At 46.1% G+C, this 72,089-nt stretch overlaps 2 protein-coding genes and 2 long non-coding RNA genes across 4 annotated transcripts; all 4 read right to left on the bottom strand.

Moving 5' to 3' along the window:
• Positions 1-26,326: 26,326 nt before the first annotated feature.
• On the bottom strand, positions 26,327-30,852 carry LOC115547572 (uncharacterized). The gene is made up of 4 exons (XR_003977388.1): positions 30,781-30,852; positions 29,606-29,755; positions 29,427-29,498; positions 26,327-26,377 (listed from the first exon to the last, which is right to left on the bottom strand). It is a non-coding gene; the product is annotated as an uncharacterized LOC115547572 (long non-coding RNA).
• Positions 30,853-35,130: 4,278 nt separating this feature from the next.
• On the bottom strand, positions 35,131-44,361 carry LOC115547162 (olfactory receptor 6N1-like). Its single transcript, XM_030361131.1, has 3 exons — positions 43,403-44,361; positions 35,688-35,718; positions 35,131-35,154 (listed from the first exon to the last, which is right to left on the bottom strand). The coding sequence occupies exons 1-3, from the start codon at positions 44,359-44,361 to the stop codon at positions 35,131-35,133; spliced, it is 1,014 nt and encodes a 337-aa protein (XP_030216991.1).
• LOC115548004 (uncharacterized) lies at positions 39,596-41,119 on the bottom strand. Its single transcript, XR_003977458.1, has 2 exons — positions 40,734-41,119; positions 39,596-40,000 (listed from the first exon to the last, which is right to left on the bottom strand). It is a non-coding gene; the product is annotated as an uncharacterized LOC115548004 (long non-coding RNA).
• An 8,389-nt stretch (positions 44,362-52,750) lies between the features above and the next one.
• On the bottom strand, positions 52,751-54,213 carry tpbgl (trophoblast glycoprotein like). Its single transcript, XM_030361978.1, has one exon. It carries the CDS (start codon positions 54,166-54,168, stop codon positions 53,128-53,130), a length of 1,041 nt encoding a protein of 346 aa, XP_030217838.1. The 5' UTR covers positions 54,169-54,213; the 3' UTR covers positions 52,751-53,127.
• Between the last annotated feature and the right edge of the window lie 17,876 nt (positions 54,214-72,089).

Below are 72,089 nucleotides of genomic sequence, written 5' to 3'. Positions count from 1 at the left end.
CTTCCAGATTGGGTACTGGTCTCGTTTTGGAAGGCCTTCCTTGACCTATTGACCTTTGGGAAGCGTTCAACGGTGTCGCTCTGCCATCTTAAGAGGCTGAAGCTCCAAACTTATAGCCCAAAGAGAAGGTTGTTGGTGCTACGACATATCTCGAACTCGGACCGAAAAACCTTTTCCTTGGCTTTTTACAGAGGGTGAAAGGTGCTTCCATAAGGCAATATAAGTGAATGGGGAAAACACTAACCTACTAATTCTGTGACCTTTCCAGATAGCGGATGGTTTCAAAACGCATTCACGCGTCCCCATTGTTCACATGAACAACATATCTGAGAGTCTGCCTGTTTGGCCCAACAGAAAAAAAAAATCCTTGTTAATGTCACTTTTCTATCGGAACTAATGTAACCCACATGTTCTTTCCCTAAGCATTTTTCAAACCTTGGTAGCTGCATCAAGGACAAGACCTTCATGGTATTCGCTCTACCCGGTGAACCACCGGGGCTAACCTGCTTGACACAACATGTTTGAGCAATTTTACTTCATTAATAATCTTTTCTTTTTTTAAAGATTCAAAGGACGCAGCCTGGATTCGAACCCTGGTCGCTGTGGTGAGGCCTAGGCTTTATTGGTACACACTCTACCCAGTGTACCACCGGGACAACGGAGTATCACTTGTTTTACTTAATTTAAAATGCATGAGGAATCGTCTTGAAATGTGGTAGTGAGTAGTGATTGTATGCAGGTGTGCAAACAAACATTTTGACCCAGTGAATGCTGAGAGAGCAGAGTTTTTTACTGCTCAATACACACTTTGATACTCTTGAGCATTGAATTCTTATTTTTGACATTTCTATCAATTTTCATCTATTTTTGCATGGATGTTAGAGCTTGGAGCCAACACAGACTACCCGATGGACTATCAGACAACTTCACCAAACCAAGTAAGTGCAATAACCGCCTCTACATTTATTGTCAATGTGGAAATCCATCTTCCTAAGCTACATATGTTCAATGGGCTTTATTCTGTTTTGGGCATTTCCTCCCAGTGCATATATGTTTAAATGAGTTACTGAAAGCATTGTTCTGAAATTGGATCAATAATGCTACGTAGCCTAAACCTATATTGTGAGCAATGGAGAAGAAAATGTATAAATATATTTATGTGACACAGTCAGGATTCGAACCCCTGTTGCTATGGCGAGGCCTGGCCTTCAGTGATACGCTCTATCCAGTGCACCACCGGGACAACCGAAGATTGACTTATTTTACGTCAGGTGTATTAAATGCATGAGGAATCGTCTTGAAATGTGGTAGTGATGAAAAGCCTTATAATCAGTCAGTAATTGTATGCAGGTGTGCAAACAAACAATTTGACCCAGTGAATGCTGAGAGAGCAGTCTTTACTTTTTATTTATTTAACCTTAATAAACATTAAGAACAGTTTCTTATTTACAATATTGATCTGGTCCAAGAGGCCCCACCAGGAATAAAAGGAACAAATAACAAAAACACGAACATGCATGACTAATTTAGACAAATATAAAACGGATACACAAATACTGTGTACAGAAAGAAAATAGAAAAGACCAATGCACTATAAATAATAATAATAATTAAGATGGGTCAATACTACCAGGGATGGTCAGGAGTGCAATGGGTGCCACAATTGACACACAGGTAAATAGCTGCACATTATAATAAAACTGTGAATGGGATCTGGCCGGATATCCATGAGGAGAGTCCAGGCATCCAGTCCAGCACCCCCGCAACACGCTGGAACAGACAGAATAGTGAATTAGAACAGAAAAGTACATAGTGGGAATGTATACTGTAATAACAAAGCTATTCATCTATTTTTTCATTCATGTTAGAGCTTGGAGCCAACACAGACTACCCGATAGACTAACAGACAACTTCACCAAACAAAGTAAGTGCAACAACCGCCTCTACATTTATTGTCAATGGGGAAGATTCCAAATCTACACATGTTCAATGGTGACACTGACAAATTCCAACTTCCAAATCCACACTTGTTCAATGGTCACACTTCCAAATTCCAACTTCCAAATCTACATATGTTCAAAGGTGACACTGACAAATTCCAACTTCCAAATCCACACATGTTCAATGGTCACACTTCCAAATTCCAACTTCCAAATCTACACATGTTCAATGGTGACACTGACAAATTCCAACTTCCAACTTCCAAATCTACATATGTTCAATGGTGACACTCTGACAAAAATTCTGACAAAACTTGCAACTTCAGGACATTTACCTACTTCCAGCTTCCAAATTGACATATATTCAATGGTGACACTCTGACAAAAATTCAGACAAAACTTAGACTATACATTGATTTTTAACCAACTTCCAACTTCAGGACATTTACCTACTTCCAACTTCCAAATTGTAGACATCAGCCAATTGCTGTTGGTGGACTTAGATTATACATTGATTTTTAACCTACTTCCAACTTCCAACTTCAGGACATTTACCTACTTCCAGCTTCCAAATCTACATATGTTCAATGTGACACTCTGACAAAATTCTGACAAAACTTCAACTTCAGGACATTTACCTACTTCCAGCTTCCAAAATTGACATATTTCAATAGTGACACCTCTGACTAAAATTCTTGACAAAACTTAGACTATACATTGGATTTTTTAACAACTTCCAACTTCAGGACATTTACCTACTTCCAACTTCCAAATTGTAGACATCAGCCAATTGCTGTTGGTGGACTTAGATTATACATTGATTTTTAACCTACTTCCAAACTTCCAACTTCAGGAAATGTACCTACTTCCAACTTCCAAATCGTAGACATGAACCGATTGCTGTCGGTGGACTAGTGTTTGAATACATTTTCAACTTCCAAATTACTGATGTTTTAGTTTTACCATTGGAGCAACTACTGCCCCTAGAGGTTTTTCGAATTACACTTCCAAATCCAGACGTACATTTTTTGGACTCAGTGCTGCCGCCCTTTAGTACGGGAGTACAAATTTCCAACATCCAAATTCAGCATCCAAATTCGAGCATCCAACTTCAACATCCAAATCCAGGGTCCAACTTCAGACTTCGAAGGTCCGACTTTAAACTACTTCAATGGTGACACTCTGTCAAAAAGTCCAAATTGGAGGGGGGGTCAGTCGAGCTGAATCTTGACTTTCCAAATCGGGTATTAAACTCCATGTTAAATTGGCCTCAAACCTTAACCCTAACCCTAACCCTAACCCTAACCCTAACCCTAACCCTAACCCTAATAAATAAAAATAAAACTTCACCAAACCAATTAAGTGCAATAACCGCCTCTCCATGCATTGTCAATGGGGGAAATCTATTTTGGGCAAAATGACGTCGGACTCAGTGCACACTGACTCAGGGGGCTCTAAAACACTCTCCAAAAATGTTTTGAAGCCTCTACCTGTCTCCCTTCTATTTTTAATAACCTAAACATACGTCAATTAATTTGGATCGGTTTTAAGTTATTTTCTCGGCCTAGGAAGGGCCTAGAAACATAATTCTTGCAGATTCAGGGTCGGACCGAGCCCAGAAAAAAGAAGGTATGAAAAAAAAGAAAAAAAAAAAATGAAAATTTCAAATTTCTTATCAAAAAAAAAAAAAAAAAAAAAAAGACTCGAAATGGCCTAAAACGTGCTCCTAGACACTTTCTGTGGGAACTTATTTTTTCACTAACAAATTTTGTTGACTCCACACTTGGAAAAAAAAAAAAAAAAAATGAAAATGGGATTTTCTATACCAAAACAAGCGACCAGGTGGCCAAAATTTTGCACAAAGGTCGGGCTCATAAAATCCTACCGACCAACCCCAACCATGATCCCATGCACCTCCCCCTTCTCCCGTGAGGTCGATTTTAAAAGTCGTCCAATGTTAAAACTTGTGGCTCCAAATTGCTCCAAATTTCTAGGGGATGAAGAGGGGACCAAGGGCTACCACTGACACTATTCCGAATTCCCATGCACCGCTCAAAAAAAAAAACGCTTCACTTTGAACTTTTAAAATCGAAATTGCAGTACCCAAAAAAACCGCCAGGGGCGCCACATTTTTTGAGCAAGTCCGCTGGGCCTAGACCTATCCGAGGGTGGTCGCCGAATTCCCATGCACCGCTCAGTTCTCGAACTAGCTCAAGAAAAACCGTTTTTCAAAAGTGGTAGATGGCTCTTAACCTACCCTAACCCTGACCCTAACCCTAATTGGTTTTAAGCTATTTTCTCGGCCTAGGAAGGGGCTAGAAACATAATTCTTGCAGATTCAGGGTCGGAACAAGCCCAGCAAAAAAAAGGTATGAAAAAAAAAAGAAAAAAAAGAAAAAAAAAAAGAACAATTTTGATCGGTTTTAAGTTATTTTCTCAGCCTAGGAAGGGCCTAGAGACATAATTCTTGCAGATCCAGGGTCGGACCGAGCCCAGAAAAAAGAAGGTATGAAAAAAAATAAAAAAATAAATGAAAATTTCAAATTTCTTATCAAAAAAAAAAGAAAAAAAAAAAAGACTCGAAATGGCCTAAAACGTGCTCCTAGACACTTTCTGTGGGAACTTATTTTTTCACTAACAAATTTTGTTGACTCCACACTTAGAAAAAAAAAAAAAAAAAATGAAAATGGGATTTTCTATACCAAAACAAGCCACCAGGTGGCCAAAATTTTGCACAAAGGTCGGCCTCATAAAATCCTACCACCCAACCCCAACCACGATCCCATGATCCACCCCCTTCCCCCGTGAGGTCGATTTTAAAAGTCGTCCAATGTTAAAACTTGGGGCTCCAAATTGCACCAAATTTCTAGGGGATGTAGAGGGGACCAAGGGCTACAACTGGCACTATTCAGAATTCCCATGATCCAATAAAAAAAAAAAACGCTTCACTTTTAAACTTAAAAATTGAAATTGCAGTACCCAAAAAAAACACCAGGGGCGCCACATTTTTTGAGCAAGTCCGCTGGGCCTAGACCTATCCGTGGGTGGTAAAAGAATTCCCATGATCCACTCGGTTCTCGAACTAGCCCAAAAAAACCGTTTTTCAAAAGTGGTAGATGGCTCTTAACCTACCCTAACCCTAGCCCTAATTGGTTTTAAGCTATTTTCTCGGCCTAGGAAGGGGCTAGAAACATAATTCTTGCAGATTCAGGGTCGGACCAAGCCCAGCAAAAAAAAGGTATGAAAAAAAAAAGAAAAAAAAAAAAGAAAATTTTTGATCGGTTTTAAGTTATTTTCTCGGCCTAGGAAGGGGCTAGAAACATAATTCTTGCAGATTCAGGGTCGGACCGAGCCCAGAAAAAAGAAGGTATGAAAAAAAAGCTAAAAAAAAACGTTTTTCAAAAGTGGTAAAATGCTCTTAACCTAACCCTACCCTTAATCTTAATCTTAATCCTAACCCTTAACCTAATCTTAATCCTAACCTTAACCTTTAGCCTTATTCCCTAACCTTAACCCGAGTAGCTATCCCTACCACTTATCTAAATCCTTACCTTAACCTTTAGCCTTATTCCCTAACCTTAACCCGAGTGGCTATCCCATCTTAACACTAACCCTTATTTAAGAGAAAACCTTCCACACCAATTTTATAATAAAAACGATTTTATTATTATTTAAACGAAACCACACAACTATATACAAAAACAAACATAAAAAAATAATTCAATCATCCCCCTCATCATCTCCCAAATATCCCTCCTCGTCCCCCTCCTCAGCCGGGGGTAGTTGAGGGGGAGCAGGCTGAGGAGGGGGCTGCGGAGCCAGCTGGGGACGCAGCTGGGGAGCGGGGGCCTCCTCCTTTAAAAAAAAACATTGTATGTGTACATATGTATATAATGTATTTAGAACTAAGTTTACATTGAGACTTGTAACATAAAATGTGGCAATAGGGTGTAACTTACAGTTCTGGACAGGATGAGGGTGGAGTCCTGCGACATCCCCCCCGTCGTGTAGCCACTTGTTTCGGCCATCTGAAAAAAAAATAGTGGTTAACTTTTGTATAATTAGTCATGAATGACCAAGTTAATAAAAAGGAAAAGGCCACACACACACACACACACACTGGAGAGCTCCCGGTCAGTCCGATTTTGATGAATCCAGAATGTATGACATTTTCATGTTTTTAGTTGCATTACAGAAAATAAAGGACTTTATCACAATATTCTAATTTCCTGAGACAGTCCTGTAAGCACAGGTAAGTAAGGTAGATAGATAGATAGATAGACAGAATAGATAGAATAGATAGGATAGATAGCCACTTTTGTAACGCGTTACTCCCAACACGATAGATACAGGACTTTATTTTCTGTAATGCAACTAAAAACATGAAAATGTCATACATTCTGGATTCATTACACATCAACTGAAATATTGCAAGCCTTTTGTCGTTTTAATATTGCTGATTAAGTCTGGAGGAAGCTAAATCCGAGTTGCTTGAAATCCAGTGTGAAGTTCCCAGTGACCGTGGTATAAACGGGGTAATGCCCTTTGAGGTGTCGATTATCAGGAATTAATGGACTTCGCGGAGGCAACCGTCCTTCGGACGGTTCACGCCTCCACTTCGTCCATTAATTCCTGCTAAATGACACCTCAAAGGGCATTATCCCGCTTAACTCCCGCTTATACCACGGTCACTTACCAACGGTGACCAAATTAAGACCAAATTAAAAATCTCTATTTGGATTGGTTTTAAGTTATTTTCTCGGCCTAGGAAGGGGCTAGAAACAGAATTCCTGCAGATTCAGGGTCGGACCGAGCCCAGCAAAAAATATAAAAATAAAACTTCACCAAACCAATTAAGTGCAATAACCGCCTCTCCATGCATTGTCAATGGGGGAAATCTATTTTGGGCAAAATGACGTCGGACTCAGTGCAGACTGACTCAGGGGGCTCTAAAACACTCTCCAAAAATGTTTTGAAGCCTCTACCTGTCTCCCTTCTATTTTTAATAACCTAAACATACGTCAATTAATTTGGATCGGTTTTAAGTTATTTTCTCGGCCTAGGAAGGGGCTAGAAACATAATTTCTGCAGATTCAGGGTCGGATCAAGCCCAGCAAAAAGAAACATACAATAAAAAAAATAAAAAAATCAATTATCAATTTTTTTTTTAAAAAGGGTTAGGGTTAGAATGTACCAAAAAAGTGCACCACAGACCACCACCAAACGACTCAAAATGGCCAAAAACGTGCTCCTAGACACTTTCTGTCAAATTTTCACAACATTTTCACAAAATTTTCTAAGTATTTTTACATTGGAGTCAACGGTAGCTATGTGAAGGAAGTGAGCTAGAACTCCAAAACTTTCCACACATGTCGAAGGAGCCTACAAACCCTTCCACACAAATTTTTGTCAAAATTAAATATTGGTAACACCCCTTTTTCCCGCGTTTAGTGAAAAACTTCAAATGCGATTTTCTATACCAAAACAAGCCACCAGGTGGCCAAAATTTTGCACAAAGGTCCGCCTCATAAATACCTACCAACCATAGGAACCTTGTTCCCATGACCCTCCCTCAGCTCCCGTGAGGTCGATTATAGCTGTTTTCCCATGTTAAAAAAAGTTGCCACTAGGGGCGCCAAATTTCTAGGGGATGAAGAGGGGCCCAAGGGGAACATCTGGGACTATTCCGAATTCCCATGCACCGCTCAAAAAAAAAAACGCTTCACTTTGAACTTTTAAAATCGAAATTGCAGTACCCAAAAAAACCGCCAGGGGCGCCACATTTTTTGAGCAAGTCCGCTGGGCCTAGACCTATCCGAGGGTGGTCGCCGAATTCCCATGCACCGCTCAGTTCTCGAACTAGCTCAAAAAAACCGTTTTTCAAAAGTGGTAGATGGCTCTTAACCTACCCTAACCCTAACCCTAATTGGTTTTAAGCTATTTTCTCGGCCTAGGAAGGGGCTAGAAACATAATTCTTGCAGATTCAGGGTCGGACCAAGCCCAGCAAAAAAAAGGTATGAAAAAAAAAACAAAAAAAAGAAAAAAAAAAAAGAACAATTTTGATCGGTTTTAAGTTATTTTCTCGGCCTAGGAAGGGGCTAGAAACATAATTATTGCAGATTCAGGGTCGGACCGAGCCCGGCAAAAAAAAGGTATGAAAAAAAAAAAAAAAAAAAAAAAAAAAAAACCCTAACCCAAACAATTTGACCCAGTGAATGGGTCATGACATGACTTGAGCCAACACAGACTACCCGATCGACTGCCAGACAACTTCACCAAACCAAGTAAGTGCAAACCAAGTAAGTGCAATAACCGCCTCTCCATGCATTGTCAATGGGGGAAATCTATTTGGGGGAAATTACGTTTTCACAGCAGCCATGGGTGGCGCCATCTTGAAAAAAAAAAAAAATTGAATGAATTTTAAAATTTCTAATTATGAAAAAAAAACAAAAAAAATTTGAAATTTTCAAATTTCTTATCAAAAAGAAAAAAGACTCGAAATGGCCTAAAACGTGCTCCTAGACACTTTTTGTGGGAACTTATTTTTTCACTAACAATTTTTGTTTGACTCCACACTTAGAAAAAAAAAAAAAAAAAATGAAAATGAGAATTTCTATACCAAAACAAGCCACCAGGTGGCCAAAATTCTGCACAAAGGTCGGCCTCATAAAATCCTACCACCCAACCCCAACCATGATCCCATGCCCCTCCCCCTGCCCCCGTGAGGTCGATTTTAAAAGTCGTCCAATGTTAAAACTTGTGGCTCCAAATTGCTCCAAATTTCTAGGGGATGAAGAGGGGACCAAGGGCTACCACTGGCACTATCCCAAATTCCCACGCCCCTCTGTAAAAAAAAAACGCTTCACTTTTAAGTTTTAAAATCGAAATTGCAGTACCCAAAAAAACCACCAGGGGCACCAAATTTTTTGAGCAAGTCCGCTGGGCCTAGACCTATCCGAGGGTGGTCGCCGAATTCCCACGCCCCTCTGTATGCCTGAACTAGCTCAAAAAAACCGTTTTTCAAAAGTGGTAGATGGCTCTTAACCTACCCTAACCCTGACCCTAACCCTAATTGGTTTTAAGCTATTTTCTCGGCCTAGGAAGGGGCTAGAAACATAATTCTTGCAGATTCAGGGTCGGACCAAGCCCAGCAAAAAAAAGGTATGAAAAAAAAAGGAAAAAAAAGAAAAAAAAAAAGAAAAATTTTGATCGGTTTTAAGTTATTTTCTCGGCCTAGGATGGGGCTAGAAACATAATTCTTGCAGATTCAGGGTCGGACCGAGCCCAGAAAAAAGGAGGTATGAAAAAAAAGAAAAAACAAAATGAAAATTTCAAATTTCTTATCAAAAAAAAAAGAAAAAAAAAAAAGACTCGAAATGGCCTAAAACGTGCTCCTAGACACTTTCTGTGGGAACTTATTTTTTCACTAACAAATTTTGTTGACTCCACACTTAGAAAAAAAAAAAAAAAAAATGAAAATGGGATTTTCTATACCAAAACAAGCCACCAGGTGGCCAAAATTTTGCACAAAGGTCGGCCTCATAAAATCCTACCACCCAACCCCAACCACGATCCCATGATCCACCCCCTTCCCCCGTGAGGTCGATTTTAAAAGTCGTCCAATGTTAAAACTTGGGGCTCCAAATTGCACCAAATTTCTAGGGGATGTAGAGGGGACCAAGGGCTACAACTGGCACTATTCAGAATTCCCATGATCCAATAAGAAAGAAAAACGCTTCACTTTTAAACTTAAAAATTGAAATTGCAGTACCCAAAAAAAACACCAGGGGCGCCACATTTTTTGAGCAAGTCCGCTGGTCCTAGACCTATCCGTGGGTGGTAAAAGAATTCCCATGATCCACTCGGTTCTCGAACTAGCCCAAAAAAACCGTTTTTCAAAAGTGGTAGATGGCTCTTAACCTACCCTAACCCTAGCCCTAATTGGTTTTAAGCTATTTTCTCGGCCTAGGAAGGGGCTAGAAACATAATTCTTGCAGATTCAGGGTCGGACCAAGCCCAGCAAAAAAAAGGTATGAAAAAAAAAAGAAAAAAAAAAAAGAAAATTTTTGATCGGTTTTAAGTTATTTTCTCGGCCTAGGAAGGGGCTAGAAACATAATTCTTGCAGATTCAGGGTCGGACCGAGCCCAGAAAAAAGAAGGTATGAAAAAAAAGCTCAAAAAAAACGTTTTTCAAAAGTGGTAAAATGCTCTTAACCTAACCCTACCCTTAATCTTAATCTTAATCCTAACCCTTAACCTAATCTTAATCCTAACCTTAACCTTTAGCCTTATTCCCTAACCTTAACCCGAGTGGCTATCCCCACCACTGATCTAAATCCTAACCTTAACCTTTAGCCTTATTCCCTAACCTTAACCCGAGTAGCTATCCCTACCACTTATCTAAATCCTTACCTTAACCTTTAGCCTTATTCCCTAACCTTAACCCGAGTGGCTATCCCATCTTAACACTAACCCTTATTTAAGAGAAAACCTTCCACACCAATTTTATAATAAAAACGATTTTATTATTATTTAAACGAAACCACACAACTATATACAAAAACAAACATAAAAAAATAATTCAATCATCCCCCTCATCATCTCCCAAATATCCCTCCTCGTCCCCCTCCTCAGCCGGGGGTAGTTGAGGGGGAGCAGGCTGAGGAGGGGGCTGCGGAGCCAGCTGGGGACGCAGCTGGGGAGCGGGGGCCTCCTCCTTTAAAAAAAAACATTGTATGTGTACATATGTATATAATGTATTTAGAACTAAGTTTACATTGAGACTTGTAACATAAAATGTGGCAATAGGGTGTAACTTACAGTTCTGGACAGGATGAGGGTGGAGTCCTGCGACATCCCCCCCGTCGTGTAGCCACTTGTTTCGGCCATCTGAAAAAAAAATAGTGGTTAACTTTTGTATAATTAGTCATGAATGACCAAGTTAATAAAAAGGAAAAGGCCACACACACACACACACACACTGGAGAGCTCCCGGTCAGTCCGATTTTGATGAATCCAGAATGTATGACATTTTCATGTTTTTAGTTGCATTACAGAAAATAAAGGACTTTATCACAATATTCTAATTTCCTGAGACAGTCCTGTAAGCACAGGTAAGTAAGGTAGATAGATAGATAGATAGACAGAATAGATAGAATAGATAGGATAGATAGCCACTTTTGTAACGCGTTACTCCCAACACGATAGATACAGGACTTTATTTTCTGTAATGCAACTAAAAACATGAAAATGTCATACATTCTGGATTCATTACACATCAACTGAAATATTGCAAGCCTTTTGTCGTTTTAATATTGCTGATTAAGTCTGGAGGAAGCTAAATCCGAGTTGCTTGAAATCCAGTGTGAAGTTCCCAGTGACCGTGGTATAAACGGGGTAATGCCCTTTGAGGTGTCGATTATCAGGAATTAATGGACTTCGCGGAGGCAACCGTCCTTCGGACGGTTCACGCCTCCACTTCGTCCATTAATTCCTGCTAAATGACACCTCAAAGGGCATTATCCCGCTTAACTCCCGCTTATACCACGGTCACTTACCAACGGTGACCAAATTAAGACCAAATTAAAAATCTCTATTTGGATTGGTTTTAAGTTATTTTCTCGGCCTAGGAAGGGGCTAGAAACAGAATTCCTGCAGATTCAGGGTCGGACCGAGCCCAGCAAAAAATATAAAAATAAAACTTCACCAAACCAATTAAGTGCAATAACCGCCTCTCCATGCATTGTCAATGGGGGAAATCTATTTTGGGCAAAATGACGTCGGACTCAGTGCAGACTGACTCAGGGGGCTCTAAAACACTCTCCAAAAATGTTTTGAAGCCTCTACCTGTCTCCCTTCTATTTTTAATAACCTAAACATACGTCAATTAATTTGGATCGGTTTTAAGTTATTTTCTCGGCCTAGGAAGGGGCTAGAAACATAATTTCTGCAGATTCAGGGTCGGATCAAGCCCAGCAAAAAGAAACATACAATAAAAAAAATAAAAAAATCAATTATCAATTTTTTTTTTAAAAAGGGTTAGGGTTAGAATGTACCAAAAAAGTGCACCACAGACCACCACCAAACGACTCAAAATGGCCAAAAACGTGCTCCTAGACACTTTCTGTCAAATTTTCACAACATTTTCACAAAATTTTCTAAGTATTTTTACATTGGAGTCAACGGTAGCTATGTGAAGGAAGTGAGCTAGAACTCCAAAACTTTCCACACATGTCGAAGGAGCCTACAAACCCTTCCACACAAATTTTTGTCAAAATTAAATATTGGTAACACCCCTTTTTCCCGCGTTTAGTGAAAAACTTCAAATGCGATTTTCTATACCAAAACAAGCCACCAGGTGGCCAAAATTTTGCACAAAGGTCCGCCTCATAAATACCTACCAACCATAGGAACCTTGTTCCCATGACCCTCCCTCAGCTCCCGTGAGGTCGATTATAGCTGTTTTCCCATGTTAAAAAAAGTTGCCACTAGGGGCGCCAAATTTCTAGGGGATGAAGAGGGGCCCAAGGGGAACATCTGGGACTATTCCGAATTCCCATGCACCGCTCAAAAAAAAAAACGCTTCACTTTGAACTTTTAAAATCGAAATTGCAGTACCCAAAAAAACCGCCAGGGGCGCCACATTTTTTGAGCAAGTCCGCTGGGCCTAGACCTATCCGAGGGTGGTCGCCGAATTCCCATGCACCGCTCAGTTCTCGAACTAGCTCAAAAAAACCGTTTTTCAAAAGTGGTAGATGGCTCTTAACCTACCCTAACCCTAACCCTAATTGGTTTTAAGCTATTTTCTCGGCCTAGGAAGGGGCTAGAAACATAATTCTTGCAGATTCAGGGTCGGACCAAGCCCAGCAAAAAAAAGGTATGAAAAAAAAAACAAAAAAAAGAAAAAAAAAAAAGAACAATTTTGATCGGTTTTAAGTTAGAACTTATTTTTTCACTAACAAATTTTGTTGACTCCACACTTAGAAAAAAAAAAAAAAAAAATGAAAATGGGATTTTCTATACCAAAACAAGCCACCAGGTGGCCAAAATTTTGCACAAAGGTCGGCCTCATAAAATCCTACCACCCAACCCCAACCACGATCCCATGATCCACCCCCTTCCCCCGTGAGGTCGATTTTAAAAGTCGTCCAATGTTAAAACTTGGGGCTCCAAATTGCACCAAATTTCTAGGGGATGTAGAGGGGACCAAGGGCTACAACTGGCACTATTCAGAATTCCCATGATCCAATAAGAAAGAAAAACGCTTCACTTTTAAACTTAAAAATTGAAATTGCAGTACCCAAAAAAAACACCAGGGGCGCCACATTTTTTGAGCAAGTCCGCTGGTCCTAGACCTATCCGTGGGTGGTAAAAGAATTCCCATGATCCACTCGGTTCTCGAACTAGCCCAAAAAAACCGTTTTTCAAAAGTGGTAGATGGCTCTTAACCTAACCCTAACCCTAACCCTAACCCTAACCCTAACCCTAACCCTAACCCTAACCCTAACCCTAACCCTAACCCTAACCCTAACCCTAACCCGTTTCTCTAGCACCTTGCTGTCAAAAGATATGCACCAAAAACGGCCTAACCATAACCATAACCCTGACCCTAACCATAACCATAACCCTAACCCTCCCTAACCATAACCCTGACCCTAACCCCAAACTTACACTGCATATCTACAGACCTACACACCCTAACCGCCTGTAACTACACATATACAGTTGAATGATATAAAATAAATAATAATAAACAAACACGTGATGACGGTTAAGGGCCGTTTCTGCCATCTGGTGGCTGCTGAGGGGACCTCAACGGACCCCACTTTGTATTTCGCTGCTACAGCCAGCAGCATGTGTGGTGCCGCGGTAATGTCAATATATGAATATGGATAACAGTGGTGGCTGGTGATCAGAAAAATGTTGGATAAACAAAGACAAACAATGGATTCAAGCAAAACAGACGCCTCTGCGATAGAAACGGTTTCGCCAGTGCCTGCAAATATACCAATATATTGGTATATTTGCTTACCGTGATGTAATTTCCTGACGAATGACACGTTATTTTATTATCTACACGTTGAGCTGAGTCCAATGACACCAAGCGTGACACTCTAGCAAATTGTAACATGTATTTGACATGGTACACCTATGGTCTACGACATGATCTCGGTGTGGCAAGAGGGCTAGCTTGATCTCATTGGAGTCAGCTCAACGTGTAGATGCTAAATAACATGTAATTTGTCAAAAATCTCCATCAGGAAGCAAATCTATAGCTGGTCATTATTGATAAAGGCCTCCAAAATCGACAGCTAATTACTACCCCGAAACATATTCAAATATGATCATGTGTGGCACTGTTGCAATCGCCTCGAAACGTAGATGTCAAAGGACACCTCGTTTGCACCGTTTCGCCACCGCCAAGATATTTTCATACGTTCTAGAAGTCTGGGGTCAAAAGGAGCCGGCACCACGCCGCTTATGAGATAACAAACAGTTAATGTGTATTTCTCTCTGAACTTTTTGTCTTCTCTCGTAACTACCGTGACCACCCCCGGAAAAACAAAAGTGTATCGGGGACAAACGGGGTCTCAGTCACAAACGGGGTCTCAACTGACATTACACATATCCTGACTCTTACAGTCCCCACCGTGAATCTGCTGTTACCCCACCTCTGCTGTTTTCTCTAAAATAAGACATTGGTAATACTAAGAACGTGATTCTGTTTGTTTATTTTTCTATTTATATTCACCATTTTTCTCATTTAAATTGAGTCATTTAATCTCTACAGAGTATGTCATCTTTCCACCCAGTCTCAGTAATAACTGACAGATCCTGACTTTTACGGTCCCCACCGTGACCGTGCCCCTCCCCACCCCTGTTGTTTCTCTATTAGGAAATGCTGGCTTGGGGCGGTAAAGATTGTTTGAATGTGTCGGTCAAATGACTATTAACAATTGATTTAAGGAAAACAGACGCCTCTGCGATAGAAACGGTTTCGCCAGTGCCTGCAAATATACCAATATATTGGTATATTTGCTTATTGTGATGTCATTTCCTACATTATCTGAAAATGCTTAATTTTCCCTCAAATCTGTTATTATGTAGACCAATCATCAGTAAATTAATATATTATGACGCATGACGTTGAGCTACTGCAGGAAAAGGTGGTGCATAAAACGTGCACTGCATGTCAAACATTCCGTAATGATATATGGGACGATTGCAATCACCAGACATGAGGATGAACAAATGTATAGCCACATAAGCAGCTACAAGAAAAAACAAACAAACAAATTAATAAATGAAGGAGTGAATGAATAAACAAGTAAATGTTTAAGATGGAGACAAAAGGGGGCCACTCTGCCCTTTTGTGGAATAGTTTGGACATGCCTACGGAATAAAAAACAAACGGCGCGCGCGTGTGTGTGTGTGTGTGTGTGTCCAACTGGAAAAACAAAGTGAAGGAACAGGAATCATTATTGTGTGTGAATATAATAGATTTGATATGTTGTATTGAGATGCATTTTACCTACTTTTCTTTCACATTCATAGACTACATCCTGACTTGCATAAATAAATAATATAATAACAAACGAAATAATAATAAACGGATGACGGTTAGGGGCCGCTTCTGCCATCTGGTGGCTGCTGAGGGGACCTCAACGGACGACACTTAGGTTTTGGCTGTGCAAAGCTGCTACAGACAGCAGCATATGTGATGCCCGACTGGATATCTCGGCGCGTGAAGGTCGCACGGACTCGGGCTTGGCACCGTTGGAAAGCTGCTCCCCCCTTTGGGGGGGGTGCGTCTGCCTCCCGTTTCTCTAGCACCTTGCTGTCAAAAGATATCCACCGAAAACGGTCTGCACCCCGGTGCACTTCGGTTAAAACCCCCTATCCTAACCCTAACCCTAACCCTAACCCTAACCCTAACCCTAACCCTAACCCTGTGTCCGGCCGTCTGTCTGTGTCCGTCTGTCTGTCTGTCTGTCTGTCTGTCTGTCTGTCTGTCTGTCTGTCTGTGTCCGGCCGTCTTTCTGTCTGTGTCCGGCCGTCTGTCTGTGGTTTCTTTCTACAACCGACTGAGGCACCCCCCCCCCCTCCCAACCAAAACCCAGGGAGGGGGTCCCAGAATAATATCTGAATAAAATTTGTTGTTCTATTTAAAATTTCTGATTAATTAATGATTATTCTTAAGGCACTTATGGAAGCATTATTCACTAATAAAACAAGAAATCATCGGCTGAACACACGAGAACATTCAGTTGGATCCACTGAGTTGTTTATTACAATTATGCTTCATTAACAAATAAGACAGAAAAATAGTCCCTTACATGTAGACAATAAACACGAGGACTAAAACAACAGAAGCAGAAGACTTTACAAATCAACAGGTGTGCACATATCTTTAATAACTGAACATGTTCTGCGGCCGTTTGGTTCCCAACAGAACACAAAAAATCAAGATTCAGTTTAAAGTCATTTACAACATGCAACATTATCCCATAGACCTATTGGTTATTATGAATAAAATATAACATCTGCTTTAAATCAGGTCGCAAATCAGGATTATGACAAAAATGATGATATAAGAGCCCTTAAGACCAAAACTGGTGAAGTCTGAAAAGTATTTTATGTACATTTCAAATAATAAATGTGCTTATCTAACTATGGGAGATCTTAAAAGCCTTTTCATGGTTTATCATGCTATACTTTCCAGGAGAGAGAGAGAGAGAGAGAGAGAGAGAGAGAGACTATAACTGCCACAGAGACACCGAGTCATCAGTCCTCTCAGTCCTCTCAGTCCTCTCAGTGTGTGTGTGTGTGTTTTTTGTCTGTGTGTATGTGTGTGTGTGTGTGTGTTTGTATATGTGTGTGTGTGTGTGTGTCTGTGTGTGTTTTCTTTGTGTGTGCATGTGTGTGGGTGTATGTGTCTGTGTGTTTTTTGTGTGTGTGTATGTGTGTGTGTTTCTGTGTCGGTGTGTGTTTGTGCGTCTGTGTGTACGTTTGTATATGTGTGTGTGTGTGTGTGTTTCTCTGTGTGTTTGTATATGTGTGTGTGTGTGTGTGTGTCTGTCTGTGTGTGTGTGTGTGTGTTTTTTGTGTGTGCATGTGTGTGTGTGTTTCTGTGTCTGTGTGTGTTTGTGTGCGTGCAAAGTGCCACTCCCTCCACCCCTTCCACCCCTCCACCCCCTCACCCCCTCCACCCCTCCACTTTTTTTTTTACGACACTGAGTCAGAGGCACCCCGCAGACCCCCCCCCATTTTTCTACAACTGAGGGATCACGGGAGACGCCCCCCCAGAGCCCCGGGAGGCTCCTGCTCCCCGCTCCCGCTCTCTTTCTACAACCGACACAGAGTTGCTGTGGCCCCAACTATGGACCCGTCGGAGGTCCGCCCTGAGGCCTGCCACCAGATCCCCACCCCAGGGAGCAGGTCCTCCTGGGTGAAGGAGGACCAGAATGTGTGGATGAGTGTCAGTGTGTCTGAGGACCCTCCTCCACCTGGGGACACTCTGTAGAAGGACAGAGAGCCAGCAGGCCGGTCCAGATACACTCCTACTCTGGTGGAGCCAGCGGCGGGGTAAGGGAAGTATATCTGTGTAGCGTTGTACATGACAGAGTAACCACCATCATCACAATTAAGACTCCAGGACTTGTTGTTCCCTCCAATAGTGCTGTCCCCAACCCATCCTCTCCTTGTGATTCCTCTGTATGTCACTCCTATAGCAACTGGTCTTTCCCGCTCTACCTCCCAGTAACAGTGGTCAGTCAGAGCCTCTTTACCCAACACCTGGGGCTGGTATTGAAATCTGTCTGGGTGATCCGGATACAAATGGTAATCTCCAACCGCTGTCACCTTCCTGTTGTCCTCAGACAGAGAGAGGAGTCTGCCGGCCGTGTTGGGGTCCAGTGTGAGTTCACAGGCATCTGAGGGAGAACCAGACATGATGAGCTGCTGAACCGTTCTTCATCCTCATCATCATCATCACTAGTACTGTTCTCCTGCGCTCTGTGTACATATACATAGATATGAACACATACATAGATATACCCTCTCCTGGAACCATCACCTTATCGTGGTGGAGAGGTTTGCGTGTCCCTGTGAACCTGAGGGCTGTGTTGTCTGGAGCCTTGTGCTCCTGGTAGGTTATCTCATGGCAGAGTGGTCTCAGATGAGGGGCCAGACTAAGAATGGTTCAAAAACCCCAATGAATAACGGAAGAAGAGGAGATGTGACCCGGCCCGGAGGAAGCCCGGGCCCCCGTCTGGAGCCAGGCCCAGACGGAGGGCTTGATGGCGAGCGCCTGGTGGCCGGGACAGCCTGAACAAACTACGTGGCACCCCCCCTCTCTTCATCCCATGGGCCCACCACCTGTGGGAAGACCCGTTGGGGTCTTCCCACAGGGGGGGGTCTTCCCACAGGTCTTCCCACAGGGAAGACCCGAGGCGCGAGGACCCGAGGCGGCAGACCCGGGCGGCAGCAGCTGGCTCTGGGGACGTGGAACGTCACCTCGCTGTGGGGAAAGGAACCGGAGCTTGTGAGGGAGGTGGAGCGCTATCAGTTAGATCTGGTGGGGCTTACCTCCACGCACAGTCTCAGCTCTGGTACCGTACTCCTGGATAAGGGTTGGACTCTATTCTTCTCCGGAGTTGCCGAGGGCGTGAGGCGCCGGGCGGGTGTGGGGATACTCATAAATCCCCGGCTGAGCACCGCGGTGTTGGAGTTTACCCCGGTAGACGAGAGGGTCGCCTCCCTACACCTAAGGGTTGTAGGGGGGAAAACTCTGACTGGTGTTTGTGCGTATGCACCAAACAGCAGTTCAGAGTACTCGGCCTACTTGGAGACCCTGAATGGAGTCCTGTATGGGGCTCCAGTAGGGGACTCCGTAGTTCTGCTGGGAGACTTCAACGCCAATGTGGGCAACGATGGAGACACCTGGAGAGGCGTGGTGGGGAGGAACGGTCTCCCTGATCTAAACCCGAGCGGTCATTTGTTATTGGACTTCTGTGCTAGTCATGGATTATCCATAACGAACACCATGTTCGAACATAAGGGTGCTCATAAGTGTACCTGGTACCAGAGTACCCTAGGCCGAAGATCGATGATCGATTTCGTGATCGTGTCATCTGATCTGAGGCCGCATGTTTTGGACACTCGGGTTAAGAAAGGGGCGGAACTGTCAACCGACCACCATCTGGTGGTGAGTTGGATCAGGGAATGGGGGAAATTTCCAGATAGACCTGGTAAGCCCAAACGAGTAGTGCGGGTGAATTGGGAACGTCTGGATGAGGCCCCCGTCCTAGGTATCTTCAACTCACACCTCCGGCTGAGTTTTTCTGGCATTCCTGTGGAGGTTGGGGGCATTGAGCCAGAGTGGGCGGTGTTCAAAGCCTCCATTGCTGAAGCTGCGGCGGCTAGCTGTGGCCTCAGGGTCTTAGGCTCCTCAAGGGGCGGTAACCCTCGGACACCGTGGTGGACACCGGTGGTCAGGGAAGCCGTCCGATTGAAGAAGGAGGCCTTCCGGGATATGATATCCTGGAGGACTCCTGACTCGGTTGCAGGGTACCGACAGGCAAAGGGCTGCAGATGCTGCCGTGTCGGAGGCTAAGCAGCGGGTGTGGGAGAAGTTCGGAGAGGCCATGGAGAAGGACTTTCGGTCGGCACCAAAGTGTTTCTGGAAGACTATCCGGCACCTCAGGAGGGGGAAACAGGGAACCATCCAAGCTGTGTACAGTAAGGATGGGACTCAACTGAGGAGGTCGTCGGACGTTGGAAGGAACACTTTGAGGAACTCCTGAATCCGAATAACATGCCCTCTATGTTGGTGGCAGAGCTCGAGGTTGATGGTGTTTCGTCGTCAATTTCCCTGGTGGAGGTCACTGAGGTAGTCAAACATCTCCGCAGTGGCAAAGCCCCAGGGATTGATGAGATCCAGCCAGAAATGCTAAAGGCTCTGGGTGTTGAGGGGCTGCATGGTTGACACGCCTATTCAACATTGCGTGGGAGTCGGGTACAGTGCCAAAGGAGTGGCAAACCGGGGTGGTGGTTCCCCTGTTCAAAAAGGGGGACCAGAGAGTGTGTGCCAATTACCGGGGTATCACACTTCTCAGCCTCCCTGGTAAAGTCTACTCCAAGGTGCTGAAAAGGAGGGTTCGGCCGATGGTCGAACCTCAGATTGAAGAGGAACAATGCGGTTTTCGCCCCGGACGTGGAACTACAGACCAGCTCTTCACTCTCGCAACGATCATGGAGGGGGCCTGGGAGTATACCCATCCGGTCTACATGTGTTTTGTGGATCTGGAGAAGGCGGATGACCGGGTCCCCCGGGAGAAACTGTGGGAGGTGCTGCGGGAGTATGGGGTAAGGGGGTCTCTCCTCAGGGCCATCCAATCTCTGTACTCCCAAAGCGAGAGCTGTGTTCGCGTCCTCGGCAGCCAGTCAGTTTCGTTCTCAGTGGGTGCTGGTCTCCGCCAGGGCTGCTCCTTGTCACCAATCCTGTTTGTGATATACATGGACAGGATATCGAGGCGTAGTCGTGGTGGGGAGGGGTTGCAGTTCGGTGGTCTGAGGATCTCGTCACTGCTTTTTGCAGATGATGTGGTCCTCATTGGATCATCGGCCTGTGACCTTCAGCACTCACTGGATCGGCTGGCGGCCGAGTGTGAAGCGGCTGGGATGAGGATCAGCACCGCTAAATCTGAGGCCATGACTCTTAGCAGGAAACTGGTGGATTGCTTACTCCGGGTAGGAAATGAGTCCTTAGCCCAAGTGAAGGAGTAAGTACCTCGGGGTCTTGTTCGTGAGTGAGGGTACGATGGAGCGTGAGATTGGCCGGAGAATCAGAGCAGCGGGGGCGGCACCGTTGTTACGAAAAGAGAGCTGAGCCGCAAAGCTCTCGATCTACCGGTCGATCTTCGTTCCTATCCTCACCTATGGTCATGAGGGTTGGGTGATGACCAAAAGGACGAGATCACGGGTAAAAACGGCCGAGATGAGTTTTCTCAGAAGGGTGGCTGGCGTCTTCCTTAGGGATAGGGTGAGAAGCTCAGCCATCCGTGAGGAACTCGGATTAGAGCCGCTGCTCCTTTACTTAGAAAGGAGGCAGCTGAGGTGGTTCGGGCATCTGGTAAAGATGCCCACTGGGCGCCTCCCTTGGGAGGTGTTTCAGGCACGTCCAGTGGGGAGGAGACCTCGGGGAAGACCCAGGACTAGGTGGAGAGATTATGTCTCAACACTGGCCTGGGAACGCCTTGGGATCCCCCCGTCAGAGCTGGTCAATGTGGCCCGGGAAAGGGAAGTCTGTGGCCCCCTGCTTGAGCTGCTCCCCCCGCGACCCGACCCCGGATAAGCGGATGAAGTTGACACACCTCAACAATAACGTTATGAAAACATCAACAACAATGTTATGAATACATCAACAACAAACATCTCTCCTTGGATCCAGGACTTACCAAAGACAAGCAGCTCAGCGCTGTGATTGGCCGTGGCAGCGCTGTTGCTCGCCATGCAGCAGACCGTGTTCACGCCATACCTCACACCTCTGACGAAGAGGAAGCCCCTCTCCACCCAGGCCTCTGATTGGTCATCTGTGCCGCCCCTCTCCAGGGGCCTGCTGTTGTGGAGCCACTCTACTGTGGGCTCCGGTGTGCCGCCGGCGTGGCAGGTATAGCGGGCCGTTTGGCCCACGGGCAACACGTGAGTAGAGGAGTGGAACTCTGTGATGCTGGGGGCCTCCTCCTCTGTGGGCATCACTGAACCTGAAGAAACCAGGAGGAGAGGAGTGAACGTTTACAACACGGATCTAGAGATGCAGCACCAGACACTCCCTTCACTCTCTCCTGTCCACTAGAGGGAGACCCAGGGGATTCACACCCAGTATTTTCGCCTGCCTTTTCATACATGATTGAATATCACAGCAGTGTCTACAAAGATTTCCCAGGGAGGGGAAGTCACTCCAGCGCAGAGATTAACGAGTCGGGGGCGGAGCTAGCAGAGAAGAACGCAAAACCGTTCAGCAGCTCAAATAGAAACTAGTGCAAGTGAACCCAGAAAGGGTTGACCCTTGTGACCTGACCTTAGGAGACCACAATAGAAACCCAGACCTTAGTAGACCACAATAGAAACCTGACCTTGGTAGACCACAATATAACCCTGACCTCAGTAGACCACAATAGAAACCTGACCTTGGTAGACCACAATATAAACCTGACCTTGGTAGACCACAATATAAACTTGACCTCAGTACATTTACATTTACATAAGTACATTTGTCACAAGAAGTGCATCAATATATCGCTGTCGGTACAGAAAGGATGTTCATAGAGCCAAGTGCAAGTACCACAATCGCTAGGCTAATCAATTCCCCGTATTACAGACATGATAGCAGCTGCTGCAGTTGCTACACAGTTGAGTCTTGAGTCCTTTTCGGAAGATAGTGACCGACTCTGCGGTCCTGAGAGCAGCAGGGAGCTCGTTCCACCACTGAGGCCCCAAAACCGAGAAAAGTTGTGACTTTGCTGATCGACCTTTGCTAGCTCTTAGCGATGGTGGTTCCAGTCGTCCAGCTGAGGTAGTCGAGCGGAGGGATCGAGCAGGGGTGTGTGGCTTTAGCAATGCTTGGAGGTAGGCAGGGGCAGTTCCATCGACTGCCTTGTATGCCAGTACCATCGTCTTAAATTTGATGCGAGCTACTACAGGGAGCCAGTGGAGGTCCCGGATGAGGGGGGTCACATGGGAGAACTTCGGTAGGTTGAACACGAGGCGCGCTGCCGCATTCTGGATGCGCTGCAAAGGTTTAATCGCAGAGGCAGGAAGTCCAGCCAGGAGTGAGTTGCAGTAGTCGAGGCGGGAGATGACCAGTGATTGGACTAGAAGCTGAGCTGCTTCCCTTGTGAGGAAGGGCCGGATTCTGCGGATGTTGTAAAGTGCAAATCTGCAGGATCGGGCGACCGCAGTGATGTTTGCAGTGCAGCATAACTGGTTGTCCAATACCACACCGAGGTTTCTGGCAGTTGGAGAGGGAGATACAGTAATGTTCTCGACGGTGACCAGTAAGTCCATGTGTGGGCAGTCTTTCCCTGGGATTAGGAGAAGCTCGGTTTTGTTGAGGTTAAAGCTCAGGTGATGGGCAGTTGTCCAGGTGCTGACATCCGCCAGACATTCCGATATGCGTGTTGCAATCAGGGTTTTCTCAGATGAGGGGAAAGAGAGAAATAACTGAGTGTCGTCAGCATAGCAGTGATAGGAAAAGCCGTGTGATGCAATTACCAAGCCCAGAGACCTGGTATAGAGGGAGAACAGAAGAGGCCCCAGTACAGAGCCTTGAGGGACACCAGTTTCGAGCGTGCAAGGTTTGGACAAGGAGCCATTCCATGTCACTTGATAGGTGCGGTTCGTCAGGTAGGATGTGAACCAGGAAAGAGCATATTCAGCGATTCCGAGTTCGGCAAGAGTGGCAAGAAGGATCTGGTGGTTCACCGTGTCAAATGCTGCTGACAGGTCGAGCAGAATGAGGACCGATGAGAGGGACGAGGCTCTGGCAGCACGGAGGGACTCAGTCACCGCGAGGAGAGCCGTCTCGGTGGAGTGTGCTTTCTTGAAGCCTGACTGGTGAGGGTCAAGGAGGTTGTTAGATGAGAGATAGGAGGACAGTTGGTTAGCAACGGCACGTTCCAGTGTTTTAGACAGGAACGAAAGAAGAGATACCGGTCTGTAGTTCTGGATGTCGGTGGTATTAAGAGTTGGTTTTTTGAGGAGAGGCTTTATTCTGGCAGTCTTGAAAGACGCTGGAACAATGCCTGAAGTGAGGGAGGAATTGATAGTTGATGTGAGAAATGGCAGAATGTCGCTTGAGACATCCTGGAGGAGAGAGGAGGGGATGACGTCAAGGGGGCAGGTGGTGGCATGGTTAGATGTTATATTCTGTTGACCTCGTCAGAGGTGAGAGGGATAAATTGGGTAAAGACAGAGGAGGGGATGGGAGGAGGGAGAATGAAGGCAGGGATAAAAGAGGAACTAATGTCCTTCACTTTCTGGGTAAGGTAGTTAACAAAGTCATCAGCAGTGAGGCAGGAAGGAGGTGGGGGTGAGGGAGGGTTGAGGAGGGAGAAGAACAGGGAGAACAGTTTCCTGGGGTTTGAGGCAGAGGAGTTGATTTTGTTCCGGTAGAAGGCAGATTTGGTTGTTGACACACAAGAGGTGAAATCTGAAATAAGGAAAAGATAGTGAGATAGATTATTAGGACAGTCTGATCTCTTCCATTTCCTCTCCGCTGCTCGCAGCTTTGTTCTACAAGTCCGTAGAGGATGGGACAGCCAAGGCGGGGGCGGTGAGGATCACGCTGGTCTGGAGTGGAAGGGACAGAGGGAATCCAAGGAGGAGGAGAGGGAGGATAGCAGAGTGTCTGAAGATTCATCTGGGGATAGTTGAGAGAATCGTTCGATAGAAGGAAGTGAAAACAGAACAGTAGAGGCAAAGGTAGAGGGAGAGAGGGATTTGAGGTTACGGAGAGTGGTGACAATGTGTGAACTAGAGCGGGGGGAGGGAGAGGATTTCAAGGGGAGAGAAAAAACAACAAAGTGATGGTCAGACGCAGGGAGAGGGGTAACGGAGAGAGCAGAGGTGCCGCAGGACCTGGTGAATATTAGGTCAAGTTGGTTCCCGGCCCTGTGTGTGGGAGGAGAAGGGGTTAGTGTTAAGTCAAAGGTGGCGAAAAAGTTGGTTAGTTCAGGTGAGTGCAACTTCTCTGGCAGGATGTTGAAGTCGCCTAGGATAACGAGTGGGGTGCCATCCTCAGGAAAGCAGCTGAGGAGGGCATCCATCTCGTCGTAGAAGTCACGGAAGGGTCCTGGAGGACGGTAGATCACCACAATGGAGAGTTTGATAGGAATGGTGACCGTGACAGCGTGGAGTTCAAACGCAGATCTGGCCAAGTGTTCTAGTGGAAGGACCTGGTAGGACCACATGGGCGAGATGAGGAGTCCAGTCCCCCCTCCTCGCCCGGATGGTCTAGGGGTGTGCGAGAATGAGTAGACGGTGGAGAGGGCAGCAGGAATAGGAGTTCTCTGGAGTGATCCTGGTCTCTGTCAGGGCCAGGAAGTGAAGGGTCATGAGGGACGCGTAGGCTGAAATCGAGTCTGCCTTCTTGACCGCTGACTGGCAGTTCCAGAGTCCTCCCATGACCTCTAGGTCAGTGTAAGCACAGTAGACCACAATAGAAACCTGACCCCAGTAGACACAATATAAACCTGACCTCAGTAGACCACAATAGAAACCTGACCTCAGTAGACCACAATAGAAACCTTACCTTAGTAGATCTAAACACATCCAACAACCTTTTAACTCTTAAGGAGGAACCGTTCTCCACTCATGAACACAAACAAAGTCTACGGACCCTCTTTGTTCCGCTCAGCCTCCAGATGATCCAGGTCTACGACCTTCTCACAGATCCAGTGGTGCAGTCTGTCACACGGTTCTTCAGACCAGCCGTCCTCCCCTGCTACGACACAGTCTCTGACTCCGCCGTCATCGCGTGGTTTAACGTGTCTCCAACTGAGAACCACGAGGAGGAGACAGTGGAGGTCAGTCTGTCACTCTCAGAGAAGAGATGCTGCTGAACAGAGTCTTCAGCCTTACCTTGAGGTCATGGGGGTACCATCCACCCACTTGAGGGTCCCCTCTGTCTCTCTATCACTCAGTCCAATCCAGGAAGTATCCATCAATCTGCTGACAAACGCCTGTTCCCAAAGGTAATAGCATCTGTTGTTATGCAACACAGATGAACACACACACACACACACACACACACACACACACAAAAACACTCTCTCCCTCTCTCTTTCTCACACTCACACAATGTCTCTCTCTCTAACTCACACAATGTGTCTCTCTCACACACACACACACACACTCTCTCTCTCCTTCTTGCTCTTTCTCACACTCACACAATGTGTCTCTCTCTCACTCACACAATGTGTCTCACTCACACACACACACACACACACACACACACACACACACACACACACACACACACACACACACACACACACACACACACACACACACACACACACACACACACACACACACCTCTTCTTCTCTGCTGTTGATGACCACCAGGTCTGCCTTTCTCTTCTGACAGTCTTCTCTACTGGCCCTCCAGCCCTTCTTAGTAGTAGAAACAAGGTAGAGACTCTTGTCGTAAAGCATCCAGCCCTGAAGTGTCAATTCATCTGTTGAATGTAAAAGAAAATCCTGAACAAACAGAGAACTGCTTATCTTATGGTCTTCGTTACGGACACACAACCCTGAGACCTGACCTTAACAGACCACATAGAAGCATGACCTTAATAGACGACAATAGAACCCTGACCCTCACCGAGTTCATCCAGTAAGTGCTCTCTCCCCTCCCTCCAGGGTGACGGTGAGTCTAGGACAGGACAGAGGAATACAGATGATATGAGCTCTAAAACAGAACAACATCGTCTCTCATCACAGGACCCACAGCCAACCAAACACAAAGTCCATAATATTAATACTAATTAAAATAGCAATAACTATAATTATCAAGATCATTATCGTTGCTATTGTTACAATTATTCATATTAGTAGCACAAACTCTAACAAAAACAATTATGATCATTATCATTGCTATTATTACAACTAGAGGTTGAGCGCGTGCATTGCACGCTCAACCTCTAGTTGTAATTAAACCCATAGCTATAATGTGGAAACCCCAGTCGATTATGTATTATGAGCTTGATTATGAGCTCATAATATAATAACATTTTGCCTATAATGTTACAACGTATAACATTTAGGTTCAGCTATTACATAATGAAGCAAGCATGCGAGTGTCGCTGCCTTTGTTTTGACGTGCGGTGTGTGCGCGTGCGTGTGTGCGCGTGCGTGTGTGTACAATCGTGTGTGTGTGCGTGTTTGTGTGTGTGTGTGTGTTTGTCTGTGCTTCCGTGTATGTTTGTGTGCGGTGTGTGTGTGAGAGCTGCAGGCTGCTTGGCACGTGCGCACTGACCAACTTGAGTCACTGGTGGGACAGGCCTGCTATTATATAGAAGTAAGGACTAGAGTGTCCGCGTGCGGGTTGCGTGCGCTCAACCTCTAGTTGTACTTAAACCCATAGCTATAATATGGAAACCCTGGTCGATAATGTATGAAATTTCTGAGTGCATAATATAATAACATTTTGCCTATAATCTTACAACAAATAACATATTGGTTCACCTATTACGTAATGAAGCAAGCATAATAATTTTCTCCTTACTTTATGAAGCAAGCATAATCATTTTAAGTTCGCAGCATTTGTATATCAGAAGATTAGACCCTGAGGGTGATTCACACTTGATGCCTTAAAGCAGATATCGATGTCGTTCAGACATCAGTAGAATCAAGGGGGGTGGGCTTGCAAGGGGCGGGATATGACGTACGGTCTAAGTTCGCAAGAGGCGGGATAAGTGCGGCCGCTGACACTGTATTTTAAGCAACGTATTTTAAGCGTTAAGCAACGCACGCACATACACACTGCATGCACACACCGCACACACACACCGCACACACACGCACACAAACATACACGGAAGCACAGACACACAAACACACTGCAACAATGCATCATATATTCCGTATTCACAACATCCGAAGCATCGATCTATGAAAGATTGGAGCATTAGAGACAAATTGAAGAAAAGACGAAGAAGAAAGGCGTCGCGAACGACTGTGTTACCGGAGAAGGAGAGCGTATTTTATTGCTTAAAGGTCCCATGGCATGAAAAAAAACGCGGTCATCAATCGCGGGCATCAATCCCTTTCTCCTCCATGTCGTGATTCAGTCCACTGCAGATTGATGTAGACGTGGTAGAACCAGAGACGTCGGCGAACCCGACGTGGTCGTTTGAGATTCATAATATCGTCTGGAGGCTCACACAGCTTTTGGCCCTGATAATATATATTATATGATTTAGATATCTACGTATAATGTGATATTATTGAGATATAGAGCTCCAGTTCTCCTGCCGGAGGACCCGGAGTGTTCTAGAATATTTACAGAACACGGCCAAAGGCTGTGTGTGCCTCGCCATTGCAATACATCCACTGTAAACAGAGCGCATGGTACCGTGGCCGCAAGCTGCTCAGGGCCACACCCCCACCCTCCTCCTTGACCCACCTCTCTCCTCCTCATTTGCATTAAAGCTACAGACACAGAAACGGCGCATTTGGGGAAAGCTCAATGTGCGACTGGCTCATAGTGGCTGTAATTCTGCACCACGGCGGAATTTCGGAACGTCTTCAAATACTGTGGGTGGGGCCCACTAATATCTATATTAAAGCATCCATAAAGTAGCATGCCATGGGACCTTTAATTTCCCATGGCACAAACACTGGGACAAATGCAGCTGATTTCTTGTTTAAACAGGGTGAGAAAACAGGGAGTAGAAGGACGGGACCATATAATGTTCAGCTAACTGTTGGGTTACAGGGGTAATTGTTTAATGGAAAGTGTAGTATACTCTGCATGTGAATCAATCATTCAATAGCTTTTACTGTTATTCCGGGCTCAAAGTGCATTGATTCTTAAAAAATGCATGGCAACTACTATTGGTTATTTGGAAATAATAATAACAAACAGCTGAAAATTGTGTTCATGTAACAACAGCTAAGGCAGCAACCTACCTAACTATAGTGAACTAAAGCACGGGCTTGTGTGGGGGAGGGGGGGGGGGGTTGGGAGGGCTAGATTACAGATTGTACATTGGCTACCTGACGTGAGAGATGGTTTTTTTTTTGTTAACAGAAGAATGCGTCATTGAGATTAAATATCTCTTCAAGTGAACTGGCCAAGACAGGCAGCAGTAGCCTACAGTCACACATAGCCTACACATAAAACATGCGAAAAGTAAAACAACTAAAACAGTCGGCAGGGGGGAGGGGGGATTTCAATATCGCAAGACATTTCGAGTGGCTCAAGGAGGTGGAGAATGTTTAAAGAAAAATAACGTTTTGCAAAAAAGTGTCTAAGATGGACATAAGGCTCAGGTGGGAGAGTGTGTCGACGGTGGGGCTGTTATCTCAATCTTGCCGTTGTCTTGAAACATCTGCATCCGTGTGTGTGCAGTGTGTGTTTGCACGTGCTTGTGTGTGCGTGCGTGTGTGCATGTGTGTGTGGTGTGTGTGTATGCGGTGTCCTGCGCTGCCTTTGTCTTGAAACGTCAGCTTCAGCGCGCCCTTGTGTGCAGTGTGTGTGCGTGTGTGTTTTTTGCACGTGTGTGTGGATTGTGTGTGTGTGTGTGTGGATGCAGTGTTTATGTGTGTGCGTGTGGTGTATGTGTGCTAACCCTATAATTATCACTAGATCTAACAAAAACAATATTTAACATTATCATTGCTAATATTACAATCATTAACATGATTAGACTGTTTGTAATTCTATTCAGGATGATATGATTAAGGAGACTTAGACTCACTGAAGCGCAGGGAGATGAGAAGAATACTCAGCAGTCCAATGCTCACAATGACAGTGATGTGAAACCATAGAGCTGTTCAGGAGTAGGATACACACACACACACACACACACACACACACACGGTCACTTTGAGTAAAAAGTTATTATTTATTTTAAATTCTCTATAAAGAGGCACCTACCAAATCTTCTCTTCCTGGTCTCCTCCCGGTCCAAAGACGTGTCCTCAGGTTCCTCAGAGAGTCCAAGGTCCGGTTCAGAGATGGTGACCATTGTTACTCTCTGACGGCTTCCACGGCATCTGAACTTAGCCTTCTTCTTTGCTCTATCAGCTGGAAAATCAACGTCACTTGTTTTCATTCTGACCTAATCATCAGCTTGCACACTGATACCATCAGCGTAAGGATCTTTTTCTTCTACTACACACAGACTCACAGACTCACTCAAGCACACACACACGGACCCTCAGGGTAATGTACACACAGATGTATTCATGCTGCGTGGCTGCCATTCACAGTCCAGACTCCCTACGGTCTGCAGAATCCCTCCCCGTCTTGAAGAAACACCTGAAGACCTCTACTGAGAACACCTCAGTAAGTGATGACTGGTACTGTGGCTCTCGTGTTTAGAACGCTCTTAAGCAGAGCAAGTACTGGTCTCTAGCATACATGTTATTATTCCCTCATTATTGACAGATACGCACACATAGTTATACAGTTATACACACAGAAAAACACACGTATACACGCAGTAATGGAGGGGGGACAACATGTGGCCTGAGTGTCACCGGGGTCTATCACATCGGCCCACGCAGAAAATATGAGGACATGTATTGTGGGATAATTTAAGATATGTTCATATTAATGACAAACCTTATAGAATTATGTTAAATTCATAAGTACACCTGATATCACTTCAGTTAAATGAGCAGCCATTAATTAAACACAAAATTCTTGATTAAATAAACTATTGTCAATCTAATGTCACGTTGCACTACCATTTATAATAAGTCATGAAAAAACTAAACTTGTGTTCTGCTCCCTAAAGTTACTCTGCACTCTGTTCCACGTATATAACGAACATATATCACGAAACACACAACTACTTGAGATGCCTATCAATAGTCCGTAACTCAAGGGCGTAATCACAAGTGAAGTAAGGTTAATGTGAGCTTTTTGTCTCGAACACAGACATGTCGTTATTTAGGAGAATAAATCTGTCTATACGGTCGCTGGTTCATCAGGTTCGTCCCTTTAGCTAAAAACGTTTTCTAAAAGTACAGTTTAAATGACTGCAGATGAGAACACATTTCTTTTACTGGATTATTTATTTAAAATCCTCTCAAAAGGGCACCTACCAAATCTTCTCTTCCTGGTCTCCGCCCGGTCCAAAGACGTGTCCTCAGGTTCCTCAGAGAGTCCAGGGTCCGGTTCAGAGATGGTAACCATGGTTCCTCCCTGACAGCTGCCAATACGTCTGCTCTCAGGAGTCAGCTCTGCTATATCAGCTGGAAAAACCACGTCACATGTTTTAATTCTGACCAGTCTTCAGCCTGCAATCTGATATCATCAGTGTCAGGAAGTGACACTGATGACACTCATATGAGAGTGAAGACACTCTTCACACAGACTCACGGACGCATGCAAACACAAACAGACAGAAGATTATTTTTCATTGATTATAAATATACAACATAAATAGGTATAATATAGCAGACAGCGTAGTGGACATGTCCAGGAGTCCACTACAGATTTGTATTCATATTTGAATACAATTTAAGTCACCACATTATGGGAACGGCAGAATGAGATGGTTTTGTTGACGTTGTCTGTGTGTATGTGTGTGTGTGTGTGTGTATGGGGGGGGGGGGGGGGGGGGGGGGGGGGGTGGGGGGATGGACATATTGTGAGAGAGAGAGAGAGAGAGAGAGAGAGAGAGAGAGAGAGAGAGAGAGAGAGAGAGACATTGGGCCCTTTCTTGCATCCGACGCAATTTACTTAATTGCAGAGCGTTCTTTTCCCTCCTGCACCACGTGTCGGTAAATTAGGGAATGATCTTGCGCCCTAAGGGGCGGGTCGGCGAAAGGAGGAGGCCTGTTCTGGCGCAAAGGTTCCCTGGTGCTATTTTGACGTTTCATAAACCACTTGCACAACAAACCAGAAAATACCTGGTTTAAAGTCAGTGGCGCGTTGTTCAGATGCTATTTTAAGGGCGCATTCATAATGTTGCTTGTGCACCTCGCGCATAGACTTTGCTTCTCTCATCTACCTAGCCTCACATGCTTGGTAAATTATTTGGGAAAGAACAGCTGATACAGCGGTAATAAGTTGTACTTTTAAATCAATGCATCTGCAAACACCGTACAGCAAACACATATTTTCTTGACACAGACATCGTGTACATGCCCATAACTTTTAGGATTGATGAGTATTTGATCGTGAGAAAACATTGTTTTACCGCAAGTGAGTGTTAAAAAGAATGAATTAATCCATCTGTTTAAACACACGGAAACTAAACACCTAACGCATAATACAGTCAATGGCATACAATAATGCATACAATACTGATCAGAAACGATAATGTATTGCGTATATCATTAAATATAACCACAGTTACCGCATGTCATATGTTATATCATATACGTTTTCTTTGCCGAAATTTATTTGAGGACTCAGTATTTCTGAAGTTTTGGAAGAAAACCTTATTCTGTGTGAGAATTAGGCCATATTATTTGGCCATAAACTGAGCCATTTGCAGTTTGAAATTCATGTGCATCTGTCTCATCGGAGACTGCAGACGCGCTGTCAAAATATAAACTTGACAGATTAAAATGCGCTCATGGCTCTCAAAGGGGATGGGATCTGGCACTCGCATTGGTTTGTTGCACGTTACGCCCAAACCACACCTACGGGTGATTAGGCTACTTCAGAGCAACGAGGCCATATTATTTGGCCATAAACTGAGCCATTTGCAGTTTGAAATTCATGTGCATCTGTCTCATCGGAGACTGCAGACGCGCTGTCAAAATATAAACTTGACAGATTAAAATGCGCTCATGGCTCTCAAAGGGGATGGGATCTGGCACTCGCATTGGTTTGTTGCACGTTACGCCCAAACCACACCTACGGGTGATTAGGCTACTTCAGAGCAACCCTTTTTAGAAATGCGCCGGGCGCAAGAGCCATTTTTCGTGCCGGTAAACTAGCGACAACGCAGTAGAACCGCCCACAAAACTATTTGCGCTTGGCGCTTCTCACTTGCGTTTCAGACTGTTAAAATAGGGCCCATTGTGTGTGTGGTCTAAAAGCAGTGTGGGTTTTTCCACCTACTTGATGTTAACACTGATGCGTATCATTTCTGTGAAGCCTATCTCTTCAGCTCACGGGGAATTAACATCTACCCACTATTTTTATGATCCTCAATCATTCACTTGTGTGTGTGTGTGTGCGTGCGTGCGTGCGTGTGGTGGGTAACACTTTACAATAAGGTACCTAAAAACATGGGTAAGGCCCTGGACGTTACTCATTCGTTGAGTAAGGCACACCTGTTGCTCGTTGACCAATCAGTGGTCAGCAGGTTAGCGTATGCTCAGTCTGATCCACAGTGTCGTCCAATCACAGGGAGAGGGTTGGGCTCACAGAGGGAATATTGCATTGGGGATCAGGAAATGGGAAGAGTGTGTGTGCAAGGTGTGTGTGCGAAAGAGTGCGTGTGAGCTTGTTTGTGTGTGTGCGATAAGCATGTGATTGAGTGAGTGAGTGAGTGGGTGAGTGGGTGGGTGACTGGATTTAAAAAGTTATTGCTCAGAGGTGGTGTGATTGAGAGGAGGGATATGGCTGTTTTAGTGATGTGGTTGACATGGTGTGAATGATTGCGACTGTTCGTCTGAATTCTGCATTCTCTGTTCGCAAACAACATGAACAATTATTATGATTGTAAAATGACAATTTTTTACTCGGAAAGTGACTTTTGTGCCTGGACAAGTGAAAAGTACACACACACGCACACACACCTTTGCTGTTGTGCAAGCTGTGATGGACACTTGTAGACCAACACTATTCTCAATTCAGTCCATGCTAATTTTATTTAAAGTAAAATATTTACAAGCCAGGGCAACATGTTTGTGTTCGGCTGTATGGCTCTGTTGGGAGAAACTAGAATAGATCTCACCGAACCAAATAATCTTAACCAGATCTATTCAACAAGCTATTTTGTTTTGCAAGAGAATATCGTAAAACTATCATCATTACCCTTATTACAAGGCTAATATAGTTATTAGAATGAAGGATAATAAAAAATCAAGCTGTTGAGAATTATTTTATTAAACCTTAATTACCCTTCATTATAAGGCTTACATACTATTAGTAATGAAGAAACTTATTTATCTACAGATCTTTATATCCTCCTTTGCACCGCTGCATCTCCAGATACGTAGAGCTAAAGGATGCTACACCCTGAGTCTTGTTATCTGTGGTCTGTGTGTGTGTGTGTGTGTGTGTGTGTGTGTGTGTGTGTGTGTGTGTGTGTGTGTGTGTGTGTGTGTGTGTGTGTGTGTGTGTGTTTGTAGTCTTGTGTTTTTTTCCATGTCATCATAATAATTATTGAGTGTATTTCACAATATATTCTCAGCCATGGCAACATGTCTGTATTTGGCGGGATGGCTCTGTGGGGGAAACTCCCCGGCCGTCCGAGCAGCCTTGAAACAACACATCCCCATCAGGTCAAACCGTTTAGAACGCCCTGGACCAGAGATCTGAAGGGCTTCGCAGGCCGCTTCTTAAAGGGGACCAATTATGCTTTTTCGACTTTTATGACCTATAAACGTTGTTATAATGATTGATAGTCATGTTTAACCATACTAAAGTGTCAAATAATGACGTACATGCATTTCGACGTGTTCCCTGCTGACAGTCTGGGGTGGCTGTGCAGAGCGCTAAACACTCGGTCAGGACAACGTTTGCGTTTCACTTGTTCACATTTCCGGGAAATCATCTACGTGGAGGCACTCCTGCCGTGCCCCCATATGCCTGGTCAAATCTGCCCGCGCGCGCGCTTCAAGGAAGGTAACCAATCACAACGGAGTTGGGTTGGCAGAAGGGGGGCGAGGGGGCGGAGAAGGACGAAACCGAGCATGACAGAGAATGCTGAAAGCGCCCAGATGAGAGGAAGAGTTTCCCGAAAATCGACATCGTTTTTTGTGCATGTTTAAACATGACTATCAATCATTATAACAACGTTTATAGGCCATGAAAGTCGAAAAGCATAATAGGTCCCCTTTAAAGGCGCCCCCTGACCCTAGCCCCCCAAAGGGAGGGAAACCCCCCCTAATATCAGGGAACCTGGAGAAGGACCCCAGAAGAGGGATCCCTCTCCAGGGATGGTAGGAGTGCAATAGGAGCCCGAATAATGTGCAGACGTAATGGTAGCATAACAACTGCTATCTGACAGATATCCTCTATCCATCGCTATCTCTTGTCTTTATAGTGCAACACTTAAAAGGCATTGCTTTATTTATTTCATGATTTTGTTTATATGTACTTAAAGGATTCTTTAAGTACACAGAGAGAGAGAGAGAGAGAGAGAGAGAGAGAGAGAGAGAGAGAGAGAGAGAGAGAGAGAGAGAGAGAGAGAGAGAGAGAGAGAGAGAGAGACTTGAAAACTAACCTGGGGCTGGGGGAGGCTGCACACCCTGCTGACCAATCAGTGGTCAGCAGGTTAACATACGCTCACACTGATCCAATCCCAGGGAGATGGTTGGGCTCACAGGGGGAATATTGCATTGGGAATCAGGAATTGGAAAGAGTGTGTGTAAGTTGTGATTGAGAAAGAGTTCATGTGAGCTTGTTTGTGTGTGTGCGTTGAGCGTGTGAGTGAGTGAGTGAGTGAGTGAGTGAGCGAGTGAGTGAGTGAGTGAGTGAGAGGATTTAAACAGTTATTGCTCAGAGGCAATTTGGTTGAGAGGAGGGATATGGCTGTTTTAGTGATGTGGTTGACATGGTGTGAATGATTGCAACTGTTTGTACGTCTGAATGCTGCATTCTCCGTTCGCAAATAACATAGACAATTATTACTGTTGTAAAATGGCACATTTTTACTCGGAAAGTGACTTTTGTGCCTGGACGAGTGAAATTTAAATGTACTCATCCCAGGAACAAGGCCTCATAAAAAAATACCTCATTAACACACACACACACACACACACACACACACACACACACACACACACACACACACACACACACACACACACACACACACACACACACACACACACACCCCTTCGCTGTTGTGCAAGCTGTGATGGACACTTGCAGACTAACACTATTCTAAATTCAGTCCATACTAATTTTATTTAAAGTGAAATATTTACAAGCCAGGGCAACATGTTTGTGTTCGGCTGTATGGCTCTGTTGGGGATACTGGGAATAGATCTTACCGATCTTCATTTCCTCTTTTGCACCGCTGCGTCCCCAGATAAGTCTACAGGACGCTACACCCTGAGGGCGTGTTCACACAGGCAGTTTTTTTATATTGAAAAACACCTGACCCGGGTGGTTTTTTACCAACTAAAAAACTGACAGGGTGGTTTTGTCAAGTTCATTCTCGAGCAGAATGTTCTAGAGCCAACGTTGCAAATCAGTTACCGCATCAAAGTGGTTTGACTACGCTACAGTGTCAGTTACAATGTCGAGGATGAGAAAATTAGCCCTTGTTTTGGCGTTAGATGACAACGACGAGGATAACGATGAACCTTCCCGTTTGTGGGTGCATGACATAAACCGGGGAGCGAATTTTTTTTTTGCAGGCTGGGACTTGTTGGCTGGGACTTGGCTCGCTGGGACTTTGTCAAAGGGCTTGTGTGAAAATCACGAACGCAAATGAATTAAACGTTGTTATAAATCAACACGAATAATGTGACACATGACACACATACACACCAACTACACGGCAACACTATAGCTACCTTTCAGTAAGTACAAACCTTAGCTCACTCGTCTAAAAGCCCCTTTGAAACTGTTATGTGTCACGGGGGCTACTGTAGTAAATCCTTTTTGTATTTATTATATTTTATAACGTTATGTATAGCGCATCGGCAAATGAATTAAACGTTGTTATAAATTAACACGAATCATTTTAGCAATAATGGGACACATGATACCCACCTACTATACGGCAACTCTATAGCTACCTTTCTGTAAGTACAAACGTTAGCTCACTCGTCTAAAAGCCCCTGTGAAACTGTTATGTGCCACAGCCTGGGCTACTGTAGTAAATCATTTTTTTATTTATTATATTTTATAACGTTATGTATAGCGCATCGCAGTGCTTTCGGCAGCTGGTGATTGTTTCCAAGTTATTTTTTTCTAATTGTTGTCCATCCATGTCTTGATATTTCCATTAAGATTCCATTCTGTTCTGTTTATAGAAGTAGTGAGCATAATGGCAGGATTTATTAAAGCTTGCAGCATTTGCCAGACCCATTTCAACTTTGAGGAGATGGAGCTGCTGGAGGTTAGGTGTAGATGGATAAGAATAAATCGTATGATTTCTGATATTTGTTCATAGTGGTTCTTCTGCCACACCCCACAACCAATTACATTATAGAAAGAAGGGCCATAAAATCTGTAGGCCTATCCATAGAATATTTTCGCGTAGGGCTAAATTAATTTTAATATTGATTTTCACCTATCAATCCACCTACTGCAATATAGCTACCTTTCTGTAAGTGCCAAAACAAACGTTAGCTCTTAATGCTAACTCGTCTAAAAACAACTACTGTATAACATGTGTCACACTATTGATACAATGATTTGTGTTGATTTATAACAACGTTTCATTTATTTGCGTTCGTGATTTTCACAAGCCCTCTGTTCTCACAAGCCCTCTGACAAAGTCCCTGCGAGCCAAGTCCCAGCCAATGAGGGATGAGTTCCCTCATGAATATTCACGAGCTTCCCGCTACCACCCTGCAAAAAATAAACTCGCATCCGGCGACGGCAGCAGTACGGGGCGTTTCATAGTTTGATTCGGGAGCTACGGTTTGATAATGCACGGTTCAGTGCGTATTTCAGACTCGACAAGAGTCAATTTGAAACCTTGTTGCGCATCGTTGCGCCTTCAATAATAAGGCAAGACACCCACATGAGGCAAGCCATCAGTCCAGAGGAACGACTCAGCATTTGTTTAAGGTAAATCCGCAAATATATTTATAAAAAGGACTATGAAATCAGACGCATGTCTCGTAGCTTATTTTACTACTACTACTTAAAGCGCTTTGAGTGTGTGAAAAGCGCTATATAAATTGAATCTATCATTATTATGCCTGCAAATGAAATAGAAACGGCTATCTATCTGCTAACGGCTACAATCAAGATCAACAGGTGTATGTGTGCTTGCTCAATTGTTTCAGACTAAACTAAATATCACTCTTTGGGCAGGTATCTGGCAACTGGCGATTCATTCCGGTCCATCGCTTTCGCCTTCAGGATGGGTGCCAGCACGGTGGCAGGCATAGTTAATCAGGTCTGCACAGCTATTTGGGATTGCCTCCTGCCAGATTACATGCCTATTCCGGACAAAGCAGCGTGGAGAAAGATAGCCACTGGATTCCAACAGCTGGATTTCCCTAACTGCCTATTCCGGACAAAGCAGCGTGGAGAAAGATAGCCACTGGATTCCAACAGCTGGATTTCCCCAACTGCCTAGGGGCAATGGATGGGAAACACGTCGTCCTTGAGGCTCCTCCCTCCAGTGGCACACTCTATTACCATCACAAAGGCACTTCTTCCATCGTCCTTCTGGCTGTAGTCGACGCCAGGTACTGTTTCAGGCTTGTTGACATCGGGGCCTATGGAAGAAACAGTGATGGGGGAACCCTCTCCTCCTCCGCTTTTGGTACTGCCCTACGGCAGAACACATTGGGTATCCCGGATGACTCCATCCTCCCAGGGGCAGAACATCTTGGCCCGATGCCTCATGTGTTTCTGGCAGACGAAGCCTTCCCCTTGCACCGTAACATCATGCGCCCATACCCTGGCTACAACACTGGAGAAAAAAAAGTGTTTAACACCCGTCTCTCTCACGTGCGCAGAATGGTCGAGTGTGCGTTTGGCATGCTGGCATCCCAATGGAGAGTGTACCGTCGGGTGCTGTGTGTCTCTCCAGAAGTGGCAGAGAACGTGGTAAAGGCCACCTGCATGCTCCATAACTTTCTGAGGTGGGATGCCAGCACTACAATACCGGCTAGGTCATCTACTGGAACATCCACAGCTGAGCCATCACAAGGTCTCCAGAACGCACCTCGCCTTGGCACCAACAATGCTGGCAGAGATGTTGTGGCAGTGAGGGAGAAGTTTGCTCAGTACTTCATGTCTGAAGCTGGACGAGTTCCCTGGCAGGATAACATCTAGGCACAAACACAAAATGGTTGCACTTTTGCACCAATATATTAACATCAGTGCAGTACAATTTCCAGCTATTCCATTTCATGCATTCATTGCATGTGTATGTATATATATATATATATGTTTATTTATGTTTACATTTATTTATTTATATATATTTATTTATTTATATTAATCCTCTATACAGTTCTCTACATTTATCTTTTTATTTTACTTGAATCCTGTTTTACTTATATTATTATTTCTACTTTCTATATTAGCTAAGAGTTTATTGTTTACTGTTTTTGTTTACTTTTTATAGTTAGTTAGTTAAGAGTTTATTGTTTATCTTATATTATTACATTATATTATTATTATTGTTTGCTGTTTACTTTTTGTTTTACTTTTTATAGTTATCTAAGAGTGTATTGTTTATCTTATATTGTATATAATTTAATATTGTGTTGTGTTTCTTCTGTAAACTACTGGACAATCAATTTCCTTGAGGGAGTCATCACAAAAGGATCAATAAAGCCTAATCTAATCTAATCTAATTTCATCACCAGCAAACACCAGATGATGTGGTGAAGTTGAAGTTTTCTCTGAATCTTGGAAGCAGTACCACACCCATGAACGATAAAGACATAAGTTTAAATATATTTTTTTATACCCAATAGAAATTGTGTGGCTCCTATGTATATCAAAGTGGGTATTGTAGTGATAAAACAAGATAAAATGTTAAATCTCCTTCAGAATATCTAATGTAAAGAAAGACGTACAAAGCAGATGGTTGTGTTTAAATGTAATAATTTAATTTAATAATTTCATTCATTCTCCAAATTCGATTTCATAAAAAAGAGACTGCATTCTACACTTTAGCAATGCCTGTTTGCGAGGCTCCAACCTTGCCAGTGTGGGTGCAAAGCTCAGCAGGAAACGCTCATGCTCATTCTCCTCTTTAGCAATGGCACTGAGGACCTGTTGCTGATAGGGGGTTATGGTTGCAGTGGCCTGCCTCTTCCTCCCTCTTTGAGCTCTCATGGGCCCGAATTCCTGCTGCTGTTCTTGTTGAGGTGGCTGTGGGGGTGGAGATGGAGAGGGTGGGGGCCTAGATGAATGAGGTGGGGGCCTAGATGAACTGCCATTTGAAGAACCAGGCCCAGGTTGACTACTCATTGTGTCATCCAATGTAATCTGTCAGGTAAAGGAAACACGGGACAAAACACAACATTGCACAAAGCATAATTTTTTTTTCCTTCGCAATCCACATGATTAAACACAGGACATAGTCATACAGCTGATAAGCTTCACTCGTTTGATTTAGCCTACAATTATGAATTGGCCTGTTCATCATGGCACATAGCTCAATCTCATCTAGTCTTACCTCATTGTTTTCACACATTGCATTCAAAATGCTCTCTGCTGTCTGCCTTGGATGGTCGAAGTTACTAATTGTGAGTCTTTCCTGGACATAAGGCTCCAGGAAAGATAGTATTTTTACATATTTCCAACTGTGCTTATGTCCTCCCTCCGATCCACTCCTCCTCTCCTTCATTTCCTTTCTTTCTTTGCCGTACTTGCCTCTAAGGTATTTCCATTTGTCACGGCAATCCTCCCCTACAGTGAATAAAAGTAAACAACAGGCTAGGATTAAGCCCTACCAAGACTTTCGCTAGCAGCTACAAACAGCCCTCAGCTGTGCCCTCAGCTGTGCGAAAGCAGCGTCCCTAGCAACCGGACATCTTTGACATCGAGCCGATAAATTCTTCCTAATAACTATAAAACTAAAGATCAGACGAAATCACTGACTAAAGATTATGCAAGTAAAAAGTATATTTCTCGCTAGAAATGTTATTAGAAACATGTTTAACGGTGATAACTGGATAGTTTGTTAGGTGAGCAGATAAACATTAAAATGAATACTTACACTAATGTCCCAAAATCCCACCGATCGTCCTCCAGATACTCTCCTTGTGATGTATGTTGTGGTATAATTTGTTGGTCATGTCATACAACTCAACATGTTCACTGACAATAACAACAAGTTGCTCCGTCGGGAAAGACGTTTGGGTCGCCATTCTTGTATTTCCAAAGTTTTTCCTATTGACGTAGGTTCTCGTTCATTGGTCAGCTGTCAAAAAACTGCCTGACGTCGGGTGCTTTTTCTTGGCGAGTTGAATTTATCCCAACTTGAAAACCACCCAGAGCAGTGAAAAAAACCCGCTGGCAGCGGTGTTTTTAAAAGCACCCAGGATGTTTTTACAAAAACACCCTGTATCATAAGAATATAATGTAAAACATCCACCCACACCTGAAAAAAAAAAAAAAAAAACTGCCTGTGTGAACACCCACTTGAGTCTTGTTATCTGTGGTGTGTGTGCGCGTGCGGGTGTGTGCGTGCGTGCGTGCGTGCGGGTGTGCGTGTGTGTGTGCGTGTGTGTGTGTGTGTGTGTGTGTGTGTGTGTGTGTGTGTGTGTGTGTGTGTGTGTGTGTGTTTTTGTGTGTGCTGAAGACCTGACTCTTGCTACGGCCTACTCCCCCCGCTCCAGCTCCAGCCCCCCTCTCTCTACACACCAGCTGCCTTGTCATAAGAATGTCAATCACTGAATGACCACCACATGTTTTGATATTATATATTTTAATCTATTATCCATTTACTGTTTCCCCTGATCATTGTCTCTTTTTATCTTTTCAACCTTTCATTATGCACATTAGGGCTATATAGTCCCCTGTTCTGTATGTAGGCCTGCTATTACCACACACACACACACACCCACACACACACACACATACGCACATAAACACACACGCGCACACAAACACACACGTACACTGCTGAAAACTACTGATGTATATTACAAATGGTCAGTAATAGTGATCCACATCCCACTTTCAACCGACAGGATATATTTCCAAGGACATTTTTTGTTTTAATTCAACAAAGGATTGGACTAGGACATTATGATTGGAAAAACAACATGTTGTCTTTCTGTGTGTGAAGCAGTGGCGGCTGGTGGTTTTTAAAGTGAGGGAGGAAGGACTGCGCGCTTGGTTGCCATTGGCCTGCTTGCACTGTTGGTGTATGGTGGCATAAGAATGTGAGACTCAAGTTGTTTCAGGGTGTTTTGGTGAACTACAAAATAGCAGGGAGGGAGTTATGTGAACAAAATGTATACAAAGCCACCAGTGGCATCACTGTAATTTGAGAAGGAAAGGATGCAAAGCATATTAGTCAAATCAGGCCTACTATTGATTTCTAAAAGTAAATAAAAAAATCTGGGCCTATAATTGGGCCTATTTTTGCCCTCACTGACTGAAGTTATTTAGCTATGTTTATTTTCAGTTACAATTGCTTGTAATGCTACCAGTAAGTCATGCGTACCTAGCAAACCATGTAGCACTCACAACACTGACGTTGCCATTACTTCTGATGACCTTGATTTTGGGAAGTGGTCTACCTCTTTCTGAACGAATGGAATGTTTTTTGTAATAAGACGTTAACAATGTCCTCCGTTTCCAATGTTTCCATTGTGCATTTAGGATCTCGCTATCGCAGATTTCACTTGCTCTGCGTCTCTCAGACTGAGCACCGCGGCAATGCAGACCGGGTTTGTTATCGACAGCGTTGCCAGATTGGGCAGATTTCCCGCCCAATGATAATTTTTCCAGCCTAACATGGTTAAAAGTAGCCCAATTGGGTGGGAAATCGGACCAATCACTGCTCAACATCCAGGGATCCTGCTTATTGGTTCATAGCGCAGACGGATCGATTTTTGCGCGAATCAGACCCCTTAAGGTCCCACCCACTCAGAGGAGGATTTTCCTCCTCTCTCCCATTGAAACCCATGTTATCCACCGGCCGCCAGTACTTTCGAGAAAATGAATGGGAGTGGACGGCGGCGAAGGGAGGACGTTCCTCCCTGAAGTAATTGTCAATAGGCGATAGGGGGTGCTAATGTCCCTTTACCTAGGGAAACGAACATTATATATTCAAAGGCAATAAAGTAGTCATATTTAAGGGCATTAATTCATTACAATAGTCGGGGCAATCTACATTTTTTATTCTCAACAATTTTAGGGAGGATCTTCCTCCCTCTCCTCAATGGAGAAGCCTCCACTGGTGTGAAGAGAAAGGGAAAGACAGAGGACTTCTATACTTAATGCTGCATTAAGGACCAAAATGATGGACAATAATTTGAAAACATACTAGTCTAATAATATGTGTGAATGTACGTCAAGTTCGATCATTATTTACCTACATGAAACAAAAACAATGAATAAATCAAACAATTGCTTTAAGTTGGGAAAGAAACCACATGATCAGATAATTTGAAGTAATACACAAATTAAAGGCCTTAAACAATATCTTTTTACGAAATCTGATATAAAGTACACCAAATGTAACCCATTATTCAAAAATTCTAATTCAATGAGCAAGACCCCTTATCAACTGGCCCTGAAAACCTTTGGTTCAAATGTGACATTCAGTCATGTTGGAACAAAGGGTTGTTTTAAGGTTGGCAACATAACAGTTATACATACATCGATTAATTTAGCCCTGCTAAAGATAGTCAGTGCTTTACAGGCCTCCCAGACGGTGTGACGGGGACGCGTCTGAACAGCGCTCTCACCCTGAGCCGGATCTCTTTGGTTCTAAAAGAGTAAATGATGGGGTTGAGGACCGGCGGGAGGCAGGAGGACAGCGACAGACACAGCACCCGCTGGTCCGGATCGATCAGGCTGGAGTAGAAGCCAATGGTGAAAATGGTTAAAACAGGAATATAAAACACAGCCACCAGTATGAGGTGTTCCACGCACGTGGTGAGCGCCTTCCCACGACTTGCCACCGACTGCATCCTGAACACGGTGACCAGGATGCTGCTGTAGGAAAGGAGGATGAAGACGAATGGGCCCAATAAAATGGTGATGCTGAGGAAACTGGCTACGGACCAGTGCAGCGAATTGTCGTTGCACGCCAGTCTGAACACGGGCGCGTAGTCGCAGAAGTAGCTCAGCACTCGGACGGAGTTACAGAAGGACAGTCTTTTGATGATCACAATGGCGAACAACGTGGCCCCCATCGTGTACGACCACGTGAGAGCCACCACACACGACATGCTGAGCAGCGTGTTGATAGAGTTCTGGCGCAGCGGGAAGCAGATAGCGATCAGGCGGTCGTAGGCGAGGACGGCCAACGCGAAGGACTCGAGCGACACAAAGGCGTAGTAGGTGAACATCTGCAACAGGCACACGTCGAAGGTGAGGAAGTTGTCTTTGACCAGGAACGACTTGATCATGCCAGGGATGGTGCAGGAGTTCAGCACCACGTCGATGACTGCCAGGTTGCAAACGGCCAAGAATTTGGCCGAGTGTAAATTGCGGTTTGAAGCAATCACATAGATCAGTAGTAGATTGAATAGCACAGTGATGATGTAAACGAGAGACAGAAAGATGAAGTAAAGATTGATAGAAGTGAACTTCTCAAATGCGATTAAATAGAAACCTGTGGGATGGATGAGACCGGAGACATTCAGGCCATTCCCAAGGAAAGGCATAGTTGAACTTCAGGCATCTGGTTGGTTTTAAGAATGGGTTTTAAGAATGGAGATCTGAAAGAAAGAGACAAGGAAAAATGCAACATTCAATTTAAAATTGCGGGTTTCAAATACGCTTACACTAACAAACACAACCAAATGTAATCCAACCTATTAGTGAAATAATGCTTTACATAGACAAACGGCCCCTGTGAAGCATATCTTTAACCCTGCTTACCGGTAGATGTTGAGAGACGGTTTGTTTGGGTAGGTCAGGACTGAGTAACCTGGCCCTGACCTACCCAGTGATCAAATAGACCTTCTGTCGCCCCCCAGAGACACAGTGCCGTCCCCTTATCACGATGGTAACGCCTAGACAACTCAAAAGTGGAAAGGAGAGAGAAAGGCCAATTACTCAGAGATATTCCATTGAGGCTTATTTGCTCATAATTCATGTATCTAATTAGTATTTTATAATTCAAGGATAATTAGGTTATTCTGCTATGCACTTCCAACTTACCTTAATTGTGTTTCAGGTTACCTTTGTAAATAGTATTCTAGTCAAACTTGGAATGGGCTCAGAAACAAATAAAAAAACATGGCAGCCTTAAACTGATACAAACGTGTAACTTTGTGCAACATGTATCAAAAAATCTGCAATATTTGCAAACAGTACTGTTAAAACAATACCTTTCAAATAATATAAATATTTGGGTTCAGTTCCAGTTCAATGACATTAGAACCCTGATCATGTATTTGTCTACATGCAAACTGAGGTTCAAAATACACTATAGTAACCATAACTATTATAAAACCAAAAAAACGATGAAATCGTAGAAAAATTAATGTAATGATACTTAATATCAAAGCTTGGTTGCTGTGCTTGACTTACCCTACCCTACTCTTATTCTACAACATTTCTGATACGTGTAGATACACAATATTTTCAATGCACATTCCAGATGAGATGTGTTTCCTAAAAGAGCTCCCAGTTTTTGCTCTTTCATTGATTTATTACTTCTGGGCAATACCTGCTTTGTTCGTATTTTATCTGTAGATTCTCTGTCTGTTTTTTTCTTTTCAAATTTTAATCAATGTTTAAAAATACCAATTAGCCTTATTTCCTGACATTACCTTTGTTTGTTTGCAAGCAAGGTCATTATCTCCAATTCCCTTGGGCAGATTTCCCAAACGGGCTCATCAGCGGGCGTCCCGGGAGCCCGCCTGGGAGGGGCTCGTTGGGCATGGTGTCCTGTTTGTGTCTTAGGGCACGTTGTCCTGTTAGGGTCTGAGGGCACGGTGTCCTGTTACGGTCTGAGGGCACGGTGTCCTGTTACGGTCTGAGGGCACGGTGTCCTGTTAGGGTCTGAGGGCACGGTGTGCTGTTAGGGTCTGAGGGCACGGTGTCCTGCTAGGGTCTGAGGGCACGGTGTCCTGTTCGTGTCTTAGGGCACGGTGTCCTGTTAGGGTCTGAGGGCACGGTGTCCTGTTAGGGTCTGAGGGCACGGTGTCCTGTTACGGTCTGAGGGCACGGTGTCCTGTCAGGGTCTGAGGGCACGGTGTCCTGTTAGGGTCTGAGGGCACGGTGTCCTGTTTGGGTCTGAGGGCACGGTGTCCTGTTTGTGTCTTAGGGCACGGTGTCCTGTTAGGGTCTGAGGGCACGGTGTCCTGTTAGGGTCTGAGGGCACGGTGTCCTGTTAGGGTCTGAGGGCACGGTGTCCTGTTACGGTCTGAGGGCACGGTGTCCTGTTAGGGTCTGAGGGGCACGTGTCCTGTTAGGGTCTGAGGGCACGGTGTCCTGTTAGGGTCTGAGGGCACGGTGTCCTGTTACGGTCTGAGGGCACGGTGTCCTGTTAGGGTCTGAGGGCACGGTGTCCTGTTAGGGTCTGAGGGCACGGTGTCCTGTTAGGGTCTGAGGGCACGGTGTCCTGTTGCGGTCTGAGGGCATGGTGTCCTGTTAGGGTCTGAGGGCACGGTGTCCTGTTTGTGTCTGAGGGCACGGTGTCCTGTTAGGGTCTGAGGGCACGGTGTCCTGTTAGGGTCTGAGGGCACGGTGTCCTGTTAGGGTCTGAGGGCACGATGTCCTGTTACGGTCTGAGGGCACAGTGTCATATTACGGTCTGAGGGCACGGTGTCCTGTTAGGGTCTGAGGGCACAGTGTCCTGTTAGGGTCTGAGGGCACGGTGTCCTGTTTGTGTCTTAGGGCACGGTGTCCTGTTACGGTCTGAGGGCACGGTGTCCTGTTACGGTCTGAGGGCACGGTGTCCTGTTAGGGTCTGAGGGCACGGTGTCCTGTTTGTGTCTTAGGGCACAGTGTCCTGTTAGGGTCTGAGGGCACGGTGTCCTGTTAGGGTCTGAGGGCACGGTGTCCTGTTAGGGTCTGAGGGCATGGTGTCCTGTTTGTGTCTTAGGGCACGGTGTCCTGTTAGGGTCTGAGGGCAAAAAAATGACAAAAGATTCAAGAGCTGTAAGTTGAGTGTTATTGTTATGAATGACACAGCCGTCAGTTAGTGAGTAAATATTACCTGATTTTGACAGCTCATAGCTCATATCTGACCAATCAGGATTCAGGAATCAATCCTGTCAATAACATAATGATAAAATATATGAATACATATATGAATACAAATATTATATAGATGTATTATTATATACACATGTATAGTTCCTCTACATATGTGCATGAATCTGGGCTTTGCATTTCTCAAATCCTATCTAGTTTAAGTGAGTCATCCCCTCTGGACAATTAATGCTGTTTTTCCCTTGTGTTGTATACTCTGTTTTACTTTATAATTCAACATACAATTAAGGTTTGGCTGACGCTTTTTTTCTTTTTTTTATTAAAATTGGCTAAATTGCCTTCATAGCTGACTTTGTTGTTCATCAGCAAAGCCATACATCTTTGTTTAATGGCTCTTGTTTCCAATAGTTATTGAAGGAATATCATTAAGCAGCATAAAGCTCTGATACATTCTACCCATCAATACCAGGGGTGAAGAATTATGCTTATGTGTAAAAACAAAAAAACAACAAAACAATCTTCATAACTGTAGGATAGGAAATAGGGTTAGTGTTAGTGTTGAAGCATGCAAGCTGAATGTCACTTTTAATACCCCCTGTGGGACAGAGGATGGACGTGGTGTCCCCAGATAACAAGCATCTCTTCCCGGCTAATCTCCCCGCCTGGGAACCCCTCTAATGAGGCCATTTTTGTGAAGTTATCACAAGGGAACGCTGAGCTAATGACCTTTCTAGTAAACAAGCAAACCTATTCACGTTCCCCCCTAACCCTAATTGATCTCAAATGTCTCTGTTGAAACCCCCTTGGTTCCCAGCTACTTACCACTGTAGCTATCTACCACTGTAGCTATCTACCACTGTAGCTACCTACCACTGTAGCCATCTGCCGCTGTAGCTATCTACCGCTGTAGCTACCTACCACTGTAGCTATCTACCACTGTAGCTACCTACCACTGTAGCTATCTGCCACTGTAGCTATCTACCACTGTAGCTATCTACCACTCTAGCTACCTGCCACTGTAGCTATCTGCCACTGTAGCTATCTACCGCTGTAGCTACCTACCACTGTGGCTATCTACCGCTGTGGCTATCTAGAGGTTGTCTCTGTTGACACAGGGTGTGTTGGGATGATAGGTGAATTCAAGTGTAAATATATACGTTGCTTTCCTTCCACACAAGCCTACATCAACCCAACGACAAACTAATGACATCTCTGAAGGAAATAGTTGTTTCTCCTGCCACTAACCCTAACACTAACAGTAAGAGTTCTCGGCAGGTTAATTGGTACCACTTGGGATCAGTGTTGCGACAGTTGCCTTGAAAAAGTAATCAGATTACTGATAACTTGTTAATCCTTAAAATAGTAACTTTGTTACTTTACTGATTACTTCATTTTAAAAGTAACTAAGTTAGATTACAAGTTACTTAATTAGTTACATTTAGCTGCGACAACACCCCCTGCCACCTCAAAATAAAAAATTACAACCGGTTTTGCCAATACTAACTTTTTGCCACCCCTGTCAACAATTATTCTTCCACCACCCCCCCCCCTCGGCAACAATCGTTCTTCAACCCCCCCCCAATTCTGCGCAGGGGGGTGGTAGGGGACTTCGGGGGGGGGCCCATCAGTACCTCTTGTATACAGGGCCAAGAATTTGGTGCTACGGCCCTGGGTGTACACGCTGACACTCGGCTTTCAACCACTTCCGCGTAGACAAAATATCACCGCGCGCTTTACGGGGTGATCACCGGACTCATCTCCACGTGCGTGATGTAAACATGGCGTTCTAGCCCTCGAGCTGCTCGGACCTCCCCGGTTAAGTTCTCTGGCGATAACGTAGAGGCTCCCATGCGCTCTCTCTGCTGCCGTCGCTCCAGCGCAACACACAACACACACACACACACACACACACACACACACACACACACACACACACACACACACACACACACACACACACACACACACACACACACACACACAAACACACAAACACACACACACACACACACACACACACACACACACACACAAACACACACACACACACACACACACACACACACACACACACACACACACACACACAACACACACACATGCAAACACATACACACACACACACACACACACACACACAAACACACGCACACGCACGCAGCACCGCGCGACTAATTCCGCCGCTAATAACAACTGGTGGCGCGGACTCTGGAGAGTCAAGGTCGACACTCGCCTCTGATAGATTGAAGTCTTTGGAGAAACAGGCAGACAGACAGACAGACAGACAGACAGACAGACAGACAGACAGACAGACAGACACACACACACACACACCACTCCATCGCTCTCAATGCCAATCGGTGATCCGGTAAAAAAAATAGTAACGCAGAGTCACTTTGATGAGTAACTTTAAACTGATTACTGGTTTGGAAATAGCAACGCGTTAAATTACTCGTTATTGAAAAAGGTGGTGCGAGGCCAGTAACGTGTTACTAAGTATCTTCTTACTGGCATCACTGCTTGGGATACAGCCGCTGGATATAGAGCCACTGTTTGCATATAATTAGAGTTTGGGTGCACCTCATATGCCTCTGTTTTCTTCCAACATCAACAAACATTTCGGTAATTACTGCGCTGATGGGTTAGGGCTAGGGTTAATTACTGCGCTTATGCTTTGAAGCACCAGAGATGGTTTTGAATGGTTCCGCGTGTCTCATCATTACACTCAGCATCCTGGGAAATCCACTCGGGAAAATACAGAATTACTGTCCTTGTCAACACCAAGTGTGAGAGAGAGAGAGAGAGAGAGAGAGAGAGAGAGAGAGAGAGAGAGAGAGAGAGAGAGAGAGAGAGAGAGAGAGAGAGAGAGAGAGAGAGAGAGAGAGAGAGAGAGAGAGAGAGGGGGAGGGGGAGGGGGAGGGGGAGAGAGAGAGAGAGAGAGAGAGAGAGAGAGAGAGAGAGAGAGAGAGAGAGAGAGAGAGAGAGAGAGAGAGAGAGAGAGAGAGAGGGAGGGGGAGGGGGAGAGAGGGAGAGAGATAGAGAGAGGGAGAGGGGGAGGGGGAGAGAGGGAGAGAGAGAGAGAGAGAGAGAGAGAGAGAGAGAGAGAGAGAGAGAGAGAGAGAGAGAGACCCTACACGGCTACATTGGCCAGACTGGGGTCGGAGTCCTGCTCGTAGCGGTAGTGGTAAACATCCATCTGGTCGCGGCCCGCCTCTCTGATGTTGTTCAGCCAGCGTTTGATGCCCCCTCGGTTGAGGTACAGCACCATCAGGAACACCACCCCGGTCAGGGGACGAGAGAGACTTTCATCCCCAAGAAACACTGTTGTCACTGAAGCAAATCAACTATGTAGAGAAGAAACCTTATTAATCAAAAACAGATATTCACACACAAACAAACACACACATGCGCACACACACACACACACACACACACACACACACACACACACACACACGCACACGCACACGCACACGCACACACACACTCACACCTTTGAGGAATGATCTCCTCTGTTCGTTCCCGAGGCTTGTTAAACATTCTCTCCACACAGGTAAGCTAGCAGTGGACATTGCTTTGACAAAGCTTGTATTTAATATATTTAGTTTGATGTGGTTGGAAAAGAGATGCATGCATTAAGGATTGTTCAATGTTTCTACATAGATTGATGCACAAGATTGTGGCAAAAACGTGATCTGTCAAAATGAATGAACCACACACATTGCGTTGCGAGCTTCTGTCTTAGCGATGACGCCCCTCACACAGTTTGCTTACACAACATGACAGTGTCAAGCCTGCTATACAAAGTGACAGCGTGACACTTTGTCCAAGCCAAAGTCATGCATCATGCTGCTAGCTGTGGACTCTTCCTGCTGGAACCATGGAGCAGATCATTTGTGATATCACAAATACGTCCACATGATCAGAGAGATACTATTTGATGAGGTTTGATGTGTGAAGACCTGGACGGGTTTTAGGATTTAAGTAACATTCATACAGTACACTTATCCCAAGGATACATCATTAATGTATCTGCCATACTGGAAGACATGTGAAGAGATAGGTTGATCTTTTTCATTGAAGGCTTTAGGTACACAGGAGACCTTGTTCGCCACAGGGGATGTCTCTTCCGGCTCATGGTTTGACGATCCAGTGGGGAAGTTCAAGTACCATCCACTTATGATTCTATAAGTTTAGTTGTATTGCATGAATTTTTCCTGAATGTCTCAGATGTCTTCTTTCTGCTATTGAATCCCCTGATACAGCATGACACAAATAGCTCAGCTAAGTCCCCAAGGACAGGAAAAAAGGATATAGAACAAATGTGTCTAATAAGAGGATATAGAACAGATATGTGTCTTAAAAAGAGGACATAGAACAGATATGTGTCTAATAAAGAGGATATTGAACAGATGTATGCCTCATTAAGGGAATATATAGAACAGAGAAGGGTCTAATAAAGAGGATATAGAACAGATATGTGTCTAATAAAGAGGATATAGAACAGATGTGTGCTTCATTAAGGGAATATATAGAACAGAGAAGGGTATAATAAAGAGGATATAGAACAGATATGTGTCTAATAAAGAGGATATAGAACAGAGAAGTGTCTAATAAAGAGGATGTATAACAGATATGTGTCTCATTAAGGGGATATAGAACTGAGATATGTCTAATAAAGAGGATACAGAACAGAGATGTGTCTAATAAAAAGGATATAGAATAGATATGTGTCTGATAAAGAGGAAATAGAACAGAGATATGTCTCATCCAGAGGTTGTTTGCTACGGGCCATGCAATCAGTCAACAAGCGTAGCAGTGGTTTAATTTCAGTCCATCAACCAGCATTCACCCTGTATTATTAGTCACAGCTCTGATGGGATTAGTGATGCCGTGGCGCTAAAATCCCCCCTCCCCCCTCCCTTACCCCTGGGGTCCAGAGCTAACAGGGAAGAATGAGAAGATGGAGGACTTCTAAGATTAGTAGTAAAAGATCCGGGGTCACATACTTGATGGAGTTCGTCAAGGTGTTCTGAAAAACAGACCTAAACCACATAAAATTTACATTTATATTTAGAGGATTTTGCTGATGCTTTTATCCAAACGACTAAAAACCAAACATTCACCCACCAATGGCGAAAGCGTCTTGGCTGTGGCGTAACATCATGGTCATATGCCCCTGTGCAAATATTTTTTTTGTGGACTTCCGAGCAGGGGGGGGGTGGGGGGTGGCTTGTCACGTTGTCCTGCTTACTACAGTGAGGGTTTCAGTGCGCCCTAACAATGAATCCCCCAACCCCTCCCCTGTCCGTTCAATTTGAGAACATGTGTGGTTTCATTTTGCTTGTTGCGTATAATTTAATTAATTAATTAATTAAGGGTGCCACTAGAGGGCGCCCCCGACACATTTGCCGCACTAGGCGATCGCCTAGGTCCCTGACGGCGTCTGGGCCCCGGTGCAGTGATCCGGTTGCACCATCGATATTCACGCCACTGCGTCTAGGTCAGGGACACCTCAAAACTCAGCTAGGAGGAGCCGGGGATCGAACTAGCAACCTTCCGGTTACTAGACAACCCGCTCTACCTCCTTAGCTAACGCATAACGTAACATATCACACATTACACATAACATAACACATAACCCATAACCTAACATAACACAGATAGCGCATAACGTAAAATATCACACATAATACATAGCGTAACATATCACAAATTACACTAACCCAACATATCACACATAACGTTACGTATCACACATAACACACCGTTACATATCACACATTACTTTGATTGTGTATCTGTTGAGTGTATTGAACATTTGCTTGACTTTGTGGAAAGGGAAAATACGTAAGAGGAAAAAACACTCATTCTTTCAGTTGCACCTTTTTTATTATAATTGTAGTAGGCCTATTCATATTTTTCCAGCCTCTAGAACATTCACATGCATGTCTAAATTAGGACTATTTCTCTTGAATTCCCTGTTGGTTGAATCCAAATTTGACTTCAAATAGTAAAATAGTGACAACACAGTGAGCGAGCGTGAGATGAAAACATGTGGTCGGTTGGGTTTTATGCGTCTCACTATGCTAATGAGTTCGGGAGGGGGGGCGACTCGTATGACATATGTCCACAAGTCGATGTTAAAACACACAACCTGTGTTATAAGTTATGACATTGTTTATAGTAGTATTATGTTCAAAATATACACGTTGCATTGTTGAATGATAGAGAAAGAGCGAGAGAGAGAGCGAGAGAGAGAGTCCCTACACGGCTACATTGGCCAGCCTGGGGTCGGAGTCCTGCTCGTAGCGGTAGTGGTAAACCTCCATCTGGTCGCGGCACGCCTCTCTGATGTTGTTCAGCCAGCGTTTGATGCCCTCTCGGTTGAGGTAGAGCACCATCAGAAACACCACCCCGATCAAGGCCAACACCAGACCGAGGAACACATACGAGACCGCCTCCAGGTCCTGGTCCGCACATCCCAGCTCCTCCTCCTGGAGGTGCTCCAGCCGGACCCCCTGCCGGGCCCCAGGCCCGCTGCAGACCAGGGCCCCCACGTCGGGGACCTGGGAGGAGTTCCTCAGCCAGGAGTAGAACGCCTCAAGCTCGCAGCCGCACCAGAAAGGGTTCAGGGACAGGTAGATGCGCATGCGTGGTCGCTGGTAGAGCGTAGCCACGTGGTCCCGGCCGACGGTCTGGATCGAGTTGTTCGTCAGCACTAACGTGTGCAGGTTGGACATGTGGATTCCCAGCGGGACGGACGTCAGGTGGTTTCCCGCCAGGTCCAGTCTGTGGAGGCTGCGCAGATGTTCTCCGAGACTGAGGGCGTTCACGAGCTGCACGGCGGCGAGCGGCGCGAGGGACTGGTTGAAGTTCAGCGAGCGGAGTTCAAGTAAACCTGAGAACACTCCCGGTGAGATGGATACCAGCCGGTTGTGACTCAAATCCAACACAAGCAGAGAAGTGAGTCCCTGAAAGGCGTGCGGCTCGATCACGCGGATCCCGTTGTGCGACAGCGACAGCGTCACGAGCGGCCGCCGCGCGCCGCTGGGGCAGAACGCCCAACGCGGTAAAGTTGTCAAGTTGTTCCCCCGGAGGATTAAAGTGGAAGCCCAATCCGGGATGGCCCCCGGCACCCCGGGGTGCTCTCCCCCGCGACAGGTGACGGTCCCCGAATCTCTGGCGCAGAGGCAGGACGGGGGGCAGTAGTCCCCTCCGACGGGAATAAAGAACAGGAGCACCGCGAAACAGACGAGCCGCTGGTCCAGAAACACGGAGTACAGCATCCACGCCCCCCCATGCATCCTCCCAACACCTCACAGCACGCTGCTATGACCCACCGTCCCGTCCTGACCATCCCATCAGCTGGAGACCCGTCAGTCCCCTCCCCTTACGAGCTGAACTCCGCGCCGCACGGGGGACGTCAGCGCAGACCGGAGGCTGCGATTGGGCCGAGAGGATCATCTATGTTTCGCGGACCCCCGCTGCTGTATATGTTTTATCCGTTGACAGACAGACAGACAGACAGACAGACAGACAGACAGACAGACAGACAGACAGACAGACAGACAGACAGACAGACAGACAGACAGACAGACAGATTGCCAGACGGACGGACCGACAGACAGATAGAGTCAGCAGGATCCCTCATCATGAGGCATGGAGGAGAGAGAGAGAGAGAGAGAGAGAGAGAGAGAGAGAGAGAGAGAGAGAGAGAGAGAGAGAGAGAGAGAGAGAGAGAGAGAGAGAGAGATGAAGCAGCTAATCAAATCGTATTTCATAGAGAGCCGACAAAAGCTGTCTGTGTGGACAGTGAATTCGATGATAATATAGTAAAACTACCATAACTTAACTAACTCTATCTTAAGTATCACTACTACTCCAAAATATAACTATACTCTATAGTAGAACCATACTGTTAATATAGCTATACTTTGTAATAGAACTATACTCTATAGTAGAACTATACTACATAAAGTATTGCTCCATAATAAAACTATTATCTATCTATAGTATTACTACTACTCCATAATATTACTACTCTAGTAGAACTATATTCTATAAAGTATAACTATTATTCTATAATTTAAATATATTCTATAATATACTCTATAGTAAAACTATACTTATAGTTTAACTATAGTCTATAAATGTAACTAGCACTCCATAATATAACTCCTACTCTATAATATAACTATACTCTATGGTAGATATACTATGGTACAATCTGTAGTTTAACTCTCCTCGTACAGTTGGCTAAGACGATGGCGAGGAAGTTAGGTACCATTCGTCATTTACAGCTGAATGAAATAAATAATGATGGCGGTCTTACTGTGCGCAAAATAATTCACTGTTGTGTGAAATGTAATTAGTTGAAGCAGAGCCCTGTCTCTGTGAGCAATGCAGGGTTTAACGCTACTGACTCCAATCCATCAGGAAGAGCCAGAAGTCGTTTGTATCGAAGTCATGCTTCGGTTATTGTGCGTTTCTACTGTTGTTTGTTGCAAATCAAGGGTCTTATAATGGCGCTGTCCAGGTCTGTCTCACGGCGCTGAGGCAACGATGTCCTCTCTGTGGACGTCTGGGGCCGTATTCACAAAGCATTTTATCTTACCGGTAGGAGTGCTCCTAACTCGCGCTAAAACATTTTACGTAGGAGTTTTTTCTTAAAAGTTATTCACAAAGCCGCTGAGACCTACTCTTACTAAGGATAAATCACAAAGAGTGAACTAAGAGTGACGCGCCGTTGCTATGGATTACGTCAATTCTCGTGCACGAGTTTAGAAGCAGTCAGTTCGGTGATTGCTTGTTCAGGCGAGCCCACTGAATCACCGAAAAACAAGGAAATAGCCTAGGCTAGAAATGAATTCCTATTAAGTAGTTATAGTGCAGTTAGCAGAATACACGCATGATGACAATTTTGTGCAGACCACGATAATGACGTTGTAGCCTGCACGTTCAAGAGAGAGAGAAAGCAAACAATAAAAATACGTAAAATTTAAAAGAAAATAAATGTTATGAACTACACAAGTGTTGACTGATTTTTGCCAAGGTGTTTACCTAAAATGTGTTTTTAAAGTGATCCCTAAATGCCAGTCCACTCGGTTCCACACGGCCAAATGCATTGTCCTGTTGATCGCCATCATCATCATCATCATCGTCTGGCTGTGGAATATTCCTCCGCTTGCAGAGCGTGTGTAGAATGGCACATACAGTAATGACTGTGCTTGCCCTCTCTGGGGTGAGGCGTATTTCGCCGTGGAGGACATGAACCGACGTTTCATCTGCCCAATTCCTCTCTCCACAACATTTTGTGTATGTTTGTGTGCTCTAGCATATATGGAAGAAATCAGTAAACAATAATAAATATGGATTCAACAAATAAAAGGCGTCAAACAGCCAATACGATGTGTTTTACACGTAGGATAAGCGTAATATGCGTAATCACTTACATGTTATACATTAACTGTGCTCCCGGTTGTGGATTGAGGTAGGGTGACTAGAGCCACGTCTTGCATGGATAGTCACTGTCTCCCAGCAAGTGACACCCAACTGGTAGATCTCAAAAAGCTGCCTCAGACCGCTCTCCATTAAAATGCGCGAATCATGGGTAGCTGAAGATCCAGGCCACTTTGCAACAACATCCAGTATGCTATGTTAAAATTTGCATCAAAAACAACCTGCGTGTTGATGGAATGCACTTTCTTCCTATTGACGAACACGTCCTCGTCTTTTGATGGCGCAATTATTTTTATGTGCGTCCCGTCAATAGCACCGACCACAGCGGGCATACCTGCAATTGCCATGAAGTTGGCTTTGATCCTGTGTAATTGTTGAATGTCCAAAGGAAAGTTTATGGCACGGCTGACTGATGGATGAGATATTTTTAAATCGTTGGCATTGCAAAGTAGCATTTCCCGTGTTGCTAAATAACGTAGTGTGGCCAAACATTTTATTTCGGGACTAATCGGATTATTCCTGTTAGTCGGGGATGTTATTGCATTGCGATTAACTCCACAACAAGTTTAATACCCTAACATTTCGTCTCGCAGGCATTTACGATTCTTTGTGAATAGGTCTTACTGAGTTAGGAGTCCTCTTGAGGACTTTTAAGCTCTCCTAGACTTAGGTGCTACTTTTAGGCCTAAAATACTATGTGAATTGCTCTTAGTGAAAAAAGTTAGGAGTCCTAAATTTAAGAGTGACACGGCCATTATTTTTAGGAGTTACTCCTAAATTCGCCATTTAGGACCTACTTTTAGCCCTAAAATCCTTTGTGAATACGGCCCCTGATCTCCACGTTCCCCGAGCCGATCAACACATCAATGAGCCGTTCAACGCACAATGTGGCCGCTGACAAATTAATTCATTTCAAACGGAGCCCATTGCCCTGGCAATAAAGAGATTCGATTTCAAACTGGTGAATGATGTCAGAAAGGACAAGTTTCCTTCAGTCCACTGGTTCCAGTTCAGAGGATTCAGCACCTCGGACAGCGCCAGCCGAGCGTCTGAACGGAGGAGGATCAGACGCTCCCGACGCTCCCCCTGTAACGTTACCCTCGCCCGGCGCTATGTGATCCGTCTGGCGGAGCGTTTGCCCTCACGCCCACGAGAGCAAAAAAGCTTATTCCACTCAGATACTGTTACATGCTTCCTGCTTTCCATGCCGATAGGTCTAGTTGCATGTATGTGTGTCTATGGGCCGATGTATGCGTGTATGTGTGTGTGCGTGGGTGGCTGTATGTATGTGTGTGTGTGTGTGTGTGTGTGTGTGTGTGTGTGTGTGTGTGTGTGTGTGTGTGTGTGAGTGCATATCTGCAAACTGCAAGTATCTACAGAAAATTGCAATTATAATGTATATATGCAATTGCAAATATCTATAGTCTTATATGTAAATCAGTTTGTTGTACAACATAGTCTATATCCTTTGTGCATGGGAAATGTGCAAGTGTATTTACATATGCTAATGAGTGTCTATGAATGCATTGTTGAACAGGAACTATCGAGAGAGAGAGAGAGAGAGAGAGAGAGAGAGAGAGAGAGAGAGAGAGAGAGAGAGAGAGAGACTTCCTTCCATTCTTGTCTTAATGTCTCTCTATTTGTAGTTCTCTATAAACAGTGTTTTTTGGCAGCTATTGTTGCTGCTGTCACTATTACAATACATAAATATAGATATTTTTTCTATTGACACTTGTTTTGAGCTTCTGGTACCCCCAGGTGTGTGAGCATGGCCCTACTACTGTAAGTACAGCTACAGTCGGAAATCTTTAGAAAGTTCGCAGAAAATAAATTCAAATTAGGTGCGTTTCCATCAAGTGTTTGGAGTGAAAAACTACACACATTCCAGGGCTTGTATCCTTTTGATAGCATCCTCTCTTAGGTCCTGGTATACAGTATAGTGGAATTGCGTTGTTTTCCATCTAAAATAGCTGTAATGTTTTTTTCTTCGATGAGAGCAAGGAAAAGTTTTACCTCTTCAGCGGTCCACACGTATCTATTACTCACATTGGCCATCTGTTCCATTGAAGTATTTAAAGGATACATTGTACATATTTATAATTCGAAATTCGTCACAGGATTTATACCACAGATACTCCAGGGTCCAAGCATATAACCGAGTTTTCTGATTACAGTTTAATACATTTTCCACAATATACCAAATCTCGTTTTTAAGGCTGAACAGACAATTTGACTAGAATTACTTAGTAGGTGTCCATATATCAGGGATTAATGGACAGGGTATAATTAAAGTATATTCAAACATAGACATCCTATATCATATATATATATATTGTGGCGATCCGGCTCCAGGGATGTCTCTCACGCCAGAAATACCACACTCTACGATGCATTCAAAGCCCGTTGGGGCGTTTATTCATTAATAAGAAAAGTAAACTGCGGGGTCGGTACCCAACGCAGAAAAACAGAAATCATACAAGTGGCTCCGTGAGCCACGCTGGCGTCCAGGGAATTGACTGGGGCGTGCCTTGTCTGCGCACGTCGTCCTGGTGGGCGCCGCCGGGGAAATCCTTTAGATCCAGCAGTCTGCTTGGCCGTATCGGGTCCTGGGGATACTCTCGTCCGCTCTGTCTCCCGGTTCACCTCTCTGGGAAAACAAACGGCTTTTTAAAGGGTGCCTCACCCTCCGTCGCAGGTGTTCTCCATTCTGCTGATTGGCGTTACGCAATGGATGCTCTTTGGCTCCGGCTGGTGGATATTGGCGGTATACGCCCTCCACCACCTCTCCCTTGGGCCGCCTGGCCTGAGGGTTTGGGGCCGGGTTGCCACACTCCTCCACCGCTGGTTGAAGCCTCGGGTCGTCTCTGAGTGCCCAGAGACAGGCATCTCGGCGGGATAGAGCATCAGCGTTGGCGTGTTCTCTGCCCGGTCTGTGGTCCACCTGGAATCTGAAGTCCTGGAGGGCCAGGAACCACCTTGTTACCCGGGCGTTGGAGTCCTTAGCGGTGGCCATCCATTTGAGTGGCGCATGGTCGGTGACGAGCGTGAACTCCCGGCCCAGGAGATAGTACCTCAGCTTGTCCAGCGCCCACTTGATGGCCAGGGCCTCTTTCTCCACAGTTGAGTAGTTCTTCTCGTTGGGGAGGAACTTTCTGCTGACGTACATCACTGGGTGTTCCTCTCCCCCCTGGACCTGGGAAAGTACCGCTCCCAATCCCACTTCCGATGCGTCGGTGTGGACTAACAGGGGCAGAGAGAAGTTAGGGGTTAGTAGGACTGGCTCCGAGCAGAGGGCTCGTCTGAGATCTCCGAAGGCTCTCTCGGCCGCATCTGACCACGTTACCCGGTCTGGTAGGGCCTTCCGGGTCAGATCATTCAGGGGGCTGGCGAGGGTCGCAAAGCCGGGGATAAACCTCTGATATTTCCCTACCAGACCAAGAAACGACTTCACCTGTTTTTTCGAGGTGGGGCGGGGCCAGTCCCTGATGGCGGCGACCTTGCTCTCTTGGGGTCGGACGTTCCCCCGTCCGACTCGGTACCCCAGGTAGGATGTCTCCTCCAGCCCCAGGCGGCACTTTGCGGGGTTGGCGGTGAGTCCGGCCCTCCTCAGCTCTCCAAGGACCGCCCGCAACTGTCGGAGATGGACATCCCAGCTGGCGCTGTGGATGATGATATCATCGATGTACGCTGCTGCATACGCCTGGTGCGGCCGAAGGAGCTGGTCCATCATCCTCTGGAATGTGGCGGGCGCGCCGTGGATGCCGAACGGGAGGACCGTGTACTGGTATAATCCCCCTGGGGTGGCAAACGCCGTTTTCTCCCTGGCGGTTCGGCTGAGCGGCACCTGCCAGTACCCCTTAGTGAGGTCGAGGGTGGTGAGGTAACGGGCGGGTCCGAGTCGCTCTATCAGTTCATCGACCCTGGGCATGGGATAGGCGTCAAATTCCGAGACTTCATTGAGTCTCCGGAAATCATTACAGAACCTAAAGGTTCCATCTGGTTTGGGGACTAGAACGATGGGGCTGGACCAGGCGCTGCGTGACTCCTCAATGACCCGGAGCTGGAGCATCCTGGCGACTTCCTCACGGATCGCGTTCCTACGGGCCTCCGGTACCCGGTAGGTGGGTACGCGCACCGTGACGCCTGGCGCCGTCTTTATGTCATGCTGGGCCACTGTGGTCCTCCCTGGAATCTCTGAGAAGACGTCCTGGTGTTGCAGGACGACTTACTCGAGGTCTTGCTTCTGGGCGGGGCTGAGGTCCTCTCCCACGGGCACTACCGGGGTGTCGCGTCGGGCGGCCAGGGCCAGGGGTGCCGTCGCCGGTGGATCAGCTCCCGTTCGCCACTGCTTCAGGAGGTTGACGTGGTAGAGCTGGGTGGGTTTACGCCTCCCAGGTTGTCGTACCCTGTAATTCACCTCCCCGACCCGGTCGACCACCTCGTAAGGCCCCTGCCACTTGGCTAAGAACTTGCACTCTGCCGTCGGTATGAGCACAAGAACCAGGTCGCCGGGCTGAAATATGCGCAGCTGGGCTCCCCGGTTGTAGACCCGAGCTTGGGCTAACTGGGCCTGTTTTAGATGGTTCCGGACGATGGGCCAGACCTGCGCCATGCGGTCCCTCACCTGCTCCACGTGGTCCACCAGGGTGCGATGGGGGGATGGCCGACTCTCCCACGCCTCCTTGGCGAGGTTGAGGAGTCCCCTTGGTCTTCTCCCGTACAACAGCTCGAAGGGGGAGAAACCCGTGGAGGCTTGGGGCACTTCACGGACTGCGAACAGGACATGGGGCAGAAGCTGGTCCCAGTTTTTCCCGTCGGTGTCCATGGCCTTCTTAAGCATCTGCTTCAGGGTTTTATTAAAGCGCTCCACGAGTCCGTCGGTCTGGGGGTGGTACACCGATGTCCGGAGCTGTTTGACCTGGAGGAGGCTGAGCAGTTCTTTCATTACCCGTGACATAAAGCAAGTCCCCTGGTCTGTGAGCACCTCCCTGGCTATCCCTACCCGACTGAACAGGAGCATCAGCTCCTTAGCGACCGCCTTGGCAGTGGCGGCGCGGAGTGGTAGGGCCTCCGGATACCGGGTAGCATAGTCCACTAGCACTAGAATGTACCTATGTCCCCGGCTGGTCTTTGGGAGAGGTCCGACAATATCTAGGGCTAACCGGTCGAATGGTACCTCGATTTTAGGCATGGGGATTAACGGATTCCGGACCGAGGGTCTCGGGGCCGTTCGCTGGCAGTCGGGGCAGGCCTGACAGTATTGCACTACGTCTTTTTTCACCCTGGGCCAATAGAACCGGTCTAAAATCCGATCCCTGGTCTTGTCCATGCCTAGGTGGGCTCCTAATAGATGGGTGTGGGCCATAAACAGCACTTTGCTAACATAGGGTCGGGGTACCACCAGTTGTTCAGTCACCACTCCCCCCTGCTCTCCTACCCGATACAGCAGTCCTCCACTTGTGCTGAAGTGAGGGTGTGGCTGGCAACTCACCGACTCCCTCGCTTGGCCGTCGTGGGCGAGGACATGGCTCCAGGCGTGCTTCAAGGCCTCATCCTGCAGCTGGGCACTGGCGAACTGTCCGGGTCGAGTCGTCCCTCCCCCCCCGGTCGGAAGAAAATCAGAGAACTCAGTGAGAGGCGAGCTCTCGGCCTCTCCTGGTGGGCCGGTCTGTTCGGTGGCCGTCAGGGTGTCTTGGGTGTCCGGTGGGGGCTCCGTGGGTCCCACTCGGGGGGTCCCTCCCGTCGAGGGGCCTGGGGTACCCGGAGGGGTGGGGCCATCCTCCTCGGGGCCGTCTTCCTCTGTAGACGTTTCTGCCGGGGCTGAATGGGCCACCCTAGCCCCGCAGGCGGGTCTGCCGGTACGGCCGTGTCGTCGTGGCGGGCCCCGCAGGGGTCGGTAACACAGTTCGGGGTACCAAAGTCTGGAGAATATGGGGCAGTCTCTCCCAATTAATAGGGGCACGGGGAGATGTGGTACGATCCCGGCCCGTGCCGTGTACATTCCCCGGGGGGTCCGTACTACCGCGTTGCAGGTTTCATACGTGCGCGTGTCCCCGTGCACACAGGCAACCTTTATGGGTTCTCCACGCCGTCCCCAAGCTAGGTCCGGGCGTAGGAGGGTCACGACACTGCCGGTGTCCAGGAGGGCCTGTGTGTCCTGATTCCCCACCCGCACTGGGAGGGTTGGGACCCCGGGCTTCTGGTGCGCCTAACACGTGGTCAGGAGACACGGTTCTGCCCGTCCCTGGTCAGCGTAAGCCGACGGCATGGATACATCCCGGCTCCCGGGACACTGTCTGGCTAGGTGTCCGGTCCGCCCGCAGCTGAAACACCGCCGGTCCTCGCGGGGCTCCTGGGAGATGGTCGGCGGTCCTGGTGGGGGTGTTCGGGGTGCGGGGTTTGGTCCTCGTCGGTCCCGGTGCGTCTCGGTGGTCCGGGGGGGGTTCCTCACGCTAAGACTCAGTTGTTGAGCCACCTGCCAGTTTTCTAGCTGTCGGACCAGCTCATCTACCGTGTCGGGGTGGTTGGTGGCGAGGGTTCTCCGGGCGTCGGCCGGAGAACCGAGTTGACGGATGGTGTTGTCAATCAGGACCCGGTCGAGGAGGCTGGGTCCCTCTCCGTCCGCGAGCCATCTGCAGATCAGCCTCCGGTGTTGGGAAATTTGGGTCCGCACAGCACCTCGGCAATCAAATCGCCATTCATGGAAACGTTGGGCTCTGGCCGCGAGGCTATGCCCATAGTACGCCAATATCGCCTGTTTCAGGGCTGGGTACTGGCTGGCGCGCTCCGGCGGCAGATCTTGACTGGCCTGCTGTGCTGGTCCGGTGAGAAAGGGGGACAGGATGTGGGCCCACTGGTCCTCCGGCCAGCCCTCCCGACGTGCTGTCCTCTCAAAGACCTCCAGGTAGGCCTCCACGTCGTCGTCTGGACCGAGCTTGGTGAGTCGGCTGGTCGGGGTGGAAGTCGGGGCCTCACGAACCGCCTGCTGGGTGAGGCGCAGTACCGCCTCCCGGAGGAGGACGAGGCTCTCGGCGGTGTCCCTCTGAGAGGCGGCGGCCAGGGCTTGGTCCCTCTGTTGCCGCTGGGCGGCGGCCGCGGTGGTGGCCCCATCCGGATTCTGCATGGGCGGGCGGGGTGGTAGGCGTGAGTAATCCGTAGCGTGATCAAGCTGCCTGCATTCTCCACCATATGTGGCGATCCGGCTCCAGGGATGTCTCTCACGCCAGAAATACCACACTCTACGATGCGTTCAAAGCCCGTTGGGGCGTTTATTCATTAATAAGAAAAGTAAACTGCAGGGTCGGTACCCAACGCAGAAAAACAGAAATCATACAAGTGGCTCCGTGAGCCACGCTGGCGTCCAGGGAATTGACTGGGGCGTGCCTTGTCGGCGCACGTCGTCCTGGTGGGCGCCGCCGGGGAAATCCTTTAGATCCAGCAGTCTGCTTGGCCGCATCGGGTCCTGGGGATACTCTCGTCCGCTCTGTCTCCCGGTTCACCTCTCTGGGAAAACAAACGGCTTTTTAAAGGGTGCCTCACCCTCCGTCGCAGGTGTTCTCCATTCTGCTGATTGGCGTTACGCAATGGATGCTCTTTGGCTCCGGCTGGTGGATATTGGCGGTATAAGCCCTCCACCACCTCTCCCTTGGGCCGCCTGGCCTGAGGGTTTGGGGCCGGGTTGCCACAATATATATGATATAGGATGTCTATGTATACAAACGCTTAAAAATATATATATATATTGATGCTACAAGTTGATGTCGGCAGGGTTGCTATGGCCGGTCATTATGCGGAAATCGGAAGGACGTTGTCAGTCCTGTGTGTTCAAAGTTCGCTACGTCACAGCTGTTTCGAAAAGTGTTTTTCCATCTCCCATTTTGCGCATTTACTCTCTTTCGCATTTCTCAAAAACCACCTCAAGCGAGCGGATAAACTTCTTTGCGAATTAGAGGATTTTTATGCGAATCTTGGTGTTTCCATCACCATTGACTGATTAGATACTTCAAATTTCGCATAAAATCAGGGGGATGAAAATGCAGCTAATAAGTGTCTGCTCCAAGAATCACCATGCCGCGTTTGACTGATCTGGACAGGGCCCTTGCGATAGGGCAAATTCAAGCTAGTGTTCCGCAAAACCAAGTTGCGGCATTGTTTGGAGTGAGCCATAGTACCCTCTCCAAACTGAAAGTCAAGCTCCATATAACGGGGGAGGTAAAAGACAGGCCACGAAGTGGGCGTCCTAAGAAGACGACACCCCAAGAAGACCATTTCATCACCATGTCAGCACTTACAGATTTCAGTCTACAGATTTGAAGTCAAGGTTTGCAGGATGATATGGCCGAAGGCTCTCTGCCCAGACAATCCGGAACAGACTACACGCAGCCAATCTTCGGTCTCATAGGGCTGCCAGGGGTCCTGCCATGACTGCTCTTCACCGTCAGGCCCATATGCGCTTGGGTCTGCAACACGTGCACTGGAACCTGAACATGTGGAGGAACGTTATGTTCAGTGATGAATCCAGATTCTGCTTATGGCAGTTGTATCGTAGGGTCAAAGTGTGGAGAAGACGCGGAGAACCCTATGCTGATTGCTGCACCAATAGAATAACATCTTTTGGTGGAGGCAGTGTGATGGTGTGGGGTGGCATCTCCCTCACTGGAAAAACAAGGCTTGTCATCATTGGAGGCAATCTCAATGCAGAGAGATATAGAGATGAGATTCTGCAACCAGTGGCAATCCTATATCTCCACAGTCTGGGACAGAACTCTATCCTCCAAGATGACAACGCTCGCCCCCACAGGGCGGGGTTTATCAGAGACTACCTCCAGAATGAGGGAGTGGAGAGAACTTCAATCATCCAATCCACCAAACACCGAACAAGTCAATGGCAGAATAAGCTGTTTGGCATTGGCAGAGAAGATTTGGCAAATTTTTCATGGGCGCAACCCACATACTCAGCTCTGCTGCTCATCCCACAAGTTGATGTTCCTTACAAATAGGGCACTATTTGAAAGGGAACTATACAGGCTTCCCAACGGTATAAGATTTATTGCCGAAAAGCATTGTTACCACAGAGAAATGATCAACCAAACACAAGTTTCCTTACTTTTTTTGCTAGGTTTATATTAGAGCTGTCAAGCGATTAAAATATTTAATCGTGATTAATCGCATTAATGTCATAGTTAACTCTAATTAATCGCGATTAATCGCAAATTCTTTTTCTATGCTAAATATCCCTTGATTTTTTTGTCCCATAATTCTTCTCATTTTAATTCTCTTATCAACATGGTGAAGTGCATCGGCTTGCCTTGTGCAAATGATTTTTTATTGATAACAACATTGGCATATACACTGATCAAAACAGGACGATACAAAAAAAGAGCCTATAGTGCAATTAAACGACTGCTTTGAACAAATGTCATTTGAACATAGCAGTCAGGCTACTGCTTCTTTGTTTTGAGCCAAAGAAAAAAATATTATTATTTTTTTATTTATTTTTTTTAAATAAAATAATTGCGTTAATCGCGCGATAAAAAATTTAACGCCGTTAAATTTGGTTTGCGTTAACGCCGTTAATAACGCGTTTAACTGACAGCTCTAGTTTATATATATTGTATAAATGCTGATAGAGCAGTGCTTCAACATCAACTACACTGGTGCAGCCGACAGCTAAAGGTTAAGATACACCAGAGCCTTCGGCGGCCGGTGGAACTGCTTGTATGTTGCATGTTTGTGTGGTTTCCATATGTTTGTGTGAGTATAAGTGTGTGTTTGGATGTATGTCGATGAACTGAATGTTTGTGTGTGTGTGCTACATGTGTGTGTCTGTTAGTGCCACATGTATGTGGATATATGTGTGTCTGTGTGTGTTATACATGTGTGTGTGTGTGTGTGTCTAGTTGTGTGTTTCTGTGTGTGTGTGTGGTTCCAGAGGCTGCCCTGAATTGTTGAGGATTTTTACAGTGGATGTCATTGGAGTGAAATAAAGAGAAAGGGTTGAAGACACTGTTGAAAGTAAATTATGCATTCAAAATTATTCTTAGTTCTCTGGGGGCTAAGAGTTGCATATCATTGGACACATCACTGTTCCAAGGTGAAGATCTGGTGGTCAGATGGATGGTGAGGTGTTACTTTAGCAGTATGTGATGCTCTGACTAACAGAGGCAACAGTCAGTGAGTGATTAGTTATTGAGTGAATAGTCGACTCATTCACCGTTTCCAATGCCCAGCGCCACGGACAGCGTAAACATCTCCCAAGCTTCCATTCCTGAAGCTACAAGTGAAGTGGGATGGAGGAGAGAAGACCCAAACGTTTGTTAGTCTGTATGGTACCTAGCTACGATATAGCCCCATAATGTACATGTCATCTAAGCCTTTGTGTTTGTCTTCAGCGCACAAAACATCCAGATTTAAGTCCTAATCTTGGCCAACATCATTCTCGGCAGGTTCCGCCTTGTTTCATGCTGATTATAACTTATTTGATTAGAAATGGATTTGCATAAGTCTTTACAGTCCGGCAGCAAAATCAGAACGACGTATTACGAATTATCTTTCGACTTTGATTGAGTTCATTTAAATGTTCATATCTCAGGGACACACCACCAAAAAGTGTATTTGCATGTGTGTGTGTGTGTGTGTGTGTGTGTGTGTGGGTGTGTGTGTGTCTGTTTGTGTCTTTTTGTGTATTTGAGTGGGTCTGTGTGTGTGTGTGTGTGTGTGTGTGTGTGTGTGTGTGTGTGTGTGTGTGTGTGTGTGTGTGTGTGTGTGTGTGTGTGTGTGTATGTGTGTGTGTAGGTTCTGTATCTCCATCACCAACTGCCAGAAACCTTGGTGTGGTACTATGCATAAATTAGGGTTAGGGTTAGTTAACCCTAACCTCAGTGTGGTACTATGCATCAGTTATGCAGCAGTGTGAACATCAGCCAGTGGCCCGATCCTGCAGATTCGCCCTCTACATTATCCACAGGATCCGGCCCTTCCTCCCGAGGGAAGCAGCTCAGCTCCTGGTCCAAGCGCTGATCCTGCCTTACCCTAACCCTAACCCTAACCCTATCCTCCTGCCTCGACTACTGCACCTCGCTCCTGGCTGGACTCCCTGCTCTGGATACGCTGCAGCGTATCCAGAACGCACATGGGAGGACTTAGGCAGGTTGAACACGAGGCGCGCTGCAGCGTTCTGGGTACGCTGCTGCCCCTGCCTAGGGTTAGGGCCCCTGCCTACCTCCAAGCATTGGTCAGACCCCCCCCCCCCACCGAGTGCGAGCGCTCTGCTCAACTACCTCAGCTAGACGTCTGGTACCACCATCACTAAGAGCAAGCAAAGGTCGATCAGCGAAGTCCCAACTCTTCTCTGTTTTGTCACCGCAGTGGTGGAACGAGCTCCCTGCCGATGTCAGCACCGCAGAGTCGCTCACCAGCTTCTGCAAAAGACTCAAAACTCACCTGTTCAGAGTTCACCTAGACCCTACAGAGCCACCCCATCCCCCCTTCCTAAGTATCTTATGTTGTCTGTCCAGTCACTTAGTGTACGCACTGATTGCATGTTGTATTTAGATATAGTTTTGTAGCATCTTATCCTAGCTTTCTTTGTTGTATACAGGAATGGGTTAACCTAGCGATTGTTAATGCTTTGCTCTTGGTTCTATGAACATCCTTACTGTAATGATGGCGGTATGTTGTTTCACTTTCTAATGACAAATGTGCTTATTGTAAGTCGCTTTGGATAAAAGCGTCTGCTGAACGCTCTGAATGGAAATTGAACATAGGGGGGGGGTTCTTCTGATGCTCTTCTCCTGCTCCTCCTCCTCTCCTCTTCCTCCTCTCCTCCTCTTCCTCTCCTCTTCCTCCTCCTCTTCCTCCTCCTCCTCCTCCCTCTTCCTCCTCTTCCTCCTCCTATCGTCTTCCTCCACCTCTCCTCCTCCTCCTGGGACCCCCTGTTCTACTTCCACAGGCAGCTGCCCTATCTGCCCCCCCAGGGCTCAGTGGGGGGGGGCGGTGAAGCAGCTCCTGACCGGGTTCTGCCGTTACGCACGTCTAATGGCTGCAGACTCACATCCAACCTTGTAATTGATTTACCCAAGACTGCTCATTTGAGTCCACTGGTAACAGTATCTGTGTGGGTATGAGAGTGTGTGTGTATGCCAAGCGCGCGTGTGTGTGTGTGTGTGTGTGTGTGTGCGTGTGAGTCAGGATAGTTTCTGTCCGACCCCCAGCTACAGCGTTCTGAAAGAAGGCCAGCTCCCGAAGACCAGAGGGACCGAGAAGGACTATAAGGAATGATCAGGTCCTTCAGGTAGGATGGAGATAATCCATGCAAGGCTTTATTGGTTAGCAGTAGCACCTTAAAGTCCGATCTGAAAGTTATTGGTAGCCAGTGCAGAGAGGCGAGAATAGGTGTGATATGATCAAACCTTCTCGTTCTGGGCAGCAGTCTAGCTGCAGCATTCTGTACAAGCTGTAGACTTTTTGTGGTAGAGTTCGGTAATCCCGAGAACAGCGCATTGCAATAATCCAATCTTGACGAAACAAATGCATGAATCAGTGTCTCTGCATCCATTGCAGATAACATTGGTCTGATTCTTGCAATGTTTCTCAGATGGAAGAAGGCAATTCTAGTTATACTTCTAACATGTTGGTCAAAGCATAGTTGAGGGTCAAACAGGACACCAAGATTTTTGACAGACGCACTCTGTGGGATGGTGATGCCATCCAACCACAGTGAGACATCCTCAAACTCTCTCGGGTCCCGCTTCGAGCCGATAAATATCAGCTCTGTCTTCCCAGTGTTAAGCTGTAGGAAGTTTTGTGACATCCAGCCCTTCACCGCAGCCAGACAGGACTCAACCCTCTGAATCTGGGCCGAATCCCCGGAATCCACAGGAATGTAGAGCTGGGTGTCATCCGCGTAGCAGTGGAAACTATTTCCGAAGCTGCGGATAACGTCGCCCAAGGGAAGCATGTAGATTGCAAAAAGTAATGGACCAAGGACCGACCCTTGTGGTACGCCAAAGCGTAATTTGATCAACAGAGTGAACCGATCAATAGAGTGAACCGATTAATAGAGTGAACCGATCAATAGAGTGAACCGATCAATAGGGTGAACCGATCAATAGGGTGAACCGATCAATAGAGTGAACAGATCAATAGGGTGAACCGATCAATAGGGTGAACCGATCAATAGGGTGAACCGATAAATAGGGTGAACCGATCAATAGAGTGAACCGATCAATAGGGTGAACCGATCAATAGGGATGGATGGTTATCGTCTCTAGATCCTCTTGATAGTCTTGATCCTTGGGTGTGGCCTTAAGGGAGGAGTGTGCAGCGTGCAGTGTCATGTGTGGCTGCTGTTCCACGTCCAGACCCTACAGGAATATGTTTACTTCCCTTGCAAGTCTTCAGTTGCTGATATCCTCTAGCAGTAAAGCTCCTCGCGATCGATGTGGAAAAAAAAGCCTAAAATCGAATAAATGAGCAATCAGGGTCCAACATGGGGGCTGTTTCTGTTGAGTCCATTTGGATTATTATTATTTTAATCACTATCATATGTAGCAGAATTAATATTAGCGTAGTACATTTATCCATAGTAATAGTAGTAGTAGCGGTAGTAGTAATAGTCATAGTTGTAGTAATATAGTATTAGTAGTAGTAGTAGGCCTAGTAGCAGAATAAGAATTAGTAGTATAGTGGTAGGAGTAGTCATAGAAGTATTAGTAGCAGTAGTAGTATTGTAGAAGTATAGTAGTGACACTAGACTCTGTTGAGGCTGTTGGGGACACTAGACTCTGTTGAGGCTGTGTTGGGGACACTAGACTCTGTTGAGGCTGTGTTGGGGACACTAGACTCTGTTGAGGCTGTTGGGGACACTAGACTCTGGAGGCTGTGTTGGGGACACTAGACTCTGGAGGCTGTGTTGGGGACACTAGACTCTGTTGAGGCTGTTGGGGACACTAGACTCTGTTGAGGCTGTGTTGGGGACACTAGACTCTGTTGAGGCTGTGTTGGGGACACTAGATTCTGGAGGCTGTGTTGGGGACACATGACTCTGGAGGCTGTGTTGGGGACACTAGACTCTGTTGAGGCTGTGTTGGGGACACTAGACTCTGGTGAGGCTGTGTTCGGGACACTAGACTCTGTTGAGGCTGTGTTGGGGACACTAGACTCTAATGAGGCTGTGTTGGGGACACTAGACTCTGGAGGCTGTGTTGGGGACACATGACTCTGGGGGCTGTGTTGGGGACAGATGACTCTGGAGGCTGTGTTGGGGACACATGACTCTGTTGAGGCTGTGTTGGGGACACATGACTCTGGAGGCTGTTGGGGACACTAGACTCTGTTGAGGCTGTGTTGGGGACACTAGACTATGGAGGCTGTGTTGGGGACACTAGACTCTGTTGAGGCTGTGTTGGGGACACTAGACTCTGGAGGCTGTGTTGGGGACACTAGACTCTGGAGGCTGTGTTGGGGACAGATGACTCTGGAGGCTGTGTTGGGGACATTAGACTCTGGAGGCTGTGTTGGGGACACTAGACTCTGGAGGCTGTGTTGGGGACACATGACTCTGGAGGCTGTGTTGGGGACACTAGACTCTGTTGAGGCTGTGTTGGGGACACTAGACTCTGTTGAGGCTGTGCTAGGGGCACTAGACTCTAGAGGCTGTGTTGGGGACACTAGACTCTGGAGGCTGTGTTGGGGACACTAGACTCTGGAGGCTGTGTTGGGGACACTAGACTCTGGAGGCTGTGTTGGGGACACATGACTCAGGAGGCTGTGTTGGGGACACTAGACTCTGGAGGCTGTGCTGGGGACACTAGACTCTGGAGGCTGTGTTGGGGACACATGACTCTGGTGGCTGTGTTGGGGTCACTAGACTCTGGAGGCTGTGTTGGGGACACATGACTCTGGAGGCTGTGTTGGGGACACTAGACTCTGTTGAGGCTGTGTTGGGGACACTAGACTCTGTTGAGGCTGTGTTGGGGACACTAGACTCTGGAGGCTCTGTTGGGGACACATGACTCTGGAGGCTGTGTTGGGGACACTAGACTCTGGAGGCTGTGTTGGGGACACTAGACTCTGGAGGCTGTGTTGGGGACACTAGACTCTGGAGGCTGTGTTGGGGACACTAGACTCTGGAGGCTGTGTTGGGGACACTAGACCCTGGAGGCTGTGTTGGGGACACTAGACTCTGGAGGCTGTGTTGGGGACACATGACTCTGGAGGCTGTGTTGGGGACACATGACTCTGGAGGCTTTGTTGGGGACACTAGACTCTGTTGAGACTGTGTTGGGGACACTAGACTCTGTTGAGGCTTTGTTGGGGACACTAAACTCTGGAGGCTGTGTTGGGGACCCTAGACTCTGGAGGCTGTGTTGGGGACACTAGACTCTGGAGGCTGTGTTGGGGACACTAGACTCTGTTGAGGCTGTGTTGGGGACACTAGACTCTGTTGAAGCTGTGTTGGGGACACTAGACTCTGTTGAGGCTGTGTTGGGGACACTAGACTCTGGAGGCTGTGTTGGGGACACTAGACTCTGGAGGCTGTGTTGGGGACACTAGACTCTGGAGGCTGTGTTGGGGACACATGACTCAGGAGGCTGTGTTGGGGACACTAGACTCTGGAGGCTGTGTTGGGGACACTAGACTCTGCTGAGGCTGTGTTGGGGACACTAGACTCTGGAGGCTGTGTTGGGGACACTAGACTCTGGAGGCTGTGTTGGGTTCCAGTTGATATCAGGCGTGGTGACCACTGTTTGCCCTTCTCGCTCCA

Source organism: Gadus morhua, chromosome 7, assembly GCF_902167405.1.
Source record: "Gadus morhua chromosome 7, gadMor3.0, whole genome shotgun sequence".
Lineage (NCBI taxonomy): Eukaryota > Metazoa > Chordata > Actinopteri > Gadiformes > Gadidae > Gadus > Gadus morhua.
The sequence above is the reverse complement of the archived record's forward strand: the minus strand, read 5'-3'. Positions and strand labels throughout refer to the sequence as shown.

Excerpts from the sequence above, each read along its gene's own strand:
- tpbgl (XM_030361978.1), bottom strand. The coding sequence starts at position 54,168 with ATGCATGGGGGGGCGTGGATGCTGTACTCCGTGTTTCTGGACCAGCGG.
- LOC115547162 (XM_030361131.1), bottom strand. The coding sequence starts at position 44,361 with ATGCCTTTCCTTGGGAATGGCCTGAATGTCTCCGGTCTCATCCATCCC. Across the intron at positions 35,719-43,402 it reads AGACGCGTCCCCGTCACACC|CTTGCACAACAGCGAAGGGG; the intron begins GTCTGGGAGGCC and ends TGTCCATCACAG. Across the intron at positions 35,155-35,687 it reads GCGAAGGGGTGTGTGTGTGT|TGTGAGCGTATGTTAACCTG; the intron begins GTGTGTGTGTGT and ends GGATTGGATCAG.